At 39.4% G+C, this 66,545-nt stretch overlaps 4 protein-coding genes across 9 annotated transcripts; 2 read left to right on the forward strand and 2 right to left on the reverse strand.

The window, feature by feature from the left end:
- Positions 1–3,031: 3,031 nt before the first annotated feature.
- On the reverse strand, positions 3,032–13,646 carry FASTKD2 (FAST kinase domains 2). 3 transcript variants are annotated; one of them, XM_064718309.1, is made up of 12 exons: positions 13,574–13,646; positions 12,214–12,981; positions 11,704–11,807; positions 10,176–10,284; positions 8,697–8,820; positions 7,429–7,568; positions 6,973–7,145; positions 6,425–6,588; positions 5,703–5,921; positions 4,771–4,855; positions 3,625–3,739; positions 3,032–3,179 (listed from the first exon to the last, which is right to left on the reverse strand). In XM_064718309.1, exons 2-12 carry the CDS (start codon positions 12,871–12,873, stop codon positions 3,060–3,062), a joined length of 2,013 nt encoding a protein of 670 aa, XP_064574379.1. In that variant the 5' UTR covers positions 12,874–12,981; positions 13,574–13,646; the 3' UTR covers positions 3,032–3,059. The 3 variants fall into 3 exon arrangements, with proteins under 3 accessions (XP_064574379.1, XP_064574380.1, XP_064574378.1); XM_064718310.1 differs by having other exon boundaries at positions 13,335–13,604; XM_064718308.1 differs by having other exon boundaries at positions 13,192–13,604.
- Positions 13,647–22,189, forward strand: MDH1B (malate dehydrogenase 1B). 4 transcript variants are annotated; one of them, XM_064718314.1, is made up of 9 exons: positions 13,647–13,748; positions 14,273–14,385; positions 15,321–15,455; positions 15,605–15,747; positions 16,465–16,967; positions 17,909–18,050; positions 19,016–19,179; positions 20,314–20,453; positions 21,143–22,189. In XM_064718314.1, the coding sequence occupies exons 1-9, from the start codon at positions 13,727–13,729 to the stop codon at positions 21,197–21,199; spliced, it is 1,419 nt and encodes a 472-aa protein (XP_064574384.1). In that variant the 5' UTR covers positions 13,647–13,726; the 3' UTR covers positions 21,200–22,189. The 4 variants fall into 4 exon arrangements, with proteins under 4 accessions (XP_064574384.1, XP_064574381.1, XP_064574383.1 ...); XM_064718311.1 differs by lacking the exon at positions 13,647–13,748 and having other exon boundaries at positions 13,814–14,385; positions 21,143–22,131; XM_064718313.1 differs by lacking the exon at positions 13,647–13,748 and having other exon boundaries at positions 13,814–14,385; positions 15,608–15,747; positions 21,143–22,131.
- Positions 22,190–26,962: 4,773 nt separating this feature from the next.
- On the forward strand, positions 26,963–44,307 carry DYTN (dystrotelin). The gene is given in 14 exon segments (XM_064719097.1): positions 26,963–27,008; positions 29,048–29,122; positions 30,067–30,268; positions 32,292–32,377; positions 32,942–33,030; positions 33,733–33,804; positions 34,151–34,314; positions 35,163–35,274; positions 37,361–37,506; positions 38,403–38,571; positions 40,253–40,323; positions 42,372–42,531; positions 43,158–43,629; positions 44,174–44,307. Coding segments are annotated over 14 exon segments (1,968 nt in total). The 3' UTR covers positions 44,278–44,307.
- Positions 44,308–48,062: 3,755 nt separating this feature from the next.
- On the reverse strand, positions 48,063–55,837 carry FAM237A (family with sequence similarity 237 member A). The gene is made up of 3 exons (XM_064719098.1): positions 55,808–55,837; positions 52,246–52,667; positions 48,063–48,246 (listed from the first exon to the last, which is right to left on the reverse strand). Exons 2-3 carry the CDS (start codon positions 52,658–52,660, stop codon positions 48,098–48,100), a joined length of 564 nt encoding a protein of 187 aa, XP_064575168.1. The 5' UTR covers positions 52,661–52,667; positions 55,808–55,837; the 3' UTR covers positions 48,063–48,097.
- Between the last annotated feature and the right edge of the window lie 10,708 nt (positions 55,838–66,545).

Below are 66,545 nucleotides of genomic sequence, written 5' to 3' on the forward strand. Positions count from 1 at the left end.
CAGGATGAAATTGCATTATTCTCCAGGAAAAAATTACCAGATAATCCAGCTTTATCATGGCATTTTACTGTTTTAAAATAAGATAAGATTTATGAATGAAATAATGTCTAACAACAAGCAGCATGTAAAAACCAGGAATCATAAAAGGCACTATCTGTTTTTTTGAGATTGGCAGGACCAGTAATGAAGTCCAATATTTCATAGCTCAGAATGAAGGAATGACATGCTTCTACTTTTCTGACTTCTTTGTGGCCCAGGAATAAAATATAGTGCCTTCCTATGAGAGTCTGGTTAATAGATGGTTGCTTAGTGCAGCTGAGTCCCCTGTCTTTAAGTCACAGATATATAATTACTCTAAGCCCTATACTTTCTTTAACAAGCCTTCAATTCATTGAAAATCTTCCCCTGCTTCAGCAATCTAGTTTAGTTAATGAATTACTTATTTTCATTTCCCATGGATTTGAGAACCTTGACTTGCTACAGATGCAATACACCCTTGAAATACCTTTAGTCAGTCAAACATGAGAGCAAATGTCTGGGTTCCATCCATTCATAAGATACACCCATGGGCTGTATGAAATAAATCCATATGCTGCTTCCTTGTTTCTCACTCCTCATTGAGAAACAATTTCCAGCCACTGCACTTACAAAGTGTTCCAAGCGTGAAAGGTTAGAAACACATTCCTGAATCTGCAGGCATACTGTAAAAATGGTAGAAAAAGACGCAGCTTACATCTCCAGTTAGCCTCACTGGCAGGTCAGCTAAAATCATCCATTTTGTATCTGTTTGGCCTAAAAAGGGGATTTTGCACCTTTCACACCAAGCACTCCATGCAGTGACAAACCCCATAATTACAGATGCAAAATAATTATTGTTGATCTTCATTGTGAGTCTCCCACTAATTTTAATAATGATTCAGGAGAGGAGAATGGTATTCTAAATATAGATGGTAATGCACAAAACAGGGGATTAGATCTTCCTTACTACATGAATTGGACACCTGAAAAACCTGGATTTATTTTCAGGAAACTACCTTTTTAGCATATGTAAAGATCCAATAAACCCACATCTCTGAAGTGTCTGGCAGCAGCTTCATACAGCTTGGAACTGTGAATCAGTGTCGATGACATCAATTATTGAGAGAGCATAGAGCAAGAAACTTCAGTAAGCAAGGTGATCTGTGTGGAAGACTACTACGCTTCCACCCTGCTTGTGTAATTTTCTACCTACTCACAGGGAGTTTAAGAAAGAATATATAATAATTAACTAATTTAATAACATGCTGTGCCATTTTGTGCCCACTGCTGGTTAGTTCTGTCCAGGCTGCTGGCACCCCTGCCTGTGTTCTGTCCCTGAATTTACACACCTGTGACTGAGGACCTGACTGAAACGCTCAGAGCAGCTGGAGGAAGCAGCTCCCCAGCCCACCCAAGAGCCATGGCTGACACCACAGCATTGGTTTGCAGGTTTCCAGCTTGAACAGCACTGAGTACCATCTCAAACACAGCTCTGGGTGCTACCTGGCCCTCCACAGAATATTTTAGAGACCCTTCAGTGCAGGCTGGGAGCATGAGTCCAGCTCAGAACAACAGAATAGCACTGACCAGCTTGTTTCACTGTCAGTGCTTCCTTAAAGCAGAAGGTCCAAAAAGGGAGCATAACAAACTCCTCATTGAGTCAAGCAAATGACCCCTGCTCTGGCTCTTAAGTTTTACAGTTGCCTCAAATCTGTTTTTCTGCTTGTGCTGCATTTCAGAGACTGAAATGCTGAACAGCTCTCTGCTTTTTATGCTGGAGAGAGAGAGGGAACCATGCTGCTTTGGTTACACTGCTTCCTTCATAAATATGCACTATATTCTACGTACATGTTCCACAAAAAGTTGGGCAGTGAAGTTTTCTAAGCACATTGTTTCTTTCCACGTTATCTCATTACCGTAATGCCTTTTTAATATCATCATTGTAGTGCCTTAACCATGTGTCCATGCTACTTCAGAAAGACAAAGAGCACAGTGCTTGTAGCTTAGCAAGTGAAGCAAGGGCTCCACGGTTAGGTAGCACACAGGCACTGTAGCAAGTATGGCTGTTTCCCTGCTTCCCTTCATCCCATGGGCCTGGGACTGTGCTACAGCAAAGTAGTGAATGAAGATCTGATTACAGGGCAGAAACAAGCAAGCCCTTAGCAACCTGAACAGCTCCAGCAGAACAAAATGTGTTTTATCAGTTACATGTTATCAAGAACAGGAAAGATGTATCAGTTCTCTCTGCTCTTTCCTATCATCAATTGCACCAATACATAACAGGTCTGCGGAGATGCATGGCAGGGTGTAATGAACAAATCTGAGTATTGCAACACCTCTATGAATAGTGGTGGAGCTGCTTATATCAGAAACAGAGGAGTCAGCTTACAAAGACACAGCAGATCTACGTTCTTGCACTGAGAAGCATCAAAATCTATTACAGTAGCAGTGAAGCAAAGGGCTCAAAAGAAAAAGCATAAGGCAAACAGGACCATTACTGGTCTGAAGTTCTGAAAACTGAGCAAGACTGATTTTTTCAGAAAGTTTCCACATGACTGGATCTTTTAATACACCACTTAGGCTTAGTTATTTACTGATTTACCACATATAGTTCTGCATAAAGAAATAAACAGTTGAGAGGAAATCCTCCTAGTGCCTAGCTGTGAGCTAGGTTGCAACAGCACTTGAAACAGTTAAACTTACATCTTTTCCTATGCCCAGCTCTAGAGAAGAGAGAAATTTAACTAGGAGCACGCAGGAGGGGAAGCAAAGTACAGATTAATCTAAGACACTGTAACAGCAATAGATGTCAGGATGCTTTCTGGATCAATTATTTCCTTCCATTAAATAACATCAGCTCCCACCTCACAAAAGAGAGCCCCTACTATCAGCAGGCAGTGTTCATTTCACAACCATTTCTTACTCAGTAATATGGTGGAGCAGGTAGTTGTATATAAAACTATTTATCTTTTCTGTTAAAATCCTTACAGAAATTACACAAGAAAAAGAGAAATCAGGAGACACAAAACTCTTAGTTTATTTTAATTATTATTCTGCACAGTTGCTTCAGGAAAAGAGAAAGTATCTTCTGAATAAATTTTTCTTTTCAAAAACTCAACTGCATCTTCATTTTTCATTTCCTGAAACTTCTTGTTCTGGATCTGTAAGAAATTAAAAGGACAGGGTACATTATTTCTATTGTCCAAACAACCCTGCCCTACAAACCAAGTGCTCAGCAATGAGAAGGCCACAGGAAGTTGCAATCTGAAAACAAGTTCACTTGAATCATTGTGTCTATAAAAATCAGGGAAATAAGCCAAAGACACATAGGTTTCTCAGGTACAAAGCAATTCGTGGCTTGAATTTTTTTCCCCTTAACTAATAATTTACTGATAATGGTAAGTAGTAGCTTGTCTTTTAGAGTTCCTCTCTCTTTTCTCCCTAGTGACAGAACCACTACCCTCTAACTAGGAATTATACACAATTACCACTGTGGAGAAAGCCCACCATTCCTAGTGAACCTTCATGCTTTGTAGAACAAGGCCTGATCTACCAAACATCACCGTGCTGCTAACAGAAACAGGGACAGGGCAGGGCTCTTCTCACCAGAATCACATGATAGCCCAGTTTATTTAGATGCCTCTTCTTCATTGCCAGCTTCCCCTGGGGGTGTGTTGTACCCAGACAGAAGGCAGACACAGGAGCAAACAGAAAAGCCAACCTGCAACCAAGGAAAGTAGGGAAGACTTCACTGTAAAAATGCAAAATAATAATTCATAAGACAATGATTCAATGATGTCCATTAGCACTGCAGAATATACATGCGTCCTGACAGGCAAAAGTATCAGGATTGCACAAATTTCATTATCTTCTTCTTTCTTCAGGTTTAAGTAATTTAGACTCTTTTCTTCCACGAGCTTCACACAAGCACCAGCATCTACCCAAATACCTACAGCAGAATTAGGTACTCAGATCTCCACTTCTCCCACAATGAGAAGGAAATAGACCATCCAACATTCTCCGTTAATTTGACAGGTTCTGCGTTTGCTTTGATCCTTTGTTAATGACATTCATAATCAGTCACTTCCTGCCATAATAACCTATTGGGATGGGTGAGGAAAGCTGAATGCCTTGGAACACTGAGTTTCTGTTACACAATTCACTAGCTCCCCTTTAATCAAAAAGCAAACAGTACAAAATACATTGCTGTGCAGTGATCCAGCACATAAATGTTAAGCATTATCCAATTCTGCTTAAGCATTACTTAAATGATATATATCCTGCTTCAGTTACTGAGAGGTCAGTCTTCTACACAAGATTAAATTAATCACCTAAAATGTGGACATCATGATTCTTTTTATACAAATTATATTTCAGTATCTGAATTAACTGACATAATATATCAATGAGATGCAAATTTTTGAGAATTGACAGAGTATCTGAATATTTAATTGGACAAACACTTTAAAAAAAAATTGCTACCTGCATTCATTACAAGAGTATCAGATCACTGTGATGTTTCCTGCCTCCTTCTCTGAAATGTTAAGTGTTAGCCTCTGTGAGAAGAAGGTATTGAGCTGGATGAATTGTTGCTCTGCACTAGCATGGCAACTTTTAGCTATTCTGGTGAGCACAAATAACAACTGAGCCACCTACTTTACTTCTGCAAATCAGTGAATCAAAGAAGTAACTGGACAGGATACATGCAAATAAAACTAGCAGGCTAGAAAAAATATGCAGTAAAAAAACCACCTCTGAACACGTGGGTCAGGATGATCATCTGTTGCAGTTATGGGGAGCACCTTCTTTCTGTCTGAATCCATTCTGATTTCAAAATCTGAAAACAAAACAACAAAACATTTAACTCTGCAAGAGGTTAAAATTAATGTTGCCATTTGAACCGATTAATTGTTCAAATTGTTTTCAAATGAACAGCTCATTTGAAAAAGTTAATAGACACCATCACTGGTCTACTGGTCTGTTTCTAATTGCTGTTCTCTAATAATTGAATTATTACTGACAGCTTTCCTTCCCTGCAATGAATGTAAAGCTATAGTTTGCCCATCTCAAGAAAAAAATATTTGTTTCTGGAAACTGCAGATTTAACCTTATAGAGTGAAATCATTATTTAAAGAAACTACTCTTGATCGCAGTCTGTCATGCCTACTCAGATTTTCCCGCAATCCAATTCCTCATTAGAAATATTTATGAATACAAAACCAAAAGAAGTCATATCCCGTTTTAGAAATGAAAGTAGAGCCTACATCTTAGCCAGAACTCCAGAGAAGAAACAAGAGAATGAAAGAGAAGAAATAGAAAATAAGGCAGCTGCTGTTTGGCTTTCTTTCTAACATAATTTGGTAGTAACATGTCAACTCTGTCAAAGTTGGCCACATTGGATTTATGTACAATAAACATGTGCTTGCTGATGCCTGAAAAAAAATTCCAAAGCAGCTTTGTAAACAAGAGAAATCATAAAAGTTTTAATAAATTGACTTAAAAACTTTAATAGAAGCATCCTTAGAAGTAGATTCACCAATCAATGACATAATTTGTTAAATTACTGTATCTTCAAAGTGTTAAACTTTTAATCACTTGCACCCTATTCAAATTTATTTCCATCTCATCATTTTGAGGATTATTAATCTGTATTAAAATAATATGACATTAATATCACTTCATACCAATATGATATTTGTATGGCAGCTGAACATTTTGCAGAAACATGTTCTCATCTCCCAGAAGTTCTATCAGTGCCTCCTGAGCCTTTCTGAGATTCAGAGATACTAATGAGGACATATTCTCAGTCGGCACAAAGGCAGGCTTTGTGAAAGAAGGGCTGTCAAGTTCCATACACGTTTTCACACAGCGAAGCATCATTGTGTTTTGTTCCTTAGGATCATCTGAAAAAGGATACAATAATTATTACATGCAATATATTATCCCACAGAATTTTTCATTTAATTATCATTTATAGTCTGTTCTGGCATAGCAAAATCCACTTGACTACTCTAATAGCTGTACAAAATTGTACTGTGGAAAATAAATTCTCCTACAAACCATTCCAAGGTCCTCACTGCAGCTCAGAGCAGTCCAAATCCCACTTTTACTCATGACTCCAGGTACTAAAATTAATTTGCAATGGTTAAGACTGCCTATGTTTAACTGCAAACCTACTGTTAAACTGTTGCCACCATGGGGCCCAAGACAATAAGCTTGATTCCTTAGAGCACACCCACATCACTCAGATCACCATCACTACATTAGCTTTGTCTTGAGGACTTCAAATTTAATATTAATCATGCTTGTGTTCTTTAATTTCTAATCTGCTAATACAATTACAACAAATTACATTCACAGGCAGACATCCTGTTTAAAAGAAGAACATGACAAAGTAAGGTCTGACCTGGCAGTACAAGTTCATCCTTGCTGTCCTTTTGCAGCAGCTCATCAAGGGCACGCTGGGGAAGATATCCTAAGATGCCCAGTGAATACACTGCCTTCAGCAGCTCTATGTTGGAAATCTGAGGCAGACACTTGTTCAAGCAGCTATGAAGAATCTCAAAAAACCTTTTCCAAAAGGAGAAGAAAAGTATCTAAGTACACAAATAAGGCTACATGAAGTACATATTTCTATCAAAAATACAACTTAGAAATCTTTATTATCTTGTATCATTGTATTTTGTGTTAACTAACATTAGTGTTTGATTCTTACTTTGAGGATACAGCTACCTATCAACAGATTTAGTAACATGGTCAGTCTAGAACCTGTTTAGTCTTTCAGTTAGAGGAAAAAAAATATTTAGAAAAAATATTAAAAGACACAGCAATTAACCTTACAGATGAATGAAAGAGGATTATGAGCTCTTTCACAAATAAAATTAAATATTAGATGCCATGCATTACTCTGTAATGACTATGTAACATTATCAGGCACTCCAAAGGAAAACTTACAGATGCTTTTGGACTCTGGGAACATGGTTGAGTCGTGAATACACTCGAAGAACAGTCAAAAGGTTTTTCAAGTTAAGGAAATCAGGGTCTTCTGTCACCTTCTCAGCAAAAACATCCAGCAACTCAGTAGGCTGAAAGCCAAGTGTCTCACAGGCAGAGAGGAAAAGGATAATCTAAAAGAAAAGACAGTTTTATAAGTCAAAAAAAACCCAATGAAGTTGATCCTACCTGTTGATTTCATAGAAGACATTTCAAATGAAAGCAAATTTTTCAAAATTTTTGTTTCTTTACTTATCAATAAATAGAACAGCATTTAAAAATGTAACAGCTTCATCAGATTAGTATTCATAAACATTTGTTCTCCAAAGATCAAGGACAAACATGAAGAAAGGTAAGATGGAAGCATCAAATACTCTATTAGTATTGCTATAAATTGTTTGGTCTCAAAAAATTTACCTGTCTTTTGTCCCAAAGGTAGGCAGTAGAATGAATGTAGTCTGCTAATGCTGAAAACAGTTTCACATTACGGTACTGGACAGTGTGACAAGCTTCCAGAATGAGAATTAACTGCCGAAATGGAACATCATGGACATTTTCTGCAACAGAAGATCAAGGAAGGACAAATTATAAAAAGCAATGGGAGCTGTAGGTTGGAGACATTGAGACATTGCAGGAACAGTTTGGTTAAGGGGTGGAGGAAGGGAAAAATATGATAAGAAACTGTGGAAGATTCTGACTAGATAGGCAAAGCTCAAATGAGCTAAAACACATTAAAAAACTGAGAGACAGAAGAAAGCAAACTGAGCCAGAATCAAGCTACAATACATCAATCAGCAAAAGGGAACATATTAACAAAATAAGTAAGAAGACTGTGTTCCCAGGATGCCTTCTGTTCCGGGATTTTTGATTTTCAGCATGCACCAAAAAAATGCTGAAGAAAGTCACTGCTCCCTCTGTGTATGCCACCTGGCCTATGTGCTGAGTGTGGTGGAGGTCCTATGGGAGAAGGCAGGATGTGCAATTAAACATTGTGCCTTAACATATATGAATGACCAGGACAAATAACAACTGTACAAGCAGCCTCAACACTTCTGGGTAATTTCTATTAAGAATGCTATTTTGCTACTTTCATGCTTTTTGATACACAAATTCTTATGTATTTTAAGCATGAATCAACACATACTGACCACATATACTTAAGCAATGTATTGGAAAGGTACAGAGAGAGGTGAAAGCATTAGCTTTCATTTAATATTTTTGTGGGATACAGCATGAGGCTATTAAGCAGTACTCAATAATTAAATCCAGTAATCAAGGAAATGCTATTTTCCCTTTAGTTTACCAACTAATTACACAAAGTCACCAATCCATCCTGTAAGTTGCCAATTTCCAATTCAGATTTGTTATAAAATTTTATTTGAAATCTCTTTTCCTTGCTAAATTGAATTCTTTTTCTTAAATCCTGTGTACAGAAAAAATTAAAGAAAAATATGTAAGTCAGATAAATGTTAAGAAGGGCAGAGATGACAAGAGCTATTTGCTTTTATTATTGATCAGTAATTTTCTGTCCTGCTGCTTGTCAAATGGCTCCACATAACTAAAATATCCTGTAAAACAAAGACGTTTCCTGAGTTTTAAAGGAAATCAGAAAAGGGAGATGAGACAATAATTAGAAAGAATTTGGTATAAGGAAGGGAAATTTAATTAACATATTTTTTTCTTACCCTGGATCTTTTTACTGCAGGGATTCAGGATTGGAAGAGAACAATAATTCATTGCAGCAAGAGCCAAAAACATACGCAGCGCATTCGGAAAAGTCAAACCATCTATTTCTCTCAGAACTGCCATCTAAAGTGAACCAGAGTTTATTAAATCCTTCATTCTTCAGGTATATTATCATTGCTTTCTGGTGAAGACATTATCACCAAAACTTTCCCAAAGTCCTTAGTTCAGATTTATAGGAAAGAAAAAGAAGCAAAAAACAGTAAAAGCATATAATAACTACTGTCAATTTCTTAATACACAATTATAGCAGGTCAAGTGCTCCAGAAATGTGTCACTACACAAGTTCCCAGCAATTTGCCTTTATAAGGTTATTTTAAAAGAAAAAAGCCTCATTAAAGGTCATTTCCAAATAAGGTGAATACACATCTTCTACCAACTTTTAAGAAAGAAGCAGAAATAAAATAGACACAGTTAACTTAAAAGTTCATAGCAGTCCAATTATGGGTTTGCATGTGCATGAAAACTGTAAGCCTCCAAAGTGATTTAACAGTATGTGAGTAGCCTGTATTTTACATAAACACCCAGCTATGAATGTGAACTGAGGCAAAGAGAGTCAGCTCTGATGCCAGAAAGGAGATTTCATTTATCAAATTGATAATGACATTGATATAAATGACAGTAAAAATGAAACTACAAATTATATTGACTGTTAAAATACAGTATTTTCACTCACTGTATACATATCAGAGGTTAAATACAAAATGCATCTATAAGAAATTGCCCTGTAAAAAAATAGCACCCTGTAGGCTCAGAATATTACGTGCTCCCTGTAGTTAACAAGTGCAAATGTTATTTTCCTCTCAGTTTTATGATATTTCATGAATGCTATTAAAACCTCTGATGTCAGAACCCTACACTTATGTGATGAAAACACCAGTAGGCCCTGTTTGAAAGAAGGTTTCCAAAAGGGTTTTTAAATCAGGGGACAAATCCCAGTAACCCTGCCATAATACCTACAGCCTGCTCCCAGCCACTGTATTTCCCAGGGGACCTACCACATATACAGGAAAGCAATATCATGAGCTTGGGGAGCTCTGGCACCTCACTGCCTGCAGTCCTCCTGCCCTGTACAGTTACTGGACTCAGCCTCATCACAGACCCCTTTCCTGTCACCTTCTTCAGCCACAGGCTGGGCAAGGGAACCAGGAAAGAGCCTGTGAGTGCTTCTATGAAACACCATGTGGCCAACCCAAAGAGGTGAGGGCACTGCTGTTTTACTGCCTCAATTTGTTTTATTACCAGCCTCCAAGTATAAGTTCCTCCTACAGACAGAGCTGGACTCTGATGCATATAGCAAATACAGTTACCTTTCTATTACATTTTCTCTTTCAGTGTCTGCAAAGAACCATACACAATTTATAAACTATGCAAGAGCAGAGGCTTTGTGGGAGTAAAAATGAGCCTCCAACTAACTTTACCTCTAATTTCTTTTTCAGAAAAACTGGAGCATCTTTTCCCAGGCATTTCATCAGGTTTTGCAGAATAAAGATGTCTCTGATGCTTGAAATGCGCTGCTCCACTAGTAACCTGATGGAGAAACACACACAAGAGCTCTCCTCATTTCAGCACAAACAGGTAAGTACCCCCATTTTCTTCACTGATGTAGCCCCAAAGTGAAACCTGTAATTCCTTGCTCTTCTCCCATCTTCCTTTTTTTGAAATGCTGACAAGTCTACATGACATAGCTGCGACACAGATATTTTACACATGAAAACAATTCTAAATGCTTTCTTAGTGTTAATCCTGATAGATGAATTGTTGTTGCTAATACACTTAACAGCAGGGACCCGAGCAGACTGCACAAGCAACAGTGCAAATCTGAGTGCTGTTAAGCCTCAAGGAATTAACAACCTTCTGCAGAAAAAGAAAACTGCACATTTTTATCTTTAAATCATCAATGCACAGGCAAGTTCTGAAACAGACAGGAAACTCAGGAATGGACACAGACAACAACTGGATGCAAGTGAGGAACAAAACCAAACAAACAGTGCTGTGGGCTGAAGAGGAGATAACAGAGATTGTCTGCACAAGATGAAGATGCACCCCTAGCACCTCCTCTTCTGACTCAGTGGGTGGCATTGTAATTGTTAGGTCTAAACCACCCTTAAATATACCTGTACAGGTAAACATACCTACAAAAATATTAAGTGTCACTTTCTAAGGCAGTGCACTGCCCTGAAACTCATCCCTGCAAATGGGGCAGAGCTCCAGACATCAGGACAGAAAAGTGTAGATGGCACTCCTGCTTTCCACCAACTTTTAAGAACTGTGTACCTGTGCTTCCAGGAGAACTGGTTTTTGGGTATCACATCCACTTTCTCAAAGCAGAACATGATACAGGGTCAAAAGTACGAATCCATGGCAAGTTTTGTGATAGCCTCAGTAAAATCAATCTCATGGGAAAGAGCATTTCTGGTTGCACATATAAATCACATGGGCCCAGAAAAAAAGCCAAAGAAGTAATTCTGATAAATCACTACACAGAGGGCTTGCTGGACACAACTAGTCTTCATCAAAGTTTTCAATTACTAAACTGCCAGAAAATATTCCCAGGCTCCTAAACAATGCTTTTCATCATGAAAAATCAGACAGGTCCCTAAGTAAGATGGTCTCATTATCTCCCATCTGCATACAGATGAAAAAGGGATAGATATGTGAAGGGACTTGATCAACATCACAAAAAACCTGCACTGGTGGAGCTGCAGTCAGAACACAATCCCCTGCAAGCAGTCTAGCACCCTTTACCACTGGAAGCCCTCCTCCTTGAAACTGCAAAGACAGTGCCAAAATTCACTGTCTAACACAGCTCTAATGTCATGGGATCATTTAAATCCTAAAACCACAGAACATATTTTGTGTGCAGACATACCCTGGATGATTTCTAACAGACAAGCATTTCAACAACATTTAAATATGAAGGACACGTGAAAGATATATTTTTCTCACTGTAATCCAGCTTGAAGAGCGCTCACATTCTTGTCTTTATCCATCCCTGCTAAAGTAGTTGCCAAAACTGAGATACATCGGTTATCAAGTTGATTGAGCTTCTCCTGTTAAAAGTTTTGACAATGTCGGATTACTTCAAACCAGTAAAAGTTTCAGAAAAGAAAAACTGACTACTTTTAATCTGTAACTGCCATTTTCTTTCCCCCCCGAAAAGTCAATTTACAAGGTTTAGTTCTACAGAACCCACAAGGTCTCACATCAGTCAAACTTAGTTGATTTGGAAGAGGTAATGATTTTTGAGATTTCTGCTCTCTTTTAAATCCAAAATCAGGCAGTGGTTTCAAAAGTTAAGGAAATTAGAAGCACACACAAATGAATTACGGGAACTGTTTCCATGGACCATCAGACTAAACCAGGGATGTAACCCAACTCTCTCTGATGCTGCACAGCTTCCCAGAATTACCCGCTGGTCATTCATCCCAAACGGAGGAGCAGGGTTTTCCCACGTACCTGGCACACCCTCACCAGGGTCTGCAGCAGGAGCGTGTTCTGCGGCACGCCGAGGTTCACCAGGGCGTGCAGGCTGAACACCAGGTCCCCGCGCGTCATCCTGCGCGCGTCGCGCAGCAGCTGCTGGCACAGCTTCACGAAAGCCGGGTGCTCGAAGATCAGCTGCCTCTCGTAGCGCTGCTGCTCCTCCGACAGGTTCTTGTAGAGCCTCCAGGCCATGGTCAGAGCGTTTGTGTAGTGCTTGATGGAAACAGCCGCCTCTGCAGCCAGGTCCAGCGCGTCGCAAGGACAGGAGCACTTCTGGAGGCTGGTAAAGAACGGGTCACTGTGATCCACTGCACGCTTCGCTTTGAAGCTCCCAGCATCATCCAACTTTTCAACTTCCAATGAGCTCTGGGAAGCCTTCTCGCTCACCAAAGCCTCTGCACCTGTGCTACAAACATCTGTCTTTTGAGATACAAATCGAAGAGATGATCCATGCAGAGAAGGCAAAATATTTAAAAGTAATTTCCTGAAGTTCACATTTCCTAAGGGATCCCTGTATCTGCCAATCCACAAAATGTGTTTTCTTGTTGTGGCTGAAGATTTGGGAGTGAGCACGGAACTGTACCTATGCACACATCTGACAGTATTTAACAAATAACTTATTTTATTATTCATTTCTGCTAATGTCTCATGAACAGATTTGAAACGCCAACTCAAAGTAAGGGATCCGATGACATTCTACCAGTGGAAACAGTCCTGGAGAAACTGCACAAGATCACACATCTGTAGAAACAATTAAAAATTAAGGATTAGTTACCAGACTTTCAACTCCCCCGGTTTCAATTGCCAAATCTGCACAGTTTTACAGGAAGGGAGAAGATTTGGTAAAAGACCCCCGGAAAATGATTTGCAGAAAGGCTTTTATTTGGTCTCTACATTTCAGGCAAATATCCCAGCACAAGGGCAGCTCTTGCTTCCTCCTTGCTGCTCTACCTGCCAGCTCTGCCGGGAAGCAGAGTCTTTTCCTTAAGGACCTTTCCCCAAGCACACGCGTCTCCCGCCAGGGCTCTGGAGGGTCCCTGCAGACTTTCAGCAGCGGGTAACGGGATCCCACCCGCCAGCCTGCCCCAGCCTGCCTGCCATCCCACGGGACAGCCGCCCTCCCGCCACACCCGCGGGCGCTCGCTCTCCCGGTGCCGGGGACAAGCCGCTGGCTTTCGGAATCACTTCCCGCTGGCCCTGGGGGCGCTGCCCAGCAGGGCGGGACAGTACACGAAGACAGAGCTCTTTCGGCGGCTCCGCAGCGGCTCGGAGCACGCCGCAGGAACGGCGGCGCTGGCGCCGGGCAGGGCCGGGGCTCCCGCGGCCGCGTTACCTCGCACGCGCACCGCCGTGACACCGGGCCCGGCGCGCCGCCAGCTCCCGGCGGGCCGCGCGGGACGGACGGCGCGGGCCGAGGGACAAACTACCGCGGCTCGCGGCGCGTTGCTGAGCAACGCCAAAGCGACCGTTGGAGGGCGGCGCGCGCATGGCCAAGTTCGTGGTGGCGGGTGAGGGGAGAGCCGAGAGCCGGTCGGGGCAGCACCGGCGGCGGTGGAACCTTGGACCGGGCAGGGCAGCTCCGGCAGCGGCGCCTTGTACCGGGAGCCGGGCGGGGCAGCTCCGGCAGCGGTACCTTGTACCGAGAGCCGGGCAGGGCAGCTCCGGCAGGGGCACCTTGTGCCGGGAGCCGGGAGCTGGGCAGGGCAGCTCTCCGTGCTGCAGCAGTGGCCCTGTCTGCAGGCTTACCCCCGTGCCCCTTTGCGGCTCTCCGGGAGCCGTGTCCGCACGGAGCGCAGCCTCAGGCTGTCCCGGGTCAGCGCTCCCCCTCATCCCGCCGGTGAGGCGTCCGCATCTCTGCTGCTGTGGCCCCAGGAGTGGCCTCCTTGGCCCCTTGGACGCTGGCTCGGGAATGTTTTTCACCTGCAGAATTACTCTTCCTTAGCTAGCTCACAATAAACAATGTTTGGTCTTTTAAGCCCGTATCAGTGAATGACAAAACCATCCAATTGTGCTGCTGTTGCTATGTTTACAGGTAAGGCAAACTGCCCTTACTATGCCAAAGCTGAACTCCTGGCTGATTATCTCCAGACTAACTTGCCCAGCTTCAGGGTTCACAAGATTACTCAGCACCCTGACAAGTGGGAGGTAAGAGATTGTAAATCAAGTAGCTGGTAGGTGCTCCAGTGCTCTACAAACCAAGAAATGTGCTTATCTGCAGTATGTTTCTTCTTCTCCTGTATAAGTAGTTTGCTCTGTAGATAGAGGTGCTGCAGAAGCATCTCTGGCTGTGAGAGCCAGGTAGAGGAAAGGTTACAATGTTTTGAGCAACTGACATCTCTGAGTTTTACTACAGAAAATGGGCACAAAGTGTGGACCAGCCTCAACTCTATTATGTCAATAAAAAGTTCAAGGTGGTTTTACTTGCTTGCTTGGTTTTCTGGGGTATTTTTTAAAGTATAAATGGCCGTTCAGCCTGTAAATCTTTTGCTCGCTGTGATTACATATACCTTCAGAGTTCTTTCTTGTCAAGAGCCTTTGTGGCATTCAAGGGCTTTGAATTACAGTGGAAGTATGAAGTTAAATATCACATATTTGTTTACAGTGTGGATGGGCCTGTCTGAGTATACTTATGTCATAGATATGCTGCCTATAAGGCTCTGAAAAAAACCTGCAGTCTTACTCCATGAAATAGACAGTACTGTGGTATTTATTACCTTGTGTATTTTGCTTTACACCTCCACCAAGTAACTCAAACAGTTAAGTGAGAAGCAATTAACCTCTTCACCTTACTTACCTTCTGTGGCTCAGTAAGAATCCTCAGATTACTCTCTGCTTCACAACATTGCTGTCTTCTCTACCACTAAGACAACTAAGTGAAATCCAGACCTGGAGGTGAGCTATCCCACTGTATCACCGTACCTTGCTTTGTGTTATTCCTGCATTTTGTACCCACTGGGAATTAAATTCTGAAGCACCTTGTAATTATATATTGAGAGGAAATAGTAAGAAATGCTTGTAGTTGTAATGTTTAAATGTTATCAAATGTGATGTATTAAAACATCTGGTGGGGATGTCATCAGCAGTGGCTTCATGACATTTGTGAAACAAATGGATGGAAACACAGTCAGTCTCCTATCATTTGGAGAGAACTGTTGGACCGTGGAGGGAAGGGTCAGCTTCTGGGAGGACTGAATGATTTTCTGGAATATTCTCAGGTAATAAGCTGCCTTTAATACTGTAAGCCCATGTTGTACAACATTGTTGTTCCTTTTTCCTCCTTCAAACATAAAATAAAGCAATTGTTAATGTTACCTTGATGGGTTTGGACTGCCGTTTGCTTAGGGATCATCCTTTTTGTTCTTAGAAGTTTTATGGCATCACTTCAATGATGCTGAGTGATGAGATGTTAGCCATTGCTGAGGAGAACCTGCAGGCACATCTTGAAATTGTAAAAGAGGATGAAGAGATTAAAAGTCTTATCAATCCTATGCAGATCTGGATTACCAGGTGAGAGTGAAGAGAGTATCTGTGAACTTTTACTCTGTTCGGAAGAATGCACTTTTTCCTATCATATATAACATGTGTAACCATCTGAAGTTAATCACAAATCCCTGTAATTTCATGAATTGACTTGATTCTGCACCCTCGCTATTAGTATTTAACTTAGCAATTAGTATATGACTTAGAAATAATTTATGGTTTTGTTATGTTCTACACCAGTTCAAAATGAGGGGTATGAACAGGCATCTTTGGACCTCAGATCAGTTTAGGGAAAAACAAGTATAAGCTAGAAATAAGCAAGAAATTTTCTAGCAAAATAAGCTAGAAATTTTATGGTGCAGCTATCTTGCATTAAATGTTGTTGGAAATACTAGAGTAGGCAAAGAGTAGGTCTTTGCTTATAGAAATTCCTGTATTTCTAGTGGTCCTAATAGAGCACCTTTAAAAATGGTGGTTCTATAAAGACACAAATTTTAAGTGGTGGCATTGACTGAAATGCACAGGATGGAGAAGACTTCAAATGAAAGGTTTCAGCAATGAAAGGAGGACCCAACTCTTAATTCTTAACCTGTTAAAATGACAAAAGGAGCAGTAAAGGGTACAAGCTAATGGTATCTTTTAAGTGTAATCTAGTACAAAATAAACACCTTTGTGTTTATGTAAACTTCCAAACAAGCAGTGGTTCATTGTTAACTGTAACTTTTCTACATGCTCGCTTACCAGTGCATCAGCTCCAATCTGTTATCATCTGATCCCGCTGTTGGCAAATGGAGAAGTGTTTGGGATGACCACAGAAATCAGTATCCATCTGCTTGACACTGAGCAGTTTAAGGAAATGCTTCGCGGTATTGTAATGGAAGCTGAAGACATGGCATTCCCACTTCTCCGCAGTATTTCAGAGCACACAAAAACAGATCAGGCTTTTATTGATGCTGATGTTATCATTGTTCTTGATGATGTCCTCTTAAACCTTGAAGTCCAATCCCTTGAGAACTACATCAGAGAAGTGAGTGAGATCTGCCAAGTGTATGCCCCCTTGATTGAGAAGAATGCCAAAAGTGAGGTCAAAGTCATTTCATCAGGAAAAACCTTTGCAAACCTTAAGGCAACAATGTTAAGGATGTATGGCCCATCCATTAAGCCTGAAAATATAATTGCCATTTCAACATCTTGGGAAAGTGCAGCTAAAGCCATGCTGGCCAGGAAGCTGAATATGAACACCGCAGGTGAATGTTTATTTAGCATTTGGGGAATTCAGTGCACCTTCAAGAGTATATATTTAATTCCAGAACGCAGTTGATGTGCATGCGGAAGTGCACAGTGGTGCACCCACTGAATTTCTTGGCTGTACACAATGCCAGAGTCTTTGCTTGCTCTGAGATGCAGCCCTGCCACTCTGGTGTGTATTTCATGCTGGAAATATGCTAAGGAAGACAATTGTTTTGCAGATTGGGAACTAGGACTTCAAGATTGCATTTGCACTCTGTAGTGCATTGTTGTTTGGGAGCTGTGAATAAACATGACAACATACTGCTGTGCAGATAATGAGAGTAAAGTAGAACTGTGTGGTAGTATTATTTTGAGGTTAATTAACTTCCATTTTCAGGTCAATTGTTATAGCTTTGTTTTATTTGCACAGTTCTGCACTGCGTAGCAAAGGGGTGCTCTGACAATCTGCTCAGCATCAGGATTCTGTGAGTGTTGCATGGCTAGAACTGGTCATTGATGAGAAGTCTAGATATTTTGGAGCCTAATAAAATAGAAAAGCAAGTTAAGAGACTGAATAATCTATCAACAGGTTATTTGAGAAAATCCTTTTGCACCAAAGCAGGTAGTTTTTTTAATGATAGTTTTTTACTGTTTTTATATTTGTTTTTAGAGGATTTTAAAAGAAATGTAGCTGTATGTTTGCAATATGATTTGACTGTTTTAAGAGTTAAAGATTTACTAGATTTTGTCTATTATTTACAGTAACATAATATAAATTAAAGCTTCTTTTTCAGCTTGTGATGAGGTTTCATATGTTAGGGAGAACTTGGTTGCATTTTTCAGGTCAAATAATTTCTGCTACCAAGGCGGGGCACAGATTTGAATAATTCATTTTGAAAAGGATTTATGAAGCCCATTTTTCTGAAAGTATTTGTCTTTTCACTTTCCTTTGTTGCAGGAGTTAAAGATGTGATTGTTTGGGGCAATATTACTGGGTCTAACTACATTGATTTGTCACATGCAAAACTTTATGGATATGAATGTGCTATTCGGGGCCCTCCTAATTTTCAACGTCCTTTGTTGAATATGATTTATGATAGGTACAGTACAGATTTATTTCTTTCAAGTAAGATTAAATAATTGCTTTTAATCCATGCTTATCTGGGTTGTCTAATAAAACATCAAGAAATGTTTTTGTTTTCAAGATTTGTCCTTACTGATTGGCACTGTACATAAAGGAAAACACAAGTTGAGGTACTCCATCTGCAAAAGAAGTTGGGTAGATCCTAGTGCTGTGCTACTGCACTCTCCTGCCAACTCTGTTTATAACTATATTTTTCCTACATTTTAAATAGATTTCTCTTATATCATGAGCAGTTTAGAAGAAGTGATAGAAGTCCAGGTAGTGATTTTAGATGTCTAGTTTGCATGAAGGAACTTTGAAATAGTATTAAACAGATTTCTGAACCTGAATTACATGGAATAGGTCTGAGCATACTAAAGTTGTCAGTTTCCCAAGACAGATGATTTGGTAATATATGTGAAAAGGATACCTAGCAAGTAGATAGCTTCTTGTGGAAGGAGCAGTAGCAGAGAAAGGGTGGGTGCAGTGAGAGGGCAGCAGATGTTACATACACCCAGGCCTGGCTATCTGGAGCTCCCACTCTGGTCTAGGCTTAGCATTTACTGGAGAGCAGACATTTCTATGTTCTAGGCCTGTACTGAACCTCTCACAGGCAGACTGGTTCGTGGGTGGGTTCTTACAGAAGACAGTAATATATAAATTACATATAAAATATTAAATTACGTATAAAATATAAATTACAATAATAATAGAGGTTAAGACTTGAGTAAATGGCCTAACTTTCACAGCACTTGTAACTTTTTAAGCTACTTTTTGTTAGACTTTTTTCTCTGTCTGTAAAAATGCCTTGCTTTCAGCAGTGATGTTTGAGTAAGTTTTGACTTTTCTTTCCTCAGGTTTAGTTCTTTTTTCTTCAGAAAACTACTCTTCCTGCAGTCATCTTAGTTTGTCATGCTTTTTCTCTCCATGTTTTGTTGGCAGTGAATGGATCCACTCAGAGCTGGTGTCGGCACAGAGCACGCTGAGTTCCCGGGTGTCCCGTTGCAAGGGAATGTTACCTGCTCATGCCGTAGCCTCGGTGCTGCGGTACTGGTACCATGGCTCTCCTTCTGAGGAGATCATTTCTGTGGGAATACTTAGTGAAGGTAAAGCTGGTTTTGCCTCACATGTTCTCTTGTAGCTTTGCACTGCATATAATAGCTTTTCCCCATCTATAATGTTATTTTTAATCAATATTTTTCATTTAATAAAATCTTGTAAAACAAATCGTGTGAGGCTAAGAGTTTGTTTCATCATAGAACTTCCAAATCTAACAGAGCTTGTGATAATGCTCACTTTTCAGAGGCATCTCTTAGGTTAATGTTGTCTTTTTGCAAATGATCTCTTAGTCTTTTCGTTTAAATGCTTTTCTGATGTATGTGTTTTGTGCAAGAACTCTTTATAATTCTTAGAGCCTAGGCTATGAAAATGTGTTCTGCTTGTGTCGTTATGTAAACCAATTAATGGAATATTTCACAGCAGCCATTTAACCCTTATGAAATCAATAATTTTTCCCCTTTTTTAAGATGCACAACTGATACACAATTGTGTTATTACAACACAGGAAAGACACCTGTTGGAGATGGTCCAAAGGAGGGCCTCATAAAATGACCACAGGGATGAATGCCTTTCTTATGAAAACAGGCTGAGAGAGCTGAGGTTGTTCAGCCTGGAAAAGAAAAGGCTCTGGAGAAGAAAAGGTTCTGGAGAGACCTTATAGCACCTTCCAGTGCTTAAAAGTTCTTCTAAGGAAGATGGGCGCAAATGCTTTAGCAGGACCTGTTGCAATAGGAGAAGGGGCAATGGATTTAAAGTGAAGGATGGTCAATTTAGATTAGATATAATTTTTTTTACAATGAATGTGATAAGACAGTGGAACAAGCTGCCCAGAGAGGTGGGGAGATGCCTCAACCCTGGAAACATTCAAGGTCAACTTGGATGGGGCTCAGATACATTTGAAGATGTCCCTGCCCATGGCAGGAGGGTTGAACTAGAGCCCTTTAAAGGTCTCTTGCAGCCCAAACCCATCTGATGCTATAATTCATGCACATCTAACTGAAGTACAAAGTTACAGTAAAAGGAACATTCTTTTTTGAACTGTGGATTGAAAAAGGCAGTCTCCATTTATAATGAGATCTTACCGTTGTAGACTTTTGCAAGTCTCTAGGACTTAGTGTTGACACTGGTGAGGATGTAATCAGAAATAACATGTTTTGTCCTTTTTCCCCCCTCTTCTTCAGGTCAGTTTTGCATTCCTGAAGAAATAATCTTCTCTATGCCAGTGAGGCTCCAGAATGGTAACTGGGAAGCCATGACAGAGCTAGAAATTAATGAAACCACCCAAAAAGTTCTGTGGCGCTTAGCCCACGAGCTGGTTCAGGTGAGGGTTACTTGAGTCTCGTGTATGCCCATTCTGCCACCTATGGGCACGTTGTGATACAACTTTGAGCACAGACCTTTAAGTGTTAGATGTACAAACTGCACACATGCACTTAGGCATGGTAAAGACTGGGTATTTATAAATGTAAGGTAAGGTTTGTGTATTGAAATTAACAGACAACTGTTCTGCCCAAAAGGAGATGATAAAATAAGTTTACCTATGTACATGTTGAATTTGCACCCCAAAGTTCTGCAGACTTTGTGCAAAACAGAAATATTTCATTTAATGTTTCTACATTCTATGTTGATTTTGCTTATATTGTATTCAGAGTATTTCTATGCTAGTATACATATCTTTTGGCATATTTATGGCTGTGACTTTGCATGAATGAAGGCCAGACCTTAATAGAATTAGAGATTTTTCAGAAAATACAAAATCATTGAATACTATTTTCATAATGAACTTCTTGTCACTTAGTGAGACAAAAAGAATTTATTTGTACTATTGAAATTTTAAAAAAGACTGGTCCCAAACTCTACATTCCAGCTTTAATCAGGTTCTGTAATCTTCAGTCATACTAGTAATTTGTAAGGATTACTTTGTTTTAACATATTTTAAGTTTGTGCTAGAAATTAGTGTGCAGATTAAAAGAACGGGTGGTATTAAAATATGCTTTTTCTTCCATTTAGGAAAAGCTCGTTGCACTAAAGGAGATAAATGAAATGCATCCATATGAAGCAGAATAAAAACTCCACATCTTCTCTACTGCTTTTCCTGTCATTTTGCTTTTCAAGTTTCGTCCTCATTCATCAAAAGAAGAACAGATAAACACTAAATCATGTTTTAGTTTTGTTTTTTCACTTTCCCCTCTATTTTCAGGTTGTGAAATTCCTGCTCTTTTCCAATGTTCTCACAATTTCTTTCTAATTTTCATTTCTACAGACCTTTTCCCTACTTTGTTTTCTTTCTCCCTTTCTTCTGATTTTTTTCAGTGCTTTTATATCAGCCTATTCTTTATTATGTTCTTCGCCATTAAGGATGAGCTGAAGAATGGGGGAACTATTCTGAGTTAGATACCCAGAGCCTCTACTGGCACAAAACCTTTTGGTTTTCCATGGTTGGTTTTTAGGAAAGGACTAAAGACACAGTATGACATTCTTGATGAATGCAGAATTTAATTATTTGGCTAACCATGACCTTGTTTAACCCAGACAGGGAATTCCCAATGACATAAGTGTCCTTCCTTGTCTGCTCTCTACCTGTGTGGCACTGCTGTTCTGTAGAGCTGTCCTGTTCCTCTTGTGTCAGCGTTCAGTGCTAAGCAGTGGCCTTCCCACAGACAGCAGTCATGTGCTTAGTTGTGGCCTTCTCCTGTGACATCAGTATCAGGTGTTCAAGTATTCCCAAAGTGCCCTGCTTTATCTCCTTGCATTTTAGGAGGCTAGCAAAAATAGCTCATGTTTTGCCTTTTTTTTTAAACAGAAATTGACACCTTACATACTGGGTCACTTTAGCTAGAGTTTTCTGGAGACTAAAATGCTGGAAATTGTCATATTAAATAAGGTTTCCATTGCCCAAAAGAGCAAACTAGAAAGAAAGTCTAAGCATTGCTGTAGCTTTTGCAGTATTTTCCTCATTAAAAAAATCTGGGAAATCTCTAGGTAGAAAAAAATTTCAAAACCAGCTCGAATGTAACATTTTTAACCTGTAGACCAAATAAAATTTCTACTGCTTTTAATGAGTCTAAGATTTCATTTGCGTCTAACCATGCGGTTTTTTTCAGACCAATAAACTATTGCAAAAACATAGTTTAATGCCTAAAATGTTCATATGAAAATTTTGAGGACTGTCACATACAGTGAGTAGAAGTTTTGTAATTCCAAATATTTTTTTCAGAGGTACTGAAACACAGTGTTTTTGTAATAAAATATCTTCTTAGGAAAAATTGATTTTTAAACAAAAATTATATTTATACATCTCCTTAGTGACAAGTTCATCTTTGATTCCATGTTTTTCATATTTATTTAATGAGTTTCAAGAGAATACTCATGTGTTTTAAGTCAAACATAATTAAATACTTGTTTAAATGGAATTGTTGAGGAACCACTTTTACTTGCATCTTTGGTGTCTTAAATGATGAAGATTGTGTTAATGATGTTCCTGTACTTGCTAATTTTTATCAGATATGTTTAAAACAAAATAGAAAGCTTCCTGTTCTTTGAATTAGTTACATATAGTTGCAATAAATTCATTATTTCTGTTCAAATGGAGGTTCAAGCTCTGAATAGGGGCAGACTTCTTATATGAGGAAACTAAGAAATTTACTGTCTGACTAGGACAGGACTGGGAAGGGTGTCTTGCTGGTCTTAGAAAGAGGAGCTCAGAGAGCTGGAGTATCCCAAGTGGTCTGGAAGAATCTGGGATTCTATGCAAAGTGTATATGGGAGAAGCAACATTTAGAGGAATTGAGATATTATTGTAAGTATCTTCATGGAATAGTTCACATGGAAGTTGTAGAGGTAGGTGTTGTAAAAAGACTTGAAGAGAAGTGTAGGAACCATTCATTTCATGGGAAGTAGTCCCCAGGGAATTAATTTCCAGTAGTGTATGCACAGAAGATTGGCTGAGTTTCTGAGGAGCATCTGGAGGCAGATGTCTCAGGAGAAAATAGCAGGGAGGGATGCTACCAGTCCAGTAGTCTCTACAAACTACCTGTTTTTTCTATAATTCATTTTCCAAGATAGAAAAGTTAGCTTCTCTAATATGTATTTACATTTGGGCTTTTTCTATATGAATAGGCTTTAGCAATCTTACTCTTTGAATTCCTTTATTCTGCCAGTGGAGATAGTTCAAACAACCTGCAGGTCAAGCACCAGCAGTGCACAGCTGTTAATGAGAGGGAAAATACCTTTTCCTGCTGTATATAAGTAGACCTATCTGACTTCTGAGTCACCAGCTGAAAACCTCTCTTCTCAGAGAGTGGGAGCAGAAAGAAAAAGCTGCTTGGGATGTCTTGTGTATCCTAAATTACTCTAACTGGATTTGTCTAGTGGTGTGCAGGGGAATTCAGGTCTTTTCTCATGAAGCATAAGTGAAGTGAAGCATAAGTTTTTTTCCTAGCTTTTTTTTAGGAGAAAAAGAAAGAAAAAATAATAGGAAAGATAAAATATTGTAACATATTCAATGTTGGTTACAGCTATAAATCAGCAATTGACTTAGTCATCAGTAAGTTTGGGTTTTCTATAAGTAATAAGCAATTTCTGGGATACATTTTTTCCCAAGTCCCTAAGTCATGTTATGTATGCAGGATATTCATGGTATCGATGACTCTTTCTACCTGGCTGTGATGGTAACCGTTGAAACATTTATGAGAAGGGCTTTAAGTTGTATGTATCTTACAAATGTTATATATAGATTCCTCTTAAACCCTAGCATTTGGGTATGCTGAAGAGCTTTGTGGTTGGTCTGAACAATTCCAGTTCAGAATTACCACTAGGGCTTACTATTTTTCTTCTTTGTGTAGCTGCACCAACTCTTTGTTACAGCACACTGTGCTTTCTGTATTACTCTACCTCATTTTCAGTCTCTATAGCAACAGTTTCTCAGCAACTGGGAGATGCTTAGTAAAGGCCTCTCAATTTAGAAATATTGCACTCCAACCATAAAAAAAAAAAAAAGCTTTGAAACAAAGATCAAAGAAGTTTTATCTTTAATAATTCAGGATATTTATTACTAATTAATTAGTGTTCTCTGTTTTGACTGCTTAGACAATTACCTGATACTTTGATCTGGGCCTTTGCTAGGCATTTGTTGTGAGCAGCTTTAATTTAAAAGCAAAACCTTTAGAACTGTGTCTTGAAGTCAACTTTTAAGTGCTGTAAAACTACTGGACTTCTCTGGCAGTGTCATCTGACTTCTGGACCTTCAGTAAGTAATGAGAGGAAGGTAAGCGCAGCTACTGTATTTAAGAGGAGACAGTAATTTTGGCCTTTGAATAAAACATAGAATATCTTCACCCTTCACAGGAAACATAAGTAACTGTAGGTTCTTTTATGCATATTTAAGATGTTCATCATATGTTGTCTGATTTCAAAAGAAAAGTCTCTGTGATCAAGTTGATTGATCTGCTGGGAGGTTTCTGCCTTACTTCATGTGGCTCGTCTTTCTCTGTACTTTAATTTAATTATGTAACATGCTCCAAAACACATTTTATTTGCTAAAGTACATATTCTGAGAACCTGTATATCAAACAAAGTACATGTAAGTAATCAAGTGTTACTTTTCTTTCACATTCCACTAAGAGTCAAGAAAAAGGCTATCCTTGTTTTGCACATAAGAGTATTCATGTTAATGGGACCAGGACTGTTAACTGTAACAATTTACTTCCTGAGTATTTGTACATAATTTTAATTTTTTGTTTGTTTTCTTAAGTGTTTTTCACTATTAAAGCACACAAGTAACTGACATATAACACAGGCTGAAAGAGTGTATCAATGGGCAAAGTTACTTCAGATTTCATGGGCAGCAGATACTGCTTCTGCTTTCAAATTGTGTTCATGTGCTAACACTGAAGTAGATTCTCTTTGTTTCACCCAGGCATTCCCACTGCAGTCAAGATCTGGACTGTCCACAGAGTTTTGTATATGAAAGTGTAGACTGTGCATACATTAATAATGTCTTCTGTTACTTCTTGGAAGGAGGGTTCATAGATATGATGTAATTTGGTAAAACACAGAAATACATGGTTGACTTTGAGACTATGAATACCCTAGTACAAGACTATAGTGTGTTTTTCCATATGGGTGATTTAAATATTAGACATTGTGTTGTACTGGACAGAGATCTGGTCATATTACAGTAAGTATCAAGCGCTTATATATTATGCATGCTGTATAACTCAGTAAGTCAGTGGATCTGTTCTTATTTGAGTGAGCAAATTCTAATGAGTTCTAATTTAAGTGAGTTTAACCTGAATATTTTTACATTCATCCTGTCCACTTTCTTTATTTTATGTACCTCTGGTACAGAGAAAATAAAGGAGGTAAGCTGTGCATTTGTAAGTCTACCTTCTAGATTGCTACATGTAGCTTTCACCAAACACTTATGTTTAATTCATTGCTCTGTGTCTTCTGATTTCACTGATTTCTGTACATGAACTTTTCTGTCAAGTTATGCAGAGACTCCTACTACTGCAGCTATTTTAGGAACAGTTGTATCATATTTTCATATATATTGCATATGAATATCTATCTATAGGCAAACTTATGTGCCTGTGTAAATGCTGGGCAGAGCTGTTGTTTTGCAGAACCCTTAGTAAGAAAGAAAATAGAATAGTGTAAAAGAAACATAGTGGTATTTTTTTCAAAGAAGGACTACAGTAAAAACTGTGCCATTGTAGTCTTGAATGAAAAAGACTATTAAAACAAATCTGTATCTCAATATTTTAAGCATCTAAATTTAGGTTGTGGCTGAAATTTAGAGACTGAAACACAAATTGCAGCTTTCACTAATTAAAATGGTGAGGAGCATATTTATGGTAGACTCAATAATTTTAGATCATTGAACATTTATGCTTCATAAATGGCCAGTATTCTGTCATGTTTATGACAAATGATCAATGATTCTAACTGAAAAAATGTAAGAAGTGAACATTTGTTTAAGTTCAGATTTAACATCAAATTTATTATTTAAGTTTTAGATAATTTCCAACTCTTTAATTTTTATTTATTTTAGCAAACTTTCCCTTTGTTCTGCACAATAAACGATACAGATTGCCTTTGGAATCTTGTGTGACTTAGATCCATTATTCCTAGTGTTTTGCAATTGCAGTGTTAGCTGAAAGATAGTTACTACTAGTTAATTCATACTTACATTTCTGTGATTTGAAATATAATGTAGTTTAGAGCATTAGTGAAATAAATCCTGAGGGGAGACATTCAGTTTCCACTACTGCAGGGACATAACTACTTTTGCTTTCACAGTTGTTAATGTAAGTAGGTACATGGTTAGGCTTTGTTTTCCCCTTCCATAACAGCTCAATAAGAAATAATGTTAGCTCAGCCTAAAACTTTAGTTTTGCTTGAAAATTTTAGAAAATACTTTTGAATAATTGCAATCAGTGAATCTGAGGAAGAGTCTGGTGTGGATATGCCCTCTATGACCTGAAATTGTACATTGGACCATGTAGTAATCCTGCGTGTAAACACCGAGCTCTTAATAGTGAAAGATCTCATTTCCTGTACTTAAAACTGTTTTGAGGATTGGTTTTGCTGTGCTACAGTTTTGCAGTTACTTGAATTACTCCTATTTTATGCTGAGCAGAGAGCTTGCCATTTGCCGGCATTTCTCTGCACGTGGCACCAAAACTATTTTGTTTAATGTAATTCTGTTTAATTTAATTTCTGAAATGCATCCAGTGAATTGTTCAGATTAAAAGGTTTAATTTGAATGGTTCAATATGTCTCTGTGTAGAATATGTGGTTTTACACTTTGATTTGTTTTGTTATAGAATGCCTAATGCCATCTGTTAATTTCAAATGGATCCAGACTTGCAGGGTAAGGATTTTTCTTATTTTCCCCCAACTTTTCTCAAAACGTATTTCTGTGTCTTTTTGAGCAGAAACTACTGAATTTTAATGAAATCATGCCACCTTGAGAATCTCTGTGCTGTAGCATGTAAATGACAAATTACAGAGCTGTGATGTCTTACCTTTATTGTTGGATGTGTCCAGGCACCTTCCTTGCCACTATCACATTGGCTTATGGAATAGTCAGGCACACAGGGCCATGATCTCTAATTTATAATAAATGCTAAGGTGCTTTTCATACTTTGGAACAGGCATGAAGATGTCTGTTCCCTTTCTGAGTGCAAAATCTCAGCGGACACCTCATCTGCCACAGAGCACCTCAAAATGCAGAATAGCAGGTAACCAGCTGAAGATGTCAGGAATCAGCACACTTCTCTATGTGTGCAGGAGCTCCTTTGTCAGCTTCTCTACAAAGGGCATTTATATTTCTTGAGGTGAAATTTGACCCACAGCAGAATGATTACATGCTGGTTTTCTGTCCAGAGGGGAAGCCCCTTTCCTATGAGAAATGAAATATTTTATTGTCCCTAAATAGCCTCTCATCAATAATAATTCTAAAATAATTTGCTATTTTACTTATGTGTCCTCACAAGTTAATTCTCGAACTGTGTTTGACAGGCACAGAGTGCCCTACTTTGAGGCCACATTTTGTTTGTAAGGGTGGACTAGAATTAAGTAGCAGATGGCTACTAAAACAGATTCTCTTCAATTTGAAAATCATCTTGTGCATGGAAGGTGTTTGAGTTGAATCATATGTCTATTTCTAGCATTTGTATTTGAGAATAAGCATTTGGAACTTAATCCATAGCCTAATGAAAACTGTGGGAGTTGTTCTGTTTCTTTCAAAAGGGCTTTGGATCAGTTTATTGAGGAAAGAGAACTGATGATGCGTGGAAGTCAAAACTCATTTTTCACATTCTATGACATGCTACATTGCATCTCCAAATAATATCACAAAACATAGTATGACAAGAGCAGGACTAAGCAGATGGTATAGCAGTTATTGGCATCTCTCTATAGCTTAGGCAGCATCTGGGAACCAGAAGAGCCCATAATCTGCTGACTATTAATATTAATCTGGTGTATTTCTTGGAAACCATTGCACACAGATTGGCACCTTTCCAGGCTGAACAGGTGAAGTATTTTGTGAGTTATTTCTACTCATTAATACATATTTATTGCTTATCTTTAGCCTTAATCAACTGTGTGTAACTCTCTCTGAAGTACAGGGAGAAAAGAGTCTCTGAGGACAGAAGGATAACTGATAAATCCCTTTTTAGTTTCTAAAGTTTAGTAAACAAGCCTTGTTTTTTGTTCTTGAAGTTCTGGGTATATGTAAAGTATCGAGTATAGGTCACAGTCAGCATCTCTGACTTTCCACTCAGAAAAACATCCTTTCTTGATGTGAAAGAAATAAGCTGAAATCGTATAAGGATATGGGATTTAGTCAAGCAAATTGAGTGGGTTTGCTAAACAGAGATGTCAAAAGTAATTTGCTGTGGTAAAGGGCTTGTCTTCTTCTGCAAGAGTCCCTCATGTTGATCTTGACAGATTTGTTTGGTGCTTGAAACAATATGCATCCAAAACAATAACCCTGCTGTGCAAACTGACAAACTGTTCCTTGAAGAAGAGCATCTCTGATCAAAAAACCTATTTGTGTGAAGAAATATTATTTCATTATGATCTTGGCTAAAAGTTTGTGCAGTGCATAACCCCCACAGGCCTTGTTCTGATATATGAATAAACTTGATTCCCAAAGAAACAGATGTGCTCTCTGTGTTGAATTCTGATTTTACAAGAGATGGTGTTACTGTTTACAAGAAGATTGTTCACCCCACAAAGTTATTTTTTAAAACAGAAAATGTGTTCTATTTGTTTGGGGTTTTTTTCTCCCAAATTTTCCTTCAGAGTGTTGATCAACTTGAAACTCCAAATTTGGTTGTTTTGATTTTTAGTTAGTTTTGAATGAAGCACTCCATTGTAATGTGTGTTTGTTTTCTTTCACAGAGGCCTTCAATGATGTTGAGAACTCCGTATACAGAACAGCCCTAAAACTACGCTCAGTACAAAGTCTTTGCCAGTGTTAGTAGCCAAAGAGAACCCTATGCTTTTACAGGAAGGAGAATCTGTATCAAGTTTGCATTGCTGTCACCATGAGTTATTATGCTACTTTGCTCTCTCATTTTCCACCTTGGAGTTTCAGAATGGATTATGAACACTTAAGATCTAGATAGTGCTTCATATACAAATTGATTTTTTTTTCCTTTTGAATGTCAATGGAAATACATTAGTGAAATTCTAAAATTATGAGAGAATCAAAGTATATCTACCATCTGCAGCAATACTATGTAGACGTCACTGACAATCATTAATCTATTATTATGGTCTTGAAAAGTCAAATTCTAAGGTGTTTTTTAGGAGCTGATTTATTGGAAATAATCATGGCTTATTGAAAATGCATTGACTGGACTATAAGAATTAATGAGAACAAAATAGAACATGATAGAGCAGGAAACTTCTGGTTAGTATTCATTCTCCGTGTCTTTGAAATGAGGGAGAATTCAGTGCAATCAAAGAGTTGTGCAACAAAGTCCTGGTCACTTAGCTCACTTTGAAATTACTGGATGTAAATTCCATATTGAGCTAAATTTCATGGAAATCTTGAAGTTTTTATTTGTGCTGAAAATGCACAACATTGCAAATGAGGTCTTCAGGGTAACACAGAGAAGGTGACTAGTTTGTTGGCCTTGGACATATTTCTTTCATTTGGGAATGCTTTTCTATGAATACATTTAGTTTGGTCTCATTCCTGATATGGTTGAGGCATAAATCATATGAGCATCTGCCTGATGCTCTGTGTCAATGTAGAAGCACCACAGGTACTGGTTTTCTTTTTATGTGGTGTGCTGTTTTAGGCTTCATTTTACAGGCCTGTCTTAGCTAGGCATTTCTGGTGAAAAATAGTCACGCTTCCATTCATAAAAAGGCAGGGACCCTCATTCATTTCTTCCTTAATTTTCCCACAGTGGATTTGATTGACGTTTCTCTGATTCAGCACATCCTATCAAGTGAACAAAGCCAGAGGGAAGAGCAGATTTCTCTGAACAGGCAGCAAATCTCTAGAATGCTGATGAAGCTCTTCCAAAGGGCAAGGTCAGAAAATCCAGGCCAGGTAGATCCAAGAGCTGCTGAATTCACATTGAGCCTGCTGATTGCCATGTATGACAGGTGAGAAGAAGAAGAAGAAATGTAGATCCATTGTGAAGTACTGTAGAGTTAAAGAATGTGTTTTTGGACAGGACATATTGCTCCCATCCAAAGCAGAGCTAGACTAAGTCTGTTTCTACCACTCTCACACCATTTCTGTGTGAAACTCTCCCATTTTGATTGGTTATGCTTTGTATAAAAACTAGGAGTAGTTCAGCAGTAGGAATATAAGGCACAAAACTGCATTAGAAACACAGTGCTCCCAAAACTATCTTTGCCAGTCCATGCTGACTTTTTCTCTGAACAGCTTTACAGAGTAGCTTTTCATCTGACTTCCAAGATATTTTGGTACCCTCCTAAAAATGAATCCGTATTTCCCTCAGGAGAACAGTACCCATGCACAGATCAGGAATTTGCCAGTCACTTTTTGTTATTCATTTTCCTCTAGCTTAAAAAGTTAATCTACCAATTATGAAACAAAATTGATGTGTCATAACTAAGGTGAGCAGCTCAGTGAATAAGAGAGTTTCTGAAAATAATAAGGAAACACCTCACAGAGTGTATTTTTCTTATGTATTGTTTGTAAATAATGAGTTATTTCACTAAAGGCAGGATTGATTTGTGATTGTATCAGATTTGAAAGACAGACTAAGTTCGTTGTCCAAGTTATTTACCACAGGTGAAATTTTTCCCTTCTACATGATAGTAAAGATTTTACGGAAAGTAAATGAGATGTAAGTGGTCTGCAGAACTTTTTCTTGAATCTTTATTCATTACTCATATGATCATTGCTGCTAAAGGTCCCACTTTATCAAAATTTTTTGTAAAAATTCCATTAAAGATAAGAATAAGTGCTGTTATAAGAAATAAAGCTAGAAACATCAAGAGTATTTTGTAATTTTTGTGTGCTGTAGGGAAATGATGTAGAAGAATCTTCTTAATAGTACTATCTTAGTCTTTTAGTCTGTTTTCTAAGGGATGTCTTAGGGGTGCCATTTTCTTTTTGCTGCTATTTCTTTTTTTAAAAAGAATTTAATAAGTTTCTCGACGTGTATATAAGATAGGAAGAGCTTCTTATAATTTTCTAATCATGTTTTCTCTATAGAGTGCTATTGTCCGCTATTAACATTGGAAAATATTTATTAGGAAGAGCACATAGGAATTTTCCATGTTTTTGTGGTATTTACTTAATAAGCTTACATAAACATCTTAAGGGTGCTTGATTGTGTACTTCAGCTTTAGTCTTGGAGTTTTTTCTTTGAAATTTCTGGAAAAACAACAATTTCCCATGCAGTTCATACTTGAGAGTCGGTATTGCAGCTTTACACAGTGTGGGTTTATCTAAAGACTCTTGAAGACATATTTTGAATCTTTGCAAAAGTAATATCTTAAATATAGATTTCTGGGATTTCCTGATTTGTGGTTTCTGATTAATGTCTGCATCGTCTTCACAAAAAAAATTAGTGTTTTTCATTAGGTGCCTACATGACAAAATTTGGTTCTAAATTAATCTACGTTATTATTATCTAATGGTCAAAACTAAATGTCCTGCTCCTGCATAGATCCTTTTGATTAAATTGAGTTTCAGTGAAATTAAATGTAATCAGCCCAAGAGAAGCTTAGTGCAGATCTGGGGCCGCAGTGGAGCTGCCTGATGATATATGCAAAAACTTAGATTGTATCCTTTATTCAGTACTGTATTTGGGAAGGCTTCCCACAATAAAAAGAGCAGATTTTTTTTTAGGACATACATTGTAAATGTAAAATTACATTTTACTTGGAATGTGAAGTCTCTGAAGGAGATGTTTTCTTTTTGTTTTATGATTGCATGGTATCTTGGAACAGTTAACTCTGCAGTTATTTTCAGTGACAAAAGGTTCTAGACATAAAATATTACTGAAATGTTACTTTGGTTACATCTATACATATAAAAGGATACATGTTTTGAAGTTTTCTTCTTACATAGCAGTATTCCATTCTTTAGATGTTTCAGTCTTTATATTCTCTGTGAATGAGAATAGTGTAACTTATTTCATTTTCCTAGATCTGGAACGGGGTATGTCAGAACTAGATCTGCTGCAGCTGCCCTAATTTCTCTTTCAGGAGATACTCTACTGGCTAAATACAGAGGTGGGAAATGTATGATTTTATACACTATCTGAAATACTGAACATTGAGGAAAATTTCCACCATCTTTTTTTTTTTATTTTAAAATAAAAGCTCTGCCATGAAAAAAGTAAATTATGTTGACTGCTTAGTTGTAGAGAAAGGCTGAAGCAGAATAATGCTTTCCAATCAATATCTGTAGCCATCTTTGCAATAGACAGCCTCAGAAGAGGTTATAGTGACATTTAAGTAAAACTTCTTTTGCCTAGCAGAAAATAACAGAAACCCCATGGTTTTAAGTTAGCAATTCACGATTTAAATAGAGCACTTATTGTATAAACATATTTAAATATTTTTCCTAATGTTGTAAGAATGAGTTCATTGCTTTTTTCCTTGCTTTCCTTCTCTTTCCCTCACTATAGGGAGAACTATGGTTACAGCAGTCACTGAGAGCCTGTTAGGTACAAAATATAGTGAAACTTTCTGGAAGGGTGTCTTTGTTAGACTGCAGTTACCATAGCAGTTTGAAGATAGCTTGAAGACAGTTCAGACTCTGCCAGGATTCCAGGGTTTTTTTCCTTGTTTCAGCTTTCTTCCAGTTTTATGCTGTCCCTGATGGGAAGGAGACCTTGATTACCCGAAGTGCCCTGAGAAGCCTTCTAACAGACTTAAATCAGGTAATGTCAGTGCAGTGCTCAGTCAGTTGAGTGCTCACTCTGTTGAGTCAGTCAGTTACTCAACAGATTTTGTAGGAGAGTGCTAACCTAGCAGAAGAAAATCCCTCATGGTTGAAACCTTTTATGTTTGATTACCTTATGGGACTGAAGTTAATAAGACAACTGTGGGTATAGGGAGCTGTCATGCAAAGTAGGTAAAAGAATCAAATTCTGTCCTTTTTATCAAAATAGCCACTTTTATTAGTGAATGCTCTGTTGCCTGAGCTTACAGATCCTGGAAACAGCTGGATACAACTGTTCCTAAAGCAACTCCTAACTTCAGATGTCTGTACTCATTAGAACAGCTTGCAGTTGCAGCAAGTTGCCTTAGCATACAGGTATTTCCAGCTGAACTGGTGCTGAAAATGAGATCTGAAAATGACCTCTGGGATTTAAACTTAGTGTCCTTCAGGAGTATAGTGTGGAAATTTAGTATGTTTATCCATTACAGTAAGTGGGTTGGAAACAAATCATTCTGACACACCCTGAACTGTGAAACTGCATACTGATGGCATGAATATGAACGGGCTTTCTTCAGAATAGTGTGTAAAATGGCATTGCTATAGATACTTCACCATCTGTGTGCTGTCACCATCGCAGCAGAGCATGATGGGAACATCTGTTTTTTATTGAGGTGTTTCTGAGCCCTTCTTCTTGATGTAGGTCCCAGCCACTGTGGGAGAAGGCTGCACTCTGTCTTGTGTGGAAATTGCGATTCATGACTGTTTCCATGGGGTGAGTGAAATTCTCATGTCCTGGGAAATTATTCTGAATGTTGCTGATTGATTAAAACTTCAAATGTATCAACACATAACATCCCTAAGTATCTACTTTTAAGAAGCAGGGCTGATCATCAGTCTCACAGTATGGGAGGATTTGTATCTATAGAAAAGATGCTCAGTAAGATACTAATGAAGATTCTAGCATTTATTCCAAAACCTTTGGAACCCAGTAACATTTTACATGAATGGAAAATTTATGCCAGCAAAATCCAATATCAGAGCTTTTATTAGAGATTGTAGATGAACCACCAGTTTTTTTTCAAGTGAATGTTTGAGCTTGAGACATGTATTTTTTCTAGGTTCTGAATGCAGCTATTGTTGAAGAAAAATTCCTGTCTTGGCTGAGATCAGAGCCTGCTGTCCTCCTGTGGCTCCCTACATGTTACAGATTATCAGCCACGGAAATGGTTTCTCACCAAGCTAGATGCAGAGTCTGCAAAGTTTTCCCCATTACAGGCATCAGGTGTGTCAGTGGTCTTTAGCATCCACACAATTAGTTCTTACCATTGTTTGCATACCTTACAGGCTGTCACTGATGTACTAAGTAACAAGCTTTGGATGTAATCTAATTTAACCAGGAAAAGAGGGATAGAGAGAACCACTGCAGTCTAATGCTCAAGTCTTCATCCTACTTCTCTTTAGCTCACTAGCACAAACATGAAAACTGGCCACAGGTAAATCGGCAGTCCAAGGGTAAAGGCAATTAAACCTGTGTATCTCATTTCTTAATTACTTTTCCTGTAACCAATTGTATTAACTGGCTCATTAAGTTTTCCATCTTAGCAGCTTTGTCATCTAAGTAATGTTATATAATGGCATAGTGGTATAAAAAGAACACTATCCATTACCATCTAACCAGAATGCTCAGAAAAGCATTTTACTGTTACTATATTCTCGCTAATTGTAAGCTTGCAGATTTAGTTTCTTGCATTTTTAGTTTTTTGTTTATGGACCTCATGTCAATATTATAGTTCCATGGAAGCAGCAAATAGAGGTAAGCTGGTGTGTAAGAAGCATATGAAGTTGTAACTGCATTATGAAAATTGGGAAATGGTGCTAAAACAACAGTTTCTTCCATGGACTGCATTTCAGTGCAGCAAATAAATAAGATCAAAACCACTGATGGGTTCAGAGAAAAGTCCTCAATCATTTGAGAAAAATAGCTTGAATTCAGAAAACGCTGAGGAAAGTCATTATTCTAACAAAGATGTTTCTTTGAATTTCAGAGCCCAGGGATCTGAGTTTACAGTAATCAAGCTTACTTACATCAAGTTCTTACTTGTAAAGAAATCCTTTTGTTTTCCTTCACAGGTATCGCTGTTTAAAGTGCCTCAATTTTGACCTTTGCCAAGCTTGCTTTTTCACTGGCCGTCTCTGCAAACCACATAAGAGATCACATCCTGTTGTGGAACACTGTGTGCAGGTAAAGTCCTATTGTACTGATTCATTCCCTGTTGTGGTTCTTCATGGAGGCAAGTAGATTCTTGAACTACAAGCATTTCAAAGTTATGTGTGTATTAGCCATAATGGCCATGACATATTAGCATTATTAGTCTGGGAACAGAGAGCTAGGGAAAGGACAAAAGCAGGCTTCTAACTTTAGAATGAATATTCTGTTCTGAAGTAACTGAATAGAGCTATGAATATCCCAGTGCAAGTCTTCATCTTAAGAAGCTTTATGGCAAATTTTCTGTTAGCAGATAATTCTTAAATTTATGAAAATTCTCCTCAATATCCCAGTGTTCCTTCACCCCAATCCCAATGCAGACTCGTCCAGAAATTCACTAATTCTAAAGTTATAAAAACTTCTGCATGAAATGTCTTTCTTTTTCTCTCTTTTCTGAATGTCTTCAGTTTTTCCACTTTACTGTAAACCTTTCTGACTCATTTGTCTCTGTCAGGGATACAGCACAAAGAGGTAACACGTGCCCAACTAAGATCACATACCTGGATTCTGTTACAGGGGCAACTTGTGCTATCATCACACTAGTGACAAAGTACAGCACTGGGAATTTGTGTTTGGAAGACCGGCTTCTCCTTTGAGCAGGAGATTCCAGATCTTGCACACAGCACCAGATGGGCTTTTTGTGGATCTATATAACTGTATCTTTCTGTTCCAGTAAATGAGCTGAAACTTAGGGAAGTTTCCCTAGAAACGTATACTTCCTGTTCTCCTTCCCAATCCTCTGCAGTTAATGTGAAAGATACCTGGGTAGCCAGTGTTTGCATTAAAACTAGATACTATTAGACTGCTCTTGTAGTCACCCTTTGTCTGAGGTAGCATTAAACTCTTGCTACTTCACTGTTCTCTTTCTGAAAACAAAATCCTATTGCTTACATTGTGAGAAATTACAACTGGATGCTCAATATCTGCATTAAAAATAACAGTTCAGTCCTTCAAATATTCTTCCTCATACTCCATCTGTGAGAAAGTAGGAAAATCAAAAGTTAACTCCTCATTAAGAGATTTCTAAGTAGAGACCTTAAAATTAGTGTGAATTGAGAGTGAATGGGAATGTGTGTTTGTAGAGGCACCAGAAGGAAGGACAGGAGATAAACCAAGGCAAGAGATGTTGCAGCCTGGATTGCAGCCACTTTATTGCTGCAGAATTGCAATTGAATCACTGAATTTAGATTTCCTTTATGAAGCCCTACTCTAACAAAAACTCTGTAAATATTACTTTATAGGCCAAATATTACAATACAGGCCAAAATCTATACCAAAATTTAAAAGATAAGCTACTTACTATGACAGATATCATTTTTATATCTATTGTGTGGGACATAAAATAATCAGCAATAAGTTGCTATCCCCATCCCTTCCACTCTTAGCAGATGCTGTCCTTTTCACACTGTCTTTATCAGGGATTGAGTTGCTGAGTGGAGGTTTGCAATATCAGCAGTTTTTCCTTACCGTGCTGACACCTTGTGGTAACGTTGCTACATCGTTGAGAAACACTAGGAGGCGTGTAGTGTGTTTTCTTTGTTTTCCTGTTCTGTCTGTCAGGGCTCACCCCATGTTCTGCAGCAGTCACCTGGGGCAGAATTGGTTGGTGTCCTCCAATAATACAGCTACTAACATTAGTTGTTGTACATGAGCCTGACACTCCTGTGATAAATGGATGTATATTTTACTGTATTCTGTGAGAGGAGGATGTGAGCCGTGGAAGACTATATCTACAAATGCTTTATACAAGTATAAAAGTATTTCTTCCTTAGATACTAGTCAGCAGAATTATTGTTGTGACTGTGAGCCTAATCATTGTGTTTAGGCATTTCCAGGCTGTCTGACTTTGATCCAGTCAGTATTTTGCCTAAAAGAATTGGAGCTGCTCTTGCCTGTGGCCCTGCAAGCATTACCCACCTCAGCTCCCCTTCTAGGGCTCAGATAGCAGCCATGAGCCTTGTCAGATGATGAACAGATGGACCTTTGCTTTGGAATATGTCTGTTTCTGGGCAGCACCTGTTTGAAAAGTCACTTTCTTCTTTATTATCCCTCATTCCAATAGATGTCAGCAAAGGCGAACGCAAAGCACTTTGTCCGCACCATCAGGAACAACCTGTTCCAAGAGCGCTGCAGAAGAAAAGAGGCTCAGAGAAGGACGGTTCTGGAGTCAGTGCAGGAGAGGCACTTCCCTGCTCACAAAAAGACTTTGTGAGTTTTGGTGTCAGATGAATTTATAACCTCTGCATGTCAGGCTGTGGGATATTGCTTGATTATGTCCTTTGAGTAAGGGACCTTGTTATGACAGACACCATGTCATGATTTTTCTATTAAAAAGGGAAAGAATAACTGAGAAGTTGCTGCACATTTTTCTGTAGCATAAGCATGGTTACCATGCTGACAACCTAATGATTAGTTGTCTTATAAAATATAACAGGCTTGTATTGTTCTTCCCTCCTTCCTTATGTTGTATTTTTCACTCTGTTCCATTTCTTATACTCAGTCTAGGGCCAAGCATTGCAAATATTTACTACCTTTACAACTGCATGGGTTCTTAAACACCTCCTCTGTGACAAATCCTTTGGAAATTAACTGTGAATACTTTCCACATGTGACCCACAGTGCATTCACTGGCAGGCATTCTACTAAAGTCCCACTAAATTGCAGACCTGTGGAATCACTCACAATAGCAAGTAGATGATCTCACCATTCCTCTTCTTTCAGACCAGTTGTTTTTTGTGCTCTGGTTAATATTTAAAGTCATTACTATATTTCCACTTATCACAGTGGTTAATAATGAGCATTGAAGGTTACGTTGGCTAAATGGAGCAAAAAAACGAAGCTGCAAATTGCACTGAGAATAAATGGGTGGAAAGAACAACCTGTTGCTGAGATTCTGTTGGGAGAGTGGAATTAGTTTTCAGGAATTTCATTCTTTTAACCAAAATATGCCAGCAGGCATAGCTAAATTTTACTTCTTGCTTAGTCAATAGCACATCTGTCTGTCTATTTACACTGCATTAGTTTTCTGCATTTGGGTCTTCCTGGGTAGAAAAACAATGAGTCCTGATCCTTTCCCTACTCATTACTTCTCTGTTGGTATACAGTCCTCCTGTGGAATTCAGTGCTTCACCACTACTTGGTCCTGAAAATGTGTCTTTCCCAGTGGACAACTGTGTCCCAGAGTCACCCAGGTTCATACCTGAAAACAGGACTGTAATGCAGAAGAGTGAGAATAATAAGATGACACCAGAGCAAGGCAAGACAATAGCTCAGGTGAGCAAAACACAAAGCAGTAATAGTGCTAAACCTGTGAAGGAGATCTAGCAAGTTAATTATCTAATTGTCTTCCAATTTCAGTGAAAATGTAATGGGCAACTTCACCTTTCTGTAAATTCCTCACTTACAGTGAAAAATATGGAACTGGAAAACTTAGTGAGGTTTGAATTTGTTGTCTTCCCAAGATTAGTGACTAACTCCTTGACTTTCATGACCTTCAGAAGCACCTGTAAGAATATTTGCCTTGGGGTTTTTTGAGATGTCGTAGAGTAGCATGCTAAAGTATAGATGAGTCTGGAGTCCTCTCGCTATTCTGACAGTAAAAAAGGCCATCATGTCTTCCTACTGCAAGCAAATGTCAAAGAAGAATACCTGAATTCTTATCAGACTCAGGCCATTTTTGTTACCATGGAAATAGCAAGAGGACAGAATGGGCCCTCTTAGGATAAACTCAGAGCAGTGTCCACTCCAACTAAAATAGCGAATGCACAAAAGGTCTCTATTAATCCATTCCTAGCTTTTCTCCAAAGAAACAATATTAAAAGAGTGGGTAGGGCAGTTTAGCTAAAAAAAAGTACATAGCCATTTTTTGTTTCTATATTTTTTGAGAGTTTATTGGCTCTGCACTTACTCAGAATACAGGGAACACTGGGTTGTGTTGAAACCAGTTTGTGTCATCCACTCATCTTGTTCTTCCCGGGAGCCAAGGGGTGCAGTAACGCAATACTAGCCTGTGTGTATCAGGTCACTCCTTTGGCTGCTAATCCTGTGCTGCCCTTTGGAAGACCTGTCTTTTAGAACTCTGCTGCCCAGCTCAAGCTACAGTGCCAGCCAGCAGATATCTGCACGAGATGTTGTGGGCAGATGTTGCTTAAACATAGAATTTTGACGGTTGGCATTTGTCATTTTAGAAAACAGCAGGACAGGACTTGCATCCCTGTGCTGGGATTCTGTCAGGTGCTTTGCTCTCTTGTTTATTTTCTCTCTGGGCTGAAGATTCCTTTTGAGCAGTCTTATACTGATTTCTAAGATCTTACAGTGCAGATGATTTCCACTTTGATTGAAAAGATGTGGACAGTAAGTCCAATGATCGCTTTTAATAGAATCTATGAGTATGGAGGTCCTGGTTGATCCAGCTCTTAGTCTCATAATTTCCTGGCAGCCCTGATTCCTGCCAAACTTATATCATGGCTCAAAAGTAACCTAGCTGGAAAATGTTTGTCTCCCTGACTTCTGGGCTACTGTTCTCTGCATGGTCCAGAGAATGCTACTTCCATTTAAAGACCAGGAGTTTCTCTTTTCTTTTCTATATACAGTCTCTTTCAACATCTTCTTGTCTCAAAGCAGCTGTGGGACTTGAGAGAGATTGTTCCCAAATCAGAATATTTGGTTTTGCAGAAATCAGGAATATGGATTTTGTTCTATTTTCAAACAAATTCTCATACACTTAAATTTGTCGTAGAACAAAGAATTTGTTCTATAGAATAAATTTTCCAGCCATTTGAAATACTTTAATGCATCAGTTGATTATAATACATTAAGTTTAAAAGGTTAACTAGTAAATCTGTAGATCTGTCAGATCCAAAATTTGCCATGGACTACTATAATAAAACTTGCATATAAAAATGAAATGCTATTGCTGATAAAGTTATGAACAGATACTTCCTTTTGTTTTTAGGCAATAGCCTCTTTTGAAGCAGATGTGTTAAAAATGCATGAATCCATTAAAAGCATTCACAGTGACAGCAGGTAGGTAAATGCTATAGTAAATTCACTGAAGACTGGTGGGCATTGCTGCTCCAGCTGGAGGGCTAGAAGACAGATAAATTTTCCATACTTTGGAGATTTTTAGACTTAAAAAATCCTATCAAATGAGGATGAATAATGAAAACTCAGCAACAAAAATTTTAGATGAAGATCAGTGGAAAAACAATGGCAAAACAAAACAGTTTTTGGTTTGCTTTCATCAGTGTTTCTGCAATTGCTAGTTAATATTTCTAAAAGGAATTTTTAGACAAAAAGATGTTCATCCAGATAAAAATGTCAGAATAACATACTTTTTCAAATTTTTCTCTGAATAAGGCTTAATCAAAACAAATTTCATAATTTGCATGAAGCTTTTAAATCAAAGTAGAATTTATTTCTAAAAAATATGCTGTACAACAAATAGAGATTAATAGGATGAATACAATACTATAGGTGTGGAAGTTCCTTCTCATAGTCAAATCTTTGACATTGTAAAATATTAATTCCTAAATTAATAATCTCTTGGGAGACTTGTTTGCTTGGGTGACATGGCAGGGGGGAAGTTGGTGTGTGAGCTATGATGCCTACCTTTGACTTGCATTTTTGCCTTCCCCCTGTTCATCTTTGTAGTTGTATATAACTGTGCTCTATATAACCATGCCTGTGACCACTGAAAATGATGGAATTACAGTAAAGTGTAGAATTCGATCCTGAATCTGTTCTCTTTATTTTCTTCAGTATGTTCAGTTCCCTCTGTTCCTGTTCTGTTTCATTCCAAGTACAATTGCAACTCCAAGTTCACAAAAGGGCACTCCAAGATTAGAGCTAAACAATTTCAATTTCATTGTGGGTCTGTTCTCACTTGGGAAAATAAAGAGATATGGCAAAGATCTTCAGCTTTCCTTTAGATTAACAATCGTTGAAAGGATATTTGGGATGCCTGCTCCTATAATGCTGCTCTGACCCAGAGCTTATCATAGAACTGGGTAAATGAATCACATTACTCATAGTCATAGTCAGTCCACTTGTCTGTGGACTGACTTCCAGCATTCACCCGTCTGTTCTCAGAACTGGACTCTGAGTTAGTCAAAGGAGGACAGCATTTTACAGTGAGGAGCCCTTAAATATTGTTATAAGGGACCACTTTATTGCTATAAGGGACCATTAGTATTAATTTTAATTTTAAATGGTCTGACTTGCTGTCCCATTCAGACAAACCTTGCATAGTTCAAATGATGAGGCTGCTGTCTCTAAGCCAAATCATTATCACAGAAAGTGGATCAGGTGAACTTCTGAATGTAACTAAACATGGCAGATAACTATTTCAGATCTGTCATATGAAGCAGTTGGTTTATTACTGTAGTGTTAACAAACTTTACTGTCTGTACCTCAGCTGTGAGGAAAGCAAAACTATTTCTACACTGACTTCTTAGAGAAATCACAACTAGAAGAGAATTATGGGTGGTATTTCTGTCATACTGTGCTCTGAGTAGGTAGTTTCTAAATCTCTGTTGTACATAGGAGGATGGCACTTCTGATTGCAAAAATCAGAGTGTTTTTTCAAAATGGCCTGTGCTTGAAAGCTATTGGTATCATTGAAGAAACTGCAGAGAATACCACCAGCAAGAAGAAATTCTATCAAAGGGGCAGAACCTGCTTTTACTTCATTGTTGCCCATATATGTAATGGGAATCTTTTGCAGGTCAGGGAGTTGCTGTAAGTAGTTTTCTTCTATGCAGAGGAACTGCTATTGTTTCTCGTGTTGCAGCCACCTTTGTGGGAAAGGTAAAACCCCAAGATGCAAGGTTCAGATGTGGCCACAGTTCTACTCAGCTCCCATATTTCCTCATCTGGAATACTCATGTTCTTGCTAATTCCATGGATACAGTCCAGCTTCTGAAATATTGGCCTCTAATCCCAAAGCTGACAAAATTTTCCTGAACTAGTAAAGGGGATAAAGTTTGTGCTAAAGTGTTTGCCCATTTCCATGAATGCATATATTTGTGTATGTCTGGTCTAGCAAAAATCCCACCCTCCTGTATCTCTGGTAGGTACATGAAAAAGCAGTTCAACAAATGGAAGGACAAAATGCAATTTCTTCATAACTGCCAGGAAGAAAAAAGCTGCAAAATAGAGGCAAAACTGCAAAGCCTGAGAGTAAGCCATAAAAACCTGCAAGTGACACTGCAGCACATGAAGGAAGAAGTAAAGGTATAGTGATATATATATATATATATATAGAATTGTCACAGCTATGAGCCATTATTGAACACTAACAACTGCTTTTCCTGTAGACCAGCACTCTTAATACTATTTTATACACCTTCCAATTGTATTTTCAGTCATCTTAGGCTCTTCTCTTCAGAGAAAGCAGATAAGGTATTGGCAGTATATATTTTCTTGTCATTCTGTGCGTATCTGACATCTAGCACAGATATTCATATTAGCACATTTAAATACTAGTGCAATGAAAATAATGAATATTCCAGTAAGAGTTTCCAACAGAAGTGTTAGATACTTCATTGCAGTCTGTTCTTCAGAGAAGAGTCAAAGTGCTGGCATTGAATAAATATAATGTCATTCCTAATTGCTGTCTTTTACTGGGATGTAATACAGACATCTTATAGAAAATATTTTATTTGTTTTCAATTATAGTGATTCTTATCATTACAATTATTTCTGAGATTCTTAAAAGGCTCTTGTTTCACAGAAAATGTTTACATATTTTCCTCCTACACCTTTTTTGTAGCATTTTCTGCAGTACTGTTTTAGTACTACTGGCAAACGGAAATACCAATTATTTTTACAATTTATTTTCTGTGTTTTGTCTATTGTAGACCATGTTGCAGTCATCAGAGCATCCTTTTGCACAGTGTCATAATAGAATGCCAAGAAATCCACATGTTCTGTTGGAAAGGAGAATGCAGAGTGAATTAAATCCTGCCCAAATAAGGCCTATTTTCAGAACATGTGCAGAATGGAAATCATTGAATCCCCCAAACTCTGTGAATAGAATGCAGCTTTTACAGACACCTGAGGTTCCCACTGCAGTGGACTTCACATTCTCAAATGACCCACTGGAGTCAGTCTCCCTGCAGAATGACAAACCGTTTATGGGACAGCATAAACAAGCAAAAGAGAAACAAACCTATCTGCCTAAACTGACAGAAAACTCTCTTGGTGGAATGGGGAATACAGTTCTTATTCCCACTGCAATGCAGATACCACCTGATGAGAAGGAAGTGAGAAAGGAATTGGAACTGCTAATGATGAAACTGAAGGACACATTGTCTCTCCAGACGCAACCAGGTATAAGTTCTCCAGTCATCTTGTCACTGTTTTCTTACCTTCATCCCATTTATTCCATAATATTGTTCATAGGCATGTAACCCTCAGAGGAAACTCAGAATCTTGCTTTAGCCTTTGTAGTATTATTCTATACAGTAAGGTAGAGCATATTCCAAATATAGCCCCTAATTTCAGGCTGATTTGGAACTGGATGAATCAAAGCTCCTAAGAGATAATGAGTCTTGGCAGTCAATTAAGGAGCAAACTTAAACTGGTGAGAGCATGAGAGGTTTTTGCTCTTGCCACTTCTGTGACTCTGTAACTATAACTCTAGTCCTAGGAGACTTCCAGCAGTACAAAATCCCTTTGTAATCAAAGGTCTTACACAGCAGAGCGTTGTTCAACATTCAGGATGCCTCACTTTTGATAATGAGGATGTAATATGGAATATGACAGAAAAAGCTGGTGCTTGTACAGAGTTATCTTAGAGATTGTTTAAGAGTTTTCTAGTGCTCTGGCAGCATCCAAAAGCTTAGAAAGACTCAAAATTTATTCTGCTTTTCAGCCCAACAAACTGCTTTGCACCAGGAGTTCTTCTCTACAGCTGAGCATGTTTGCAGGTCCTTTTCTGACCTCATCCACCAGGTAATTTCACCAGCTTGTAAGTGATGGAAGCTACCATTCACCTTACAACTTCACTGAACTACTTAAAGGTAATTGATACTGTGTCTCTTAACAGAGACTCTTTAAAGTGTCTCAGATGTTGCCTGTAATAACACAGCATGACAGGTTTCTGCATTTAGAGCCTTCACCTGGAGGATTCTGGAGAGCTATATTCCTTCTCTGTTGGTGATTTCCAGCTGCCGTGCTGTGACTTCCTCAGCAGTGCAAACGATTGCCCATTTCTCTCTCTTTAGCTGTTGATACCCCATGGTCGAGTTACCTCCTTGGAATGGTGTTCTATTTCTTGTTGATGCCAGTAACAAGGAAAACACTTTTTCCTGTAATGTACAGAAGGATTTTAAAGACCTGAGAAATTGAAATTATTCAGTACCACTTCAGAGAGAAAAAAAATGTACAGTCAGTTATTTACTATGAATCTTTGGCAGGAGGTGCATAAAAATAGTAAATAACTATGTTTGTATATGCTCAAAACCAGTTATGGTTCAAGAAAATTTGCATACCTTTAAGGATTTTAATTATGTCACTGAAATGATACCAGCTTGCCAAGAAAGAAAATAGCCCAAGTTTTTACAGGATTTTTTTCTGTGATGACAAAGAAAATAAATTTCATTCAGGTAAGAACAAAATATTTTTGGAAGCTCTGGGAGAAAAATTAGGTAAATTTTCTGAACCTTTGTTTCATATATAATCAAACAGTGTTGAGGCTGATGTGATTGAAAAGGCTAATGAAAAGCATAGGGCTTAAGAAAAGCTGCTTAGCAGAACTCTACACAGATTTTCCACATAGATTTTCCTTGTGTTGTATTTTTCAGAATGAGTTATAATCATCAAGATAAAGGGGCTGCCTGACTCATTAAAGAGGCTAGAAATCTTATTTTCTTTTGGTAGCACCTCAGCCATTTTCTTGAAAGACCTTACACTGTGGTAGTGAGATTAATGAACATTCCTCATTCTTTATGCTAGTTTTAGTCAAAGGAGACCTGAATTATGTGTACTGCAAACACTCGAGAATTTACAGCAAGAAATAATGGTATGCTACTGGAAGCTAACAAATGGTTTGTCTGTAGCAAAGGTAGTGTAAAGAGGGTGAAAATAAAAAAAAGAAACTTATTGAGGGAGGAGGGAGGACCCCATTGAACAAATAGTGATGAGGTAATTAGAAAGTGGATATACCCATAACATAACATAAATAAATATATTGTGAGGTAGAAGCTCGTAGCTTTTGCAATACGCCAGTGCCCAGAGACACACACAACAATCCAAGGAACCTACTTGTTGATTATGGTCAGCTTCTGATGAGGCTTTAAATCTCCTGCTAGTGTGCATCTGAATTCAACTTGGTTGGTTGGAAACAATAGCAACTGACAAATGCTGGTTTGGTGTGAAGCAACATTGAACAGACCTGGAGCACAAATTCTTACAAATAGATATTCCTGAACTATCATGAATTGTTTTTTTCGTGTCATTATGTAAAGACTTAAATAATTGTTTTCCATGCTAAGAAGCAGTTGTTTAGCTCACAGATCTCTGTAAGATGAAGGGGACAATATCACAAGGTCTTTATTTTGCTGTTATTCAGTTCAGATGACAGTGAAGGAATTTCAGTCAGACATGTTCCTCCCATCCTTCTTCAAACACACTCTCACTGAAAAACAGTAAGGCAGGAACAATATCTGTGAAAACAATCCTAGTTCACACAAAGATCTGCCATGAATTTGATAAGGAACAGTGGTAGGAGGCAATATCCTGTCTTTAAGCACAGTGACATTTTTAAATGTTCCTGTACAGCAGATCTACTTTCATCTCAAACTGAGAGCTCTTGTGGTTTTTTTTTTAATATAGACACTCTTTTATCGCTTGCACTCTATCACTTGCAGATTTACATGTAGTTAGTTGCATCCCCTTTTTTTATTTCAGCACAGTTAATAACACAGATTGCCTCTTTACATCAGCAATTTCCAAATGTTCTCCATAGTGTGATCTATCCTAGAGACTGATCGGTTTTGTCAGTCTTGCCTCCACATCCTTTCCTGCCCATTGCCTCAAAGGCTGAATTTTGCTACAGCCTATTCATTAAGAAGCTTACTGAAGCAGAGAAGTATTGTGAATTCATTTAAGCTAAACATTGTCTTGGTCCATAGTGGTATTTCTGTCTGAAGAGAGAAAGAAAGCTGAATGAGCCATTTCCTAAGGGATCCTCTTGTTACAGGTGGGACCTATCTAAAGTGGAATCACTAAGAGGTGCCCAAAGGGCCCTGTGGAAATGCATCTCAGTTAAACAGGACCTGTTCAGATAATCTGTCTGCTTTCACACTTGCTGGAGCTTGGGAGTGTATGGCAACAGGTAATATCTGCTCTACTCCAATACCAATCCTCCTGGGCTGAGCATCCAGCCCTTCACACTCTTTGTCAGGTGCTGGTCTTGGTGACTGTAGGGACTGAGTGAAGACTCTCTTATATTGATACAAATTTGCAACAATAAGGCTTTTAGAGACAATAATATAATTGATGAGCACCATCAGTGGAGGAGAGAGCAGATCTGTTGTAACAATGCTCCTGCTGCCCTCCCACATGGCAGCAAAGCACTCTCATAGTCTGTGGCTGCAACTGGGGGTCTGTTGTTGAGTGCAATAAACTGTGTGTTCCTGTGTTTATCCTGCTTTAGTGTTCTCTCTTAAACATTGAAATGGTTTGCTGCATGCTTAACTTGAAGCACAAATTCAGTGCCATTGAAGCTGCTAGCCCTCATACAGTTTTTTATTTTCTTCCTTAAGTCAGGATTTCCCTCAATGGGACTGTGATTAAGCCTTATTTTGTTCATGCCAGTAACCATTTCAAGATTTCTTTACATGTTTTGTGACTCAAACTTATTTCTGCAAGTTGATGAACAATGAGGAAGCCCATTTTTCTGTGGGCATTTTGGAAAAAAAAAGAAAAAACAAACAAACCACCAAATATTGCTACATGCTCAAGAAAAGAAACATTGAATGAACAACTAAATGTAATAGCCCTGGAAAGATGAAATTCATGGTTTCATCCAGCCAATCTGGCAATGGAAATAATTTATACCATAAAAGCAATCAAATGAACCTGCCATAAGTTGTTTTGCATTAGTTTAATATCAAATTGCTTGCTAGGGTTATCAATAAGAGTCAGAAGAGGTTGTTTTTTCTACAAAGAACTTGTAAACTAAAAAAGAAGCAAATGCAAGTTAAGGATGAGAATTTTTGTGATCAAACATTTTAAGCGTGAAAGCAGAGGAGCTGATAAAATCTGTTAACCCTTTTACTGCAAAACTGAAAACATTCTTGGAAGGTATTTTTCATGTAGAAATATGTACCATTTTTCTTCTCTTGATGATGTCTCTTGTAGTCTCTGAGCAGGGATTGCTCTGCACAAGTGTACAGCTCTGCATACAACCAACATCACCATCACCTCTCTAATCCTGCCTTGTAGCCAGTGGAGGTTTTTTGACGAATTCCTTCTCTGCTTGTCTATATTTTATTGAAGAATCAGTTATTTCTTGTTTTGGCACCCAAAAGACAATAGTTTGAACAGATCACATGTATTACAAGAAGCCCGATATACACATAGATTAAAGTAGGCAACTGCTTATAAATCATGCAGTTTAGTAAGGAGACTTAATTAATTGGTGATTAAGAAAACCCATAAGTCCAAGTTAATCAGAGATGTCGTGCTTGAGGTTACATGCCTTCTTCCACCACATGAATTGACATCAATGGGGATTAAAATACAAAAAATAAATAGAAGTAGTTAAAAATTATCCACAAATCAAAATCTTAGACTAAATGTGTAATTTCATCTTTTTTCCTAGCTTTCCAATGACTCTTCCGAGTAATATAGATCTACTCTTATGTATATGGATACTTATTAAATCTTCAAATGAGTCTTTCTTCTTCAGAACTGGTGACCTCTGAATATGAGAAAACATCCCTGAAAAGTGATATAAAAATGCATATAAGTAAATAATTTCCAAACAGCAAAGAGCAGCTGAATACTTGGTTTCCCACATCTTACATTTCCTCTGCCTTTAGCTGCTGCTGTTCATATTTTATCAGCATTGCTCCCAAGCCTCTTGCCCTGATAGCCCTATCCCTCCAGTTGCATGCTGCCTTTCAGTGTCATGTCACTTTGATCTTTCCCAAGTATGGACCTTTTCCTGTAGTCTTGCTATAAAACTCTTCTACTTGTAATTAGCAGAATCAAAGTGCTTAAGTATGCTCAGAATCCTACTACCACACTGGCCTGTTATCAGCCTCTCTGCACAGTGGGTGAGATCCCTCACACTGCCTAGTAGCACATTTGTTATTTCCTTGAGGAACTATGGGGTGTTTTCTTTGCAATGATCTCTAAAAGGCAGCTGGTTGCTTTTCTTTCTTTTAAACGTATTTGTCTTCTGAAAAAGTAACTGATTAACATAGTACCTGCTTATTTACCAGACATCAACTGTTCAATAGCCTTTGCCCCACTACCCCCCCCCCCCAACAAACTGCCGAGCTGGGACAGGGAATTGTCTCTCTTGGGCCAGGTGCAAAAGGTGATCTGAGCCGAACCACCTGCACCTGTGAGGGAGCTGGGTACAGCTGCATCCACTGAGTGGTAAGGGACAAAGGTGGTCAGAGCCTGATCACCTGCACCTGTGTGCACAGCTGAGGCCACTGAGTGGTAAGGGGCAGTGGGACTGCTGGGTGAAAAGAGAAGGAGAAAAAAAGGAAAGCAAGAAAGGAGAAAAGAAGCAGAGTGTTTGTATCTGTAGTCTTCAGATGTTTCTAGGGAGGATGTGTGATGTAGCTTCTTGAGGAGGATCTCCTTGTACAGCTGCTCTTCAGGAAGATTGCTGTGAGTACAAAAGCTATGTTTTCTTGGTGGCTCTAAAGTCTTATTTTGGTTAGAGTTGTTGTAACTGTGATGTAACTACAGTGTTGTCATAGATAAGAAATGCATTTATGAAACCTGCTTTTTCATGGTGTTTTTAGGGAAAATGGATGAGTTACTGAAGATAGCTTGGCCAGGTATCTGAAAAACTTTCCCTACTTGTCTCTACTTACAGCTGATTAAGAGTTCTCTGCAGAATATCTAGGGAAGTTGAAATGCTGTTGGGTTAAGTATGATTTTAGGTTGATTGAGACAGTTTGTCAGATTACTCATATTCAGCTGTTCTCATTTTGCAGTCTTTTTCATGGGTTGTTTAGAGTTTAAGACTATCTTCAGACTGTGAATACAGTCAAAAGCCTGGAGGGACTCGACTGGTCCAGAAAACAGTGTTTGAATCTGTAAGTCTGGAACTGGGCTACTTCTCCCACTTCTTGGGAGAATCCCACACTTGAAGAGAATTATTTCCCAGGAGGACCAAGTATGGGTAACTGTGAAAGTGCCTCTAAGATGTGACAAAGTAGGGGGTTTTTTTCCTTAGAAAAGTTCCTGATTCTCAATCTTCACAAGTAGGGATTTATCCATTAGTTCTGAAATGTAATGCTCATAATAACATCTAAACATCAGTATTTCTGTGCCAAGTTCAGATATCTGTCTTGCTTTTCCAATTCAGTGATATGTTTAAGGAAAAACAGAGAATGCAGGTTGCTCCTCTTTGATCCTGTTTGCAATTAAAACAACAAAACAAACCCCAAACATATCGAAATTTTAACTATTTAAGAGGAGTAAGATAAAAAACTTGAGTAGGAAGCAATAAAGTTACCAACTGTTGCAAAAGTAACAGAATAAAACAAGAAAATTTTGCTTTATTTTTGGAATTCTGGAACAAGCCTACTGAAAGCTATTTATACCTGCTCATGTAGATGTGAGGTACACAAGGTAATTTAAGTGCTGTTAGTGCTGCTCCTGGGGCTGAGGAAGCAGGCTTGTACTTCTATGCATAAGTGCAAATTCTATTCCTCATCATTTGCTATGCCATTTCCAGCTGCAATTATTACCAATTGATTTCTACTTGCACTGGTGAAATAAGGCAGTTGGACCACAGGTTACAAAGATTAAAACAGCTGGCTTTGTTAAGAAACTGTGAGACTTGGATGAGAAGTTAGATAGCTCCTCTAAAAAAATAATGGGCTGTCACTGCTATAAGCTGCCTGCAACAAACTGATGTTAATCAGCTGTACAGAAAAACCAGATTAACTGATTACAATTCACAAAACAAAGAGGGTGTGAATACTTAGTAGTACTTAAAATCCCTTTGTATAAGAGATAAGAATAGTCAGAATTTATCATAAACCCCTTAATTTGATTCTTCAAAATACATCAGACTGTTACTTTTTAATCTTGACTAGAACAAAAGCTCTTTGTATCGGAAAATCACAGTGTGATATAGATATGTAGAGTCAGATGTAAGGAAAAGGCTAAGTGGGAGTTTAGACAGTGATATTCAAAGCTGCAATCCCAAACAAACAATAATCTAGTGCTTTAACTTAGTGGATTATCTCAGTTTTTGACAATACTACTGCTGTGTATGTCTAAAGCTGGGTTCTCTTTGCACCCAGAAGCGTGTCAGTCTGGTAAGGATTGAGCAACTTTTTGCCTGTGTGATGTCCAAGACCACTTGGAAACCAGAAGTGGGTTCTGTGCTGCATGCCAGCACAGTAAAGATCCAGTCAGAGCTCAGATTCTTTGCAGAGCAGGATAGGATCCAGTCCTTCTTTTAAGTTGCAGGGTAGCGGTTGTTTGACTCATAGGTTAGAAATTGCCCTGTGGGTATGAGTTTTTCAGTCTGAGGGGATTGATTCAAGTTCAACTCCTATCTCAAAGTTCAGGATACTGTCTGTAGGTAATAGGGTAAGGACCTCTCAGTCCTTCCTATCCCAGATTCTAGCTTTCAATACTCAAAAATGTTTTATGTTTGTGGGCAAGAGTGGGATGGTCCAGTGGTGTATTGTCCCTCAGGTGCAAGAACCCGGAGTTCGAGTCCAATTTTTAGAGACACTCTAATGGGTACTTGCTCAGAGAGGCTCTTCATTATTTCATGAACATTCCCCCTAAGCATCTTAATAACTAAGACACTGCTTTAGGAAGTGGAGACAAGGGTGGCAATCCATTGAAGTGTAAAGCCAGCTCTGCCTCTCACTGTGAGCTCATGCACTACACTGTTGGTGATGGAAGCAGCACTTCTACCTCTCCATCAAATTATAGCACCTACCTCTATCTGAAAGTAGATATTCTCCAGGGAAAGATATATTTGTTGGTAGCAGGATCAGAACTGAAGCCTTGGAAGAGACTGAGATTTAGGAAAAGCTATACTGTGTCTCCCTTTTGGGTATGAGGATGGTAATTGACAGACATGGAGAGGGGGCTGGGAACCTGGAGACTAGGGATTGCAGCATTTAGTGTCACAGGTAGTGATGTTCTTCCTGGAGCTGTAGTTGTGTCTGAAAGCCTGCATGAATCTAAATCTGAGATCTGTTTCCATTGTTTGTTGGGTGAAGTTACAGGTATGGAAATGAAAAATAGTGACTGGCTGCTAGATGGCAAGTAGACACACCTTGACCCTTCTGCAAAAGGCTGCCACTCTCCCCAACAGTACAGTGCAATGCATTCCTCTCAGAATGGGGATTCAGAGCTAGCCTGTTCATAGCAAAACTGTGGTAAAAATGCTGGTGTGGAAGAATATATTGGTATATTCAGTTGCTGAGATACCTTCTTTGTTTGAATCCTCCTGTATCACACTTTCTGCTGCTTTTTCTACCCTATCAAACTGGAACTTAAAAGCTGTTGTTAGAGTTCGGTTTGTTTGGAGGTAAAATTCTTACTGATATCACATTGAACATAAACACAGCTCTGCACCTCAGTGGGAGGAGTAGGGGATTTTTGCATAGCACTGGCCTCCATTTCTGTGTTGTTACCACATAGCACAATAGGCCTCAATCTCTTTTCTTTCCACTAGACTCTAATTATTGCCCATGAGATGCATATTAAAGGAGTAGTGACCTTGGTTTCTCCTTGTGAACTGAGAATGTAGAGTAGCCATCTTGGGGCTTCTGACAGCTTCTGACAGCTGCCTTCTCCCCAGCCCATGGGTTCTGGAGAGCACACAGTCCACATAGATATCCCAGAAGAGCTGAGCCAGGTCCCAGAACAAAGCCCCATGTTTCAAGTTCTCTGAGGATTTCAGAAAGATCATGAAGTCCCAAAAGCCACTGACAGAGTCAGAAATGCGAGGCTTCCTCATCTCCAGTAAAATAGCCGAGGAGGATTCCCAGCACTGGGGGTCTGCCCGCCCAAGAGCCAGTGGATCAACTTGGCTGTGGCAGAGCAAAGGTGTCACACAGAACACTGCCATGAGCAGGAGAGAGCAGGTGAGCCTCATGGTGCAGGGGATTCTTCTTCTGCTTCCAAGATGCATTATGTCACTGAAATGTAAGAAAACCAAGAGAAGCTGAAAACATCTCACTCTTAGATGCAGGAAGAAAATCCTCTTAACTTTACATGATATGCAAGGCACTTAAATACTGTTTCTCTGCTCCTTAAAGATTTGTGTATGCTTTTTGTATGTACACAAATACTAGAGGAGTGACGATGCTCTGTGCAGCAGAAGCATGTGTAAAAATTTTTATTCATCCTCAGATCTGAATGATCTTATCTGGAAGTACTTAATACTGAAAGTTTTTTTGCCATTTTTACTTTACAGATCCAAAATAGTTTTCAGTAAAAATCCATTCCTTTTTACATAATTTAAGCTTTTAGGCAGTCTTGCTTTTCTCAACATTTTGAGTCCTTTAAAGTAGTCTTCAGAATCACAAGGATCAGTGGACAGCAGGTGGAAAAATGTTGTTGAAAATGTGCTTTAATGATTTTAATTACTGCAGGTTTCAGATTCATCCACTGACCAGGAGTGGTTTAGGTGCTAAAGGGCAGAACAGTTCTGAGAAGAGGGTATAGCAAAGCCATCACATAGCAGCTGTATTGTACAACGTGTACCCATGCATATGGAATCATAAAACAGTTCAGGTTGCAAGGGACCTTTAAAGGTCTCTAGTCCAACCCTTCTGCCATTGGCAGGAACATCTTCAACCACTTCAGATTGCCCAGAATCCTATCCGACATGACTTTGAACTGTTTTCAGGAATAGGGCATCTTCCACTTCGCTGAACAGCCTGTTCCAGTGTCTCACCACCCTCATTGTAGAAGATTTTTTTCTTTATATCTAATCTAAATTGGTCCTCCTTCAGTTTGAAGCCATCACTCTTTGTCCTCTTGCAACAGGCCCTGCTAAAAAGCCTGTCCCCATCTTTCTTATAGGCCCTCTGTAAGTACTGGAAGGCTGCAGCAAGGTGTCCCTGCAGCCTGCTCTTCTCCAGCCCCAGCTTTCTCAGCCTGTCTTTTCAGGAGAGCTGCTTCACCCTCCTCATCATTGTTGTCGCTCTTCTCTGGACTTGCTCTAACAGGTCCATGTTGACTCTTTCCTGTGCTGCAATGTCTTTGTGTATATTTAAAAGTATAAATGTGTACTGCCGATCCCTGAGAATTAACTGTTAAAACTCTGAAACTTGCTAAGTAGTATCAATAATGGATAGGTAGAAATTCTGACAATGCTTGTTTTGTGGACAGAAAGGCCCAGTTGTCTCCATCAGATTTCATTTCTAGTACATACTTCTCTGATATATTTTCTAACAAGCTTCTAGCATTTCTGACATTGAACAAGTTTGAGGGATTGTTTTTAGTGTAGCTCATGGCATATGGAGAACTTCTCATTTGTGGAAATCAGCTACCTCTGAGATCAGCATTTAGGACAAAATTCGCTTTAATGCATGTGCTGATCTGCTGAGTATTCATGCTTGTATGTTTTCAGTTTGGTTGTTGGGAATGGGAAGCTACTTCTCTTAATGAGCTGGATAAGCAACTGGCTTTTTGTATAGATAGTCTCTTCTATGAGTGATCCTGAAGAAATGTTCCTTTGCTCTGTGAAGAAAAATGCCAAAGGCAGGACATTGATGTGCAGAGGAATTGTGCATGAAAAGTAGCCTGTGTGTGAGACTAGGGAAGAGTAGTTTGCTTTGTGAAGTATATTTCTTTATGGAGCTAAAGGACTCTTCAGAGATTTCAGTCCTACAAATGTTATTCTTACCTAGCCCCCTGTCTGGCTACCTGGTCAGGTTCTGGGAACATTTTTGAGGTATTCAGACTTTATTCCCCAGCTGTCTACAGTCACTTTTCAATCCAAATTTGGGTTTTGTGAGAAGAGCTGGTTTGACAACCCTGGCCCTGAACATTGCATTTAGGGAACAAAAGAGGGACAGCTTGCTCTTCCCACACTGCACTGCCTAGTGGATGTCACGTATGACAGTGGTGGTAGTAATAGGGCTGTCCTCCTGCTGCTTCCAAGATCCCCAAGAAACATCGTTCTTCTGTACCCTACTTCACAAGGCAGGCTTTGATTGCTTTCTCAGAAGCAAGCCAAAAACATCCTGTGAGTCACTACTTCATTCTTGTTTGTGCATCAGAGCCCTTCCACTGGGCACAGACACCTGTGTGCCATGCAGTATGCACATATGTCTGCTTACTGAGACTTTTTCAAGGGACATAGTTAACTTTATCAAGTTTCTGGTTTTCAGAGCAATTTGGCAGTCTCAAATATGACCATGAGGGTGAGGCGACAGACGACAGTGGGTGGGGAGCCCCAACAAATTGTTCAAACAAAGGAATAATACTAAAAGAAGTTAACAATACTAAATAATAATAGTAAAGTCCTTTAAGTGATGGTCCTGTGATTTTGACAGAGCCCATCTCATTTGTACAGGTTAAAAACTGAACTGGTTGCTTTGTATTTTCTGCTCCTCAGCACCTATTCTAAACTTTATACATTACAAAACTGGCTAAGACAAGGGTTCTGGATGGCTTCTGGATTTGTCAAAACAAGGGGACAGTCCTGGGCAAGGAGTTAGTAGGTAGGGCATTAATATGAGAATCAGTGCCCTTGAAAGTGTGATGTGCATGGCATTAGTAAGGGTCAGTGGCAAAGGCCACTAGTCCTTATGGTCTGGTCAAATTCAGGCAACACTGTGCTGTTAGTCTTCCACAAGGTTCAAGATTGTGGTTTTTTAGATAATTGAGAGCTGGAGGGGTTGCCCAGGAAATTGGAGATTTCATTAATCTTTTACCTGTGCATGTGGTGAATGCTTCCATGCAATTCCTCCTTACACCCTCCAATCTCCTGTTATTTCTGTCCATTCATTGAAGTTTGTGTGTGTGTGAGTGCTATTTACACTTCCTGGTTCCGACTTTTCCCACCCTCCCCGCTATCCCTGCTTCGCCTTGCAGTGTAGTCTCCTGCTTCACTCCTCGGCATGGATAATGCCTGACAATAATAATTTAAAAGTTAATCAATTAATGTGTTACTATCATCTAACGTGGAGCTCTCGTTACGGCAGTCCCTCGGCCGCGCAGCTGCCGCAGCCGGTCCCGGGCCGGGTGCCCGCTCCGGTGCAGCATCCCCGGGCGGTCCCGCCCCGCTCCCGCCCGCCCCGCGCCGCCCGCGGCTCTCAGCGCTTACCTCGGGCAGGCTCCGGCCAGGGCAGGGCTCTCCGAGCCCGCTGCCGCCGCCGCGCTCCTTAAGAAGCCGGAGCGGGCAGCCCCGCTTAGTTTTTACGTCAGGGCTCGAGATCAGCCCCCACCCCCCGGGCCCGGCCGCTGCTCCCGGGCACCCGGAGCTCCCGCTTTCTCGGTGCGGAGCTGTCCTTGCTGCGAGCCCGCTCCGCTCTCCGTCCCGCCTGTCCTCCTCTGCTTGCGGACCCCGGTTCTCCCGGGGCAGCCTGGTGTCCGTGCTGCCTCTGGCCGAGGGCAAGGGGCGCCCAGCGGGGTGGAAGAGTAACAGACCTGGCAAAGCTGCCCCCTTCCCCTTGCTGCACCGGTGCGGGGCAGGAGGGGAAGAGTAGAAAGCAAGTCTGCCCTTGGAGCTCATATTGTCCCGAGCTGGCTCAGACCTCAGGTATCTTGCTTTATGTGGTTGTCTGTTGCAGATCCCTCCACCCCAAAGCAGGAATCTGTGTGGCACGACTAGAGCTATTTGCTGGCTAGGGCTCAGCTCACATGCTGCAGCTCATAGAAGTTGAAGCAGAGACCCAGAGAAGAGCCACAGAAGGACTCCACATAAATGCATTAGTTGAAGTAGTTGGGCTGTGCTGCCCACTGCAGCTCAATTTATACAACTTTACCTTAATAAGCACTAACTTGGAGGGCTGTACGTTCTCCAGCAGAAGGGGATGGTCTGGTTCCATTTTCCCCCCCAGGAACAATAATGTGGTCTAGTGTTGTTGCATTTTCTTTCTATGAGGTTTTCAGCTGGGTTATGACTTCTGTGTAGCAGCTGGAAAACCTTTGTGTTGGAGAAATGGGTTAAGCTAGTAGGAAAGTGAAAGGAAAGCACTGGTGAAAAGGCTGTCTCCTGTTATGTGCAGCATGGAGAAAAAAGCCTGAGCACAACTCTGCAACTGACAACTCTGCTTGTGCTCACTGTGCCTGCTGTAGATCCCCTTGCACACAGAAAACATACCACTCAAAGAGCTGGGGCTCTGTGACCATGCTGATAGCCAGTGCTGGCCAGAACTTGCTTAACACCAGCTATTTGAAGCAATAGGCAGGTGAGAACATTTTTTTTTTCTTTGTTCTGTAGTTTCTAGGCCAAATCATGTAGCACCTTGCTACATGTCTGAAGCCAGTGCAGCTGCACCAGTGCATACAGCTGGGCAGCAAACTATTTGTTTTTCCAAGCTTTCACTGGAAGCCCCCTTTTATCTCTGCACGTGAAAGCAACTGTGTTTCAGTAGCATAAGGCTTATCTTCGTTGAAGACTGTGGGGCTGCACTGGATCACATCAGCTGGAAAGTTGGCTTGAGACTTTGATTTCTCTGATGTTCATCAATACCTTTATAGTTTGCACTCTTTCTGTACATCCAGTCCATGTAAATGGAGAAGCAACTTCCTTTCCAAATCCTTGGTCTTGTGTCGTGCCTATGACAATATACACTGCTTTTCTTCTGGTGCTCTATCTCCTCAGTAAGCAATCACTGTCAAAGTGTATTTTGTGTAAGTGATGCTACAGTTTAACAAAAGTGCAAGGAACTTTTTGCGCATGAAAGAACACTGGCTAGAACCCTTGTAAATTGCTGTACTGTAGGACTTTGGCCAACTTGCAAATGTTCCATTTATTTGGCTAGAAGTGTGAGTTTGGGAATAGTGATCACCAGCTGCTGAAACAGACTTCAGGATGAAATGAAGAGTGTAATACCTTGCAAGGGGCCTTTGCAACACGGTGGCAGAAACCTCTCATATGTAGGATCTCCAATATTTCTTCTCTGTGCTATGGAATACAGGCTATTCCAGTAAACTTTCTCCTGGGTTCTAGAGCTGAAATGATCCTTAAGAACCAGCTTTTGGTTTTATTTGTTTCTTTTTAAAATCTGCTCTGTACCTGATTCTGGACCCATGTGCAATCTGGAGCCCCCTTGGCAAGTGGGTAGCCAGTGGACTTCTCCTTGCCTCTGTATTCAGGGGTTGAGCAAGGCAAAGTGTGAAGGTAAGAAAGTGTGCAGGTAAGATCTGGGTGTTGTGGAGGCAGTTCCTGGGTAGAAAAAGCTCTGGGGCTGCTTGTGCTCATGATAGGCCTGGCTGCAGGGGCCAGAGCTGAGCAAGATTAAAATGCCTCAGAAGTGGTTTTTGCTGCTGTTTCTGTATCTGTGGTACATCACTCTAAGGACTGTCCCCCATGTTGTTAAGGGTAGAGCCAAATAGAAAGGAAATGATAAAATGTTTTTTGTGAGTTGATAAATTTCTGTCAACCTGCAACCTTTGTGGAATCATTGTTAAGAAGTGAGTTTGAGTCCCCTGCTGGGGTGCACTTTATCTGGGTTTGGATCAAGAACAACATTGGTTTTATTCCATTCAGAATTCTGGCAGACCCAAGGGTATTGAACCAGGGGCTCTCACAGAAATGAGAGTTGCTGCTCAAGGGAAATATAGCTACAGATAAAATAGTTGGCTCCACAAATACTTCCTGAGCCTACTACATTCTGCTCCCTCTGAACCAGAGCACTTACATTCTATTTCTGGGAAAGAGGTTTTTGATAATTAGACTGATCACCTCAGCCTCCTAGTGGGGAAGAAATGTACCAGGATTGGCCATCTCATTCAGTTCCACACACTCCCTCAATCAAGTTTCTGTGCCCTTCTTAAGCTATCAGTAATCTTTCTTTCATTGCAGCACATGATACATTCCTCTGGCAGCCAGTGTTCATATCTTCTGTGGGTCTCCATATCTTATAATTCCCATGAGCTGTAGATCATATCCAGAGTCATTTGCAGAAGGATATTTTTTATCAAGAAAAGTTGATTATTTACTCACAGATGAGACAGATTATTTACTCATAGATGAGACAGAGGTTTCAGATCATGTAACACTACAGAAAGGATGCTATTTCTACCAGAAAAATATAAAAATAAAACAAAAGGTTAAATGATCAGGATAAAGGAATAAGTAAGAAAAGGAGGAGGCCATTTAACTGGTATTTGCATTTTGAATAGAGCAAAGGTATAAATAACTACAGAGTTGCTTTCTTCTTGCATTTGCTCCCAGCAAAATTTCTGGTGGTTTAAAATTAACATTTAAGTTAATAGGCAGTGAGCTAAGTAAGAATTTACATATAAAAAAAGAGATTCAGCACTGAGGCTGAGAGACAGTAACATGTGATGGGATGCACAGCTTGCCTGTTACTTCCATAAGCAGCCACACCTGAAAGCAGTATTAAACTTTTTAAACTGTCCCACATGATGGAAGACACCTGTTTTAGGCTTACTAAAAATGCTTTACAACATATTCTTAGCTGAAAGTTTGGGTTTTGCTGAGTTGGGTTCCAAATTATTCCAGCTTTGTGTGAAACTTGGCTAAGTGATGGCAAAGGCAAAACTTGTGATTCTCAGAGTGGGGGATACCCAAAGGTCTGTTAGCTTTAAATTCATAGTACCTGGCAGAGGCTTTATTTTTCTTCAAAATCCACAAAGGAAGAGTGTGGAAACCTACTTCCATTTTTAACTTTTCCAGTTCTCCTCTTTGAAGCAGAAGATTAAACTGTCCTTAAAATTGGCTCCCTGACTTGCACTTCCTGGAAATGAAATTAAATCATTGATCCAAAGTCTGCAGCTATATTTTACTAATTTTTAAAATTATATGTAGAGAACTTTGAGTATCTAAACCTGTTTTTTTTTTTTTTTTTTTACTTTTGATGTCAAGTTGTCTTCTTTTTTTTTTCTTTTGGTGGATTGAATCTCTATTCCCAAAGTGTTTGATGACCCCACACTGCTCTAAACAACCTTCTAGGTCTATTGTCTGTTGAAATGGCCAGCAGGAAAGTCACTGGGTGTGATGCAACACTTCAGCAGTTCTAACCAGTGGAAAGATATAGTTACCTAAACATACAGTTCTTCAGTGCTGTACACTATTGCTGATGACCTGAACCATTTCCATGGAGCTGACAGACAAGACATGGGACAGGGAGGAGACCAGGGTACTTCTGTGCCAGGAGCTGCAGCCCTGAGGACACCCTGGCATGTCTCTGGCCTATGCTGAGAAGTGGCCTTCTGCTAGAAGGTTTGAGGAACTGCAGCTCCCCATTAGACTACATTTGTCTTACTGTAATAACGTGTCTCCCTCTATGCCTACCAACTGTTGGTGTGAGATATGGTGCTGTCTCCACTGCCATATTCATAGTGTTTCCCCAAGAGTAAATTTAGGTGACATGTCAGAAGTGTGAGCTGGCTTCATTGTTGAAGTCACTTATTTAAATTCATTTGTGGAAGAGGTAACATTTCTCCTGGTAAATGTATTTAACACAAGCTTTGAAAATACGTGTGGAGCAGGTATTTTTACAAATGCAAGCTAAGTAGTGTTGGTCAAAAAATTAATATATATTGTTGAAAATATAATCTGGTGATATGTGACACTGTAAATGCAAATGACCGTTATAAAGGATGTGACCACATTTTTCTCTAGACTTAAGCACTCCAAGAAAATAAGAAAGAACCCCAAACTGATAGCATAGTACATTAAATATTAATCCATGTCTTTTGGGCAAGTTGTCTCACATTAACCATTCAGTTAGAGAGCTTTTGATTAATTTTAATGGCATTCTGAGTATTTATAGCCAGACAACTCTTAGTTTTTGAATTAAGGGATTTGTTGCCATTTGGGTGCTGGACTGATGTCAACATGTTCCAGAATAAAGTCATTGGTTCTTCCTGACTCAGCCCTCCTGCTTCCTCATGTTCCCACAGACAATGGGGAAACCCTTCTCACCTTCAGCACTCCAGGCAGAGGAGTCACCCTGGGTATGTCACAGCTAGAAGAGCAGTTCTGTGAAACATGTTTTCACAAACATCCAAGAAAGCACGGCTGTTACAGGATCAGTTTCTCGCAGGGAGAAAAGCACTTTCACAGCGCATTCTTTCCTGAGGCTGAGCGGGACTGCAATGTGGAATCCCACCTTTTCTTTCTCTGAGAGTGTTTCTTTCCTGCAGCTCTTGGGAGAAAAGGGTGTTGGAGCACGCCTGCCTCAGGGCCACTCTTGGGCTATGCCAGTGGGCCACCAAGGAGGGCTCCAGCCCTGCCACTGTCACACTCATCCCACAGCACAGACGCTCCCCTGGCAGCCACAACCCCACACAGGGAGCCTGCACATTCCCACTCAAAGTTGTCTGGGGAAAATTGTCTTCAAAAAGAAATTGGAGGAGGGGATAGCAAATTATTTAGGGCCAAGAAATAGGTCACAGGAGATTCTGGAGAGTAATGAGGATATTCTGTCTCATGTGAAAGGGCACGTGGGGATTTTCAGTTGTCCTTGGTTGCCTGCTCGTTCTCAGTCTCTTTGCTGGACTATCCACTTTGCTCTGTGTTTTGCTGGTAGTTCCTACTAGGGTTCTTTGGCACTTATAAAGTGCCATTTTCAAGCCACAGGCGTGAAGCCTCATAAGAACACTACTGCTGTTGTCAGAGAAGAAAGTTGGGGGTTTTTAATGTGCAAGATCTGCCATGTATAATTTATTGGCAGACAAATCTGCCTTCTTGAATTATTTTCCTGAATGAAGTACTACAAGCTCTGTCATTTAGATGAGTAAAACTCATACATTATCAGTAAGGAACCATGTGATAGAGGCAGATAGAACATTGGGTTTTTTAAAATTAAGTATATAGTTTCTTTATTTTTTTAACAGGTCAGGCCACTCAGCCTTTGAAACTCCCATTTTTATTTCACAAATGTACCCTTTGAAACCTATTCTCAAAGGAGATGCTATAAAGGTGATACTAGAGTGAATTTCCATGTAGTGAGTTTAATTTGGAACTTCTGAAAAGATTATAGTTTAATTTAGCAAGGTCCTTTATTTCCTATCCTATTACTGATTAGGCACAGCTAAAAAGTTGCGTATTTCATGAAGACTTTAATTTTTTTGAATACCTGGGGAGGGGGGTTTGTCTCAAACTTATCAGCTAACCAGCTCTGCCTAAAAGCAGTGCTCCCTGGCCTGGGTGCAAAGGTCACCTTTGTGTACAACAGTTCCTGCCCTAGAGATCTTGTGTTTGAAGTGAAAGTGCCCAGCAAAATCAGAGGAAGGAAAAGTGAAGCAAAAATGTAATGGGACCGGAATCTTTTACCTACCTGCCTAGCCCCCTGATCCAACAGAGGATGTTCTGTAATGTAAGGCAATTGTTTCTTTCCTTCTGCAAATGAGGCAATTTTCAGTCTTGCGTTCAGGACCTCCTCATTACATAAAGCAGGAGTTAAAATCTTTAATTTCCTGAAGCTTTTCAGTGAATGCTGGAGGGCACTAGAATAGTTCTGTTTCTTGGAACTGCTTTCTCATGGCACAGAAATCCTGGTCAAGCATTCATTGTCTATAAACTATGTTATTGTTAACAGTATCTGTAAGAGTAACTTCATAATGGAGCAGGTCTTGAAATAGCAATACAGAGTTCAGATGTACATGAAAGGAAATAGGGGAGAAGTGACTGACTCCAAAGGAGACAGGCTTGCTTGTGTACCTTGCCTCCATCTGATTTCATTGTTGTGCCACTCTGAGTGGGGCATGTTGACAAGGGAAAAGGTATGGGGAGGAAATGGATGGTCAGAATATGTAAAATCCCAACAAAAATATATGAATGGATTATGGAGGTTTAGACTGTGGTCCTTTGTACTTACTTTTAGAAGTAACGTGAGCCTTCTCTTTGAAAGAACAAATTGAGACTGCTTAACAAAGCCATGAGCGCTGCTACTGCAAGTTCTGTCCATTTATTCTGTAATTATACAGTTATTAGTGTGCTTTGGAGTAAACCAGAGGGCTGGAAAACATGTTTTGGGAAGAGGTCCTTGTTAGGGAGATAAACATTTCTGTTTACATAAGCTGAAGAGAGGAGTGGAAGCATCTTTGTGTGATGAGCTGAAAGTCAGGCATTGCTATAGACAGGTGGAGCTTTAGGTGTGCCCAGTGCTGCTGCCACACAGCTGGGACCACTGGAAAACAGGGCTGGGCTGTGCTGGTAGGGTCTGGGCACTTCCTTCAGCTTCACAGCACAAGATGCTGTTCAGCACAGCTCCCATCAAGGGTCCTTAGGACATTGTCAAAGCTGCAGGCTCCCAGGAATATCAGCTGCTGCTGCTGGTGCCATTTTATTCTGTAACCCTCAGGTAAATTTGAGATATTTAAACATTTTTCATTCATGAGAATAAACTGATCACCATCTCAGCTGGAGATAGGAAACCAGTCAAAAGCAGTTTACCTATGCTGTTTTTTGGCTGGACAGTGTCCAGGTTAGAGTGCAGGGCAGCAGCACATGTTATGTGTGGGGACATTTTCTTTCTGCACAAGAGGCAAAGCAATGTTATACCCACAGCATGTTACTGGTGTGTAATGTAAGGGGGGTGTTGTGCTCGTGCCTTTGTCACCAGTTAAATACAGCTGCAAGAACCAGCCGTTCTCTCAGCTGCTCTGTGTAGTGCAGATGCAAACATTGCTTCACAGTCTCCAAAGGAAACTCAAAGCCTCCGGCAGCTGGACTGATGGCTGAGGGAATCTGTGAATGTATGCTATACAGTGGTGCAGTGTTGTGCTCATGAAGTCTGACAACTGGACTTGGACCATGTAAAATACGTTTAAGTTCTTCCGTGCTTTGAGCTACCAGCTTTGATGGGGGAATTCTTATACTGGCTCACAAAGTGCCACACTAAAGCATGGCCTGTTACAGTACTAGTGGTAAAGATGAGGGCTATCCCATGACTTATTAAAAACCAACGTTTTTTAGAAGAACATTTTAATAAGAAAAAATCAGCTGGCACTTGATTATGGGTTTTCTACAAATTAGAGCACTCATAATTACACTGCCCTCAGCAGTTTGAGGTTGCTCAGAAATAACATGTTTAGTGGCTGGTGATGCTGGTCTGATGTAGAGTCCTTGTACTTATCTAAGGGTTGTGCCCCTATTATGTTACCTGCTCCCACTAAGTAACTTATTCCACAAACCTACAAGAATGTGCTTGCTGAGTTGTGAACAATAAATCATTGAACTGAATTACAGTGCATGCAGCTTTAAGATAATGTTTTTGTGACCTTTTGCTTTCAATTGTACTGGCTTGAGCATCTCTGCCATTAAAATTCTTAAGCTTTCCATGGACACTTAGTCTCTGTGATATTACTGATGGATGATTTATATTAACTTTTCAGCTCTTGTAGGTAGGAATCTATAGGAAGTACATTTGGAACAAAAGAGGCTTTTTTGGGTTTGTACAATGTGGCTTGGTGTTGTGTTGGTTTTGTCCATGATAGTAAGTGCCCCAGCAGGATCAATCTTCAGTGTTTGTGCTGGAACTGAGAAAGTTTTCAAAAACAATTCTAAGAATTTTTTCTTGTGAAATCAAAAGCAGATATGCATCTGTCTCTATATTGCTTTTCTATTCATATGCTGCAAAAGACTTAACTCCTATTTTAAGGAATGACTGTCTATTCTAATTATAGCCAAAATGCATGTTTATATTGAGTTTATGGATAAATCCTATATTTAAATGACAGGAAATAGATGTGTATAATAGTGTATCCATTAGTGAGAGTGTTCCCTCACTCTATCATTCTGAATGAGAAAGATGTTTTCATACAGAGTGTATTTTGTTTCCCTGTCTGGAGCTGGAGAAAGCAAAACAATATCAGTAGTTATCTGGTAACTGTGACATGCATGCACTTAATTTTCCCAGGCTGGCTTCACTAGAGTTAGTCTGGCAAAAAAAGAAAAGGGAGATGTAGTTTCATACAGTATTCCATTAAAATGATGGCCACAATATCTGGTTGTTATGATGTAATTATTTAAAGAATACTTCAAGGGCCTTATTTCGGACTTCCTGTAATTATATAATTCAGATTTTTGAGCTGGAAAAGGCTTCCCTCCCCTACCAAAAGCGTCCAGGTGTCACTGAACTCAGTGTAGCCAGCAGCTGGGATTGAAGCAGGCTGGGCCCATCCTGGGTGCAGGGGCGCTGGTTCCATGCACGGCAGAGAGGCTGCGTGCAATGTCCTCCCACAGACACAGCCTCACTGTGAGATTTGACACACTTTGAGATCTTTCATAAAAGAAAACTCCATTCAATTTCCACTACTACAAAGGTGATGATTCTTTGAACACAGAAATTAAATTAAACGGAGAGAATAAATAAGAAAAAAAAAGATTGAAAATTAAAAACTACTCCATTCCATGTTCATGACATTTTTAATACTCATCTTGCTAAGATGCAGAACAAGGACTATTGAATTTCCATTCATTAGCAGCCAACAGGATATGAATGAGTATTAACTTCAAACAAAAACTTGATTTATAACAACATCGACTTGTGCACTTAAAAAAATAATTACAAAACATTTTTAAAAGGAAGAGTAACAGTGGAAGCAGTAATGAATATAAAACATGACTGATTAGGCTTAAAACATAACTTCAAGTATTCTATGGCATTTCCTCAGACATTTGTCTCATCTGTTTGTGCAATATCCATCTTTGCATAGTAAAGAAAAATTGGTTAGATTCCAGCCTTGAGTAATCTGTTTCTTGACCATGCACCTATACAGCTGCTAATTTGCCTGGCAGACTTCTCTTTTAGGAGTATCAGATCAAATCAGTGAGATCATGCAGCAGACTGGAATGAGCTATACAGCTACCACAGCTTCTTGTCCAGCTGAATAGGTAAATAATGGAGCAAATGTAGAGTGGATGAAATGGAGGCAGGGTCAACCTGGTCTTCTTTTGATGCCGCTTTGCGATGAACGAGTTACTGCTAAATGGATATGCACTTCCCAAAGCACAGCCAGGGCATGTACAAAATCAACACCTATCAAATCCAGCTTTTTAACTGTCTACCAGCACAGGAAGCACTTTAGCCTGTACCTACTCTGAGCTGTATTGTCACTTGTGTTGTGTGCACACAGGGCAGAAAGTGTGTTCTTCCCATGCACACAATGGCTGAGGACTGGAGCATAAATTCAGTCAAGAAATCCTAATTGCTATGAAACTGCTGGTGTAAATAAAAATGTTACTCCAGCACTGAACATATATACATAGTAGTTGGGGACCACTGTGGTCTGATTTAAAACATCACATCACACACTAACAATGTTGTTTGTGAAATGCCTCTCCGAGGTTTATTACACAGGTAGTTTATGTATATCCAGTTGACTTTACTTATTGTAATTTTTGATAGCACTGGTGTTTCTGTTGTGGGTTATGCTTGCTTTGGAAGCAGAACCTGAAAAAATTTAGATGTTGTGTTCCCAATTGCAGCACTTTTAGAGAAACATAATACAGTTGCAAGTATTTTTGGTTTGTCATCAGAGAAATGTCACTAATGTAATTCTGCTTAAAGCCAAGCAGGAAATTTTCAGAATAAGGTTTACAATTTCTATTAATGTAAACTACCTGTGTGTGCAGCACCTTTAACTTATAATGTAGTAAGTGTAAATGTGATTATGTTAAAGCTGATTGAAAATATTTAGTAACAACTGTGAATCAAAACCAATTGAATTGAACATTATCACAATAAGAAAAATAACTGAAATGAGGTTTTCTAACTCACAGGAAAATGTCTGCAGCATTTTTTTTATGTTTTGGCTCTTAAAGCTAACTTGGGAAATGGATTTCCTCTGAACAAAGATGCAGGAAGTAGTGTAACTGGGCTTCTGTTGTTACTAAACATCCAAAAGTTACAACTTTTAAA

This window comes from Zonotrichia leucophrys, chromosome 7 (genome assembly GCF_028769735.1).
Source record: "Zonotrichia leucophrys gambelii isolate GWCS_2022_RI chromosome 7, RI_Zleu_2.0, whole genome shotgun sequence".
Classification (NCBI taxonomy): Eukaryota; Metazoa; Chordata; class Aves; order Passeriformes; family Passerellidae; genus Zonotrichia; species Zonotrichia leucophrys.

Excerpts from the sequence above, each read along its gene's own strand:
- FASTKD2 (XM_064718309.1), bottom strand. The coding sequence starts at position 12,873 with ATGAATAATAAAATAAGTTATTTGTTAAATACTGTCAGATGTGTGCAT. Across the intron at positions 10,285-11,703 it reads GCTCTTCAAGCTGGATTACA|GTTACTAGTGGAGCAGCGCA; the intron begins GTGAGAAAAATA and ends TTTCTCCATCAG. Across the intron at positions 4,856-5,702 it reads GCCATACAAATATCATATTG|ATTTTGAAATCAGAATGGAT; the intron begins GTATGAAGTGAT and ends TTTTGTTTTCAG.
- MDH1B (XM_064718311.1), top strand. The coding sequence starts at position 14,230 with ATGACAAAACCATCCAATTGTGCTGCTGTTGCTATGTTTACAGGTAAG. Across the intron at positions 18,051-19,015 it reads TTGAATATGATTTATGATAG|TGAATGGATCCACTCAGAGC; the intron begins GTACAGTACAGA and ends TTTTGTTGGCAG. Across the intron at positions 19,180-20,313 it reads TGTGGGAATACTTAGTGAAG|GTCAGTTTTGCATTCCTGAA; the intron begins GTAAAGCTGGTT and ends CCTCTTCTTCAG.
- FAM237A (XM_064719098.1), bottom strand. The coding sequence starts at position 52,660 with ATGCATCTTGGAAGCAGAAGAAGAATCCCCTGCACCATGAGGCTCACC. Across the intron at positions 48,247-52,245 it reads GTTCACAAGGAGAAACCAAG|GGATGTTTTCTCATATTCAG; the intron begins GTCACTACTCCT and ends ATCACTTTTCAG.